General features: G+C 35.7%; 4 protein-coding genes across 4 annotated transcripts; 2 read left to right on the top strand and 2 right to left on the bottom strand.

The window, feature by feature from the left end:
* The first annotated feature begins 5,853 nt into the window (after window positions 1-5,853).
* On the top strand, window positions 5,854-11,296 carry LOC138334828 (cytochrome P450 26A1-like). Its single transcript, XM_069283594.1, is given in 7 exon segments — window positions 5,854-6,475; window positions 8,110-8,308; window positions 8,562-9,059; window positions 9,294-9,422; window positions 9,424-9,474; window positions 9,477-9,722; window positions 9,962-11,296. Coding segments are annotated over 7 exon segments (1,608 nt in total). The 5' UTR covers window positions 5,854-6,344; the 3' UTR covers window positions 10,316-11,296.
* A 14,285-nt stretch (window positions 11,297-25,581) lies between these two features.
* LOC138334827 (adipose-secreted signaling protein-like) lies at window positions 25,582-34,524 on the bottom strand. The gene is made up of 4 exons (XM_069283593.1): window positions 34,146-34,524; window positions 31,019-31,267; window positions 30,461-30,589; window positions 25,582-28,681 (listed from the first exon to the last, which is right to left on the bottom strand). Exons 1-4 carry the CDS (start codon window positions 34,168-34,170, stop codon window positions 28,578-28,580), a joined length of 507 nt encoding a protein of 168 aa, XP_069139694.1. The 5' UTR covers window positions 34,171-34,524; the 3' UTR covers window positions 25,582-28,577.
* An 880-nt stretch (window positions 34,525-35,404) lies between these two features.
* LOC138334826 (uncharacterized) lies at window positions 35,405-45,252 on the top strand. Its single transcript, XM_069283592.1, has 11 exons — window positions 35,405-35,545; window positions 37,047-37,443; window positions 37,929-39,262; window positions 39,571-39,617; window positions 39,938-40,031; window positions 41,069-41,254; window positions 41,619-41,809; window positions 42,291-42,438; window positions 42,747-42,938; window positions 43,434-43,591; window positions 44,308-45,252. The coding sequence occupies exons 2-11, from the start codon at window positions 37,058-37,060 to the stop codon at window positions 44,458-44,460; spliced, it is 2,889 nt and encodes a 962-aa protein (XP_069139693.1). The 5' UTR covers window positions 35,405-35,545; window positions 37,047-37,057; the 3' UTR covers window positions 44,461-45,252.
* Window positions 45,253-47,060: 1,808 nt separating this feature from the next.
* On the bottom strand, window positions 47,061-71,368 carry LOC138334825 (HEAT repeat-containing protein 4-like). The gene is given in 18 exon segments (XM_069283591.1): window positions 47,061-48,894; window positions 49,512-49,637; window positions 51,040-51,235; window positions 51,658-51,847; window positions 52,317-52,502; window positions 53,173-53,356; window positions 53,869-53,973; window positions 54,295-54,489; window positions 58,280-58,302; window positions 59,375-59,474; window positions 59,476-59,684; window positions 59,818-59,926; window positions 60,690-60,904; window positions 62,176-62,316; window positions 67,510-67,527; window positions 68,002-68,141; window positions 68,688-69,743; window positions 71,172-71,368. Coding segments are annotated over 17 exon segments (4,041 nt in total). The 5' UTR covers window positions 69,710-69,743; window positions 71,172-71,368; the 3' UTR covers window positions 47,061-48,012.
* Between the last annotated feature and the right edge of the window lie 721 nt (window positions 71,369-72,089).

Raw genomic sequence — 72,089 nt, 5'->3', positions numbered from 1 at the left:
TCTGAACTCTCGTTAGAAGTTAAAACTTCTTCAAAAACTATTTCAAGAGCGACAAACATGGTAAACAACGGCCACTTGTTGGTAAGCTTCTAAATCACTAGTGTATAACATTTGAAAATTTTATTGATTTTAGCAAGCTGTAAATTAATATACCTCACAAATCTGAAATATTTAATACATGCTTCCAATTTAACACATGTTTCAACCATGATATGACATATCCGTCTATACCGTGCGCGAAGTACAGGACAAAGTCTTATACAAAAAAAAACCATCTATGGAACGCCATAGCTGTCTCGTATGATTCAAATATACTATATGAATTTGTTTTTTCGTTATATTATATGGTTTTATCATTATATGATTTGATCTTATCAATATATGGTATCATTGTATCTGTATTTGATTTGTTATGGTCAATGTTTCATTTGTTTTTACTATTGTTTTATTTTCATTTGTCATGATATTATTTTCTTGTATCATTATATCAATCGATTTCACCATTATTTGATTTGGTGACATATTTATATGATTTACATCTACCACTGTTTTATTTGGTGTTATCATTGTATTATTTTCATTTATCGTTATATTATTTGATTTCATTTTTATTTGATTTTTTATATTTGATTTGATATATGAATGGAATTCCGACGGAAGTCTTGACGTCACGTATGACGCAGAGCTTTGACTGAAGTGACAAAACAGTAAAACTTACCGCTACGTTTCTTCAAAATGACAATAATGTTTTCGTTAAAACTGAAATACATGTAACACACATTATTGGCGCTATATATTTCGCGAATGTACGCAAACGTTTACGATGTGATAGGGTACAGGATAAAAGTCGGTCAGGCCACGAAATATTTTTCAGAGAATTATACATTCACCCAGATAAGATACAACAAAATGATCTTACTTTGTCCGTAAACTTTTAGTTTGCCATAAACGGGTTTGCTTTTTAAGGATATTTTATTGTTTTAGCATAAAATTATGTAATAACAAATCGGAAAAAAATGAAGTAAAATAAAGGACCGGCAGGTATTTTAACGGAAATTTGGTAATGATATGAGAGAAAAAGACTATTTCATTATATACACATGGAGGATAGGGGATATTCCATCCTCGGGGTCAGAAAATGTGGTAAAACCCTCGGAAAGCTTCGGGTTTTACCACATTTTATGACTCCTCGGGTGGAATATTCCTATCCTCCATGTGTACATATACGGAAGAGACTTATAATCTTCTGCAATATTTTATGTAATATCTTGTTTAGACATACCTGGAAATTTATCACATCCCTTTAGAAGATGAATAAGTTGTAGAAGTTGAAGTTAAATACCACAGAATATTACTGATGTAGGTACAGTAATTCAACTAACTATTTTGCCAAATTTTACCACCATTTACCAAATTATAATTAAATAGATAACGAGAAGAGGAGAGTGATAATAAACTTAGGTAAAAAATAATTTGTTGAATTACTGCACCTACACCAGTTATATTCTTTGGTATTTTACTTGCCTAACAATACGATGTCTAGATAATGTCAACTTCATGTTCATCCCATAAAGCTATATGATAAATTTAGTGCAAAGTTTCTGTATTTCTCGAAATAGTGTGTAATCTTAAACTTAGAATATCATATTTTATTGTTGTATCAATAATTCAAATAAAGAAAGTTTAAACTATTCTGTATTTATTATTTACAGTTGTACTACATCAATATGAAAATGTATTCAAATAATATCAATAGAATGAACGTTGAATATCCTAACAAACCATGCATAAGTTCATACACTATAGCATATCATGATCGCGATTCTTTATTAAATTGGAAAGCAAAAAATGTGACTAAGCTGTGATGGCCAGCAGAAGGAAAACCTTGACATCCATCCTTCAATATTCATTAAATAATCCGCAATATATAATACCTCCTAACTAATTCCAAGATCCTACTTTTTCACAAAAGCATTCTCCATTTTCCAATAATCACTCAAGTACAATGTGTGATTAACCGTTACAAAGCCATCTTCAAATACAAATGATTAATTTAACATTCAAATCACAAGCATTTTTCAAATAATCTTAATTACAATACCTCATACCGATCATCAAATTCCTGCAATAACAAATTAGTTTTCAAAAGCTACAGTGTAACGTAATCATGATCAATCTTTAACCATGTCCATCAGTTATCCTTACAGTCGGGTTTTACCTTTAAATCGGAAATAACTTATAAATAATGATACATCAAAGTCCGCAAGCACTTTATATATTTATAGTTTCCCAAAATACACACTTGACACTTCACACACGATAATTACATGACCCAGGCTGTTAATAGGACGTTAAAATAATCAAACAAACTTTATATTTCTTGCATATACATATGAACAAAACGAAATTTGATAATGAAGAAAGTTTCATCGAACTGTTAAGTTTAAGTAAAATATTGCTATGAAACCAGTATTTATTGTGTCAAGTAATTTCCCCGTCACACCATTGGTCCAATAAGTGGACCCCAATAATCATTTACAAGCCAGTACATCATGCAATACCCTTGTCAAGTTTACAAGGGGAATTCAATCAGGGGAATTCAATCATTAGTATCGGTTACACCATAGTTTACGAGTGATGCCAGAGTTTTACTTGTCAAGATGTTCGTCATTTAGCTAAATATGTGTTAAGAGCGGAAGAAAGACAGAACTCGTTAAGATGTATCATTCCATAATGTTCACTGGTACCGCTTTCTAAAACAGGTACCGTTACCATTTGTTTGACCGAGTATCGCTGGAAGTTTTCTTTGAACAGGAAAACGCTTGATTTTGTAACCACATACATGTATATTGCCTACAGCTTTCTTATCATTTATATGAAAAAGTAAGCGTCACGATTGGGCGGATAACTATAAAACATACACAGGTTTAGTCAATATTATCCACACAATAAATAGATAGGAAGCACCTTTTCTAACCATTTCAATATTAAAACGAATCGTTTCTCCTTTTGATGAATAACGTAGACCAAAATTCAAATACCGCATTTATAAAAAGTAAAGTTTCAAATTGTGATCTACATCGTAAAAGAAAAAAAAACGGGTTTTTTTTTTGACTGACATGGACCCTTATAGACTTGGCATAATAGGATGACCATTATCTACGGTGTTATTTCATCGCTGACGACGAATACATTCACTCATGTGATTTGTTGTGACCAAATTAGTGGGGATATTTTTTCACAAATGGCAGCTGGCCATGGCCGTGAAACGCATGACCTTTTGTAGCGGAATCATGAATGAAGTATTTGACCGCATTTGTGACTGGGCGAATGTGATACCCATTCATAAAATAAATCCCATTTGGCTTTAAATGGTGAGAGCTGAAGCGAGGTTACAAACGCGTGAGGTACACACCCTGTGTGTGTCCTTAGTAGTCGGTTCATAATCACTGTATAATTACGCAAGATATATGAACTGTAAATATAAAGGTAGTCACGGGGTTATCGTATTGGTCTTATAGTCTAACGTGTGTTTGTTTTAGTGGTATCAATGTTGAAGGAAGGCAACGCTGACCCATAAATAAGGGCAAATCTGTGGAGTACATAACTGCCCTCATTCTTGGTTCTTACGTAACAGCTTTGTTGAACGTCGGCTGACCCGAAGATTTGGGAGTTCATTTAAAAGTCAAAGGTTCAAGTTTTTGTTTACCAGTTTTATTTATAAAGATAATCTGCGATCCGCTATTTTAAATCTTGCTATTACTGTTCTAGTGGAGAGTAATACCACTATAGTGAAGGTATTTCGTAGTTAAAAGTTAAAAGTGCAGCTAGAAATTTGGGCTAATTTCTCTCATTAAAACTGAATGTTCTTGTATGTTAGCCAGACACACGAACTCTTATATGGCGAACAATTTTAAGAAACCAACAAACAGACTGTTTCAGACGTTAATGGAAACTTAACCGACAAATTAAGTATCCAGATATGTTGCAATAATATTTTCACAGCAGAAGATCGTAAATATCGAACACATACAATACTGCTGTTAAAATGCGTTGTTTGTTTGATCAATGCTTACTTTTGGTCCATGAAAATGTCAATAAATCATTATAGCTAACCCCTTGCGGTATGTTATTCATATGTTTCGACTGGGTTTATTGATAAATGCACTATAATTCTATGATTTATTTTCGTTTTAATTGAATATTTCTTTACATAATATTAAACATTATTCATGTTAATTTATATTAAATGTAAATAAAAATTTCTACATACGTAGCTAATGATGGTTTTACATTATTGTTTATTTGCTATCAAATTATCTAACAATTCGTGGGATATTACATACAAAGTTAGTACATCAGCGCAATGTTAACAAAAAAAATACAATAATTGCAATCCAGGTGATGCTGTAAAAGGCAACGGCTTTTATTATTACGATATTAGTTGATAATATGATAGTTTGTTAATATATAGGAAACTGAATATGATATAATATGCATTTTCATTTCAGAAAATTTCATTGTCAGATGTTAAAAACAATTGGAATTGGGCAACAGGCAAAATGGCTACGCATGCCCTCTCCCTATAATATTAACAGTCGTACAAATGACTAACATAGTGTAAAAATGAATTAGCATCGATTACTTTTTTTATTAAATCATGATGAGATCCTACAACTGTAATAACAGTAAGACTATCATTAATTATACATCAAATCATGCTAAACGTCTCCTAGTTTGTATCATTACACATTTATTAAGATTATTTAACAAGACATGCAAAACAATGCAACGAACTCTATTGGCACTCATAATAATGTACATTTTGTAATTTGTCAAACGTAATTATGTAGCGCAATATAGATATACAATGTACATGTAAAATAATGTCGGTTTTAGCACTAACACAGGGGATCATTTTAAGGGCACACTCAAACCATGTAAATTGCGCCAAGACATATACTGTAACATAACCGCACTAATCAAAGACAAGGCAATGATAATCTTGAGGCTTGACAGTGGTGGGACGATCAATTGAAAAGCATACAAATGTTAAATAGACACATAAGATGCCACTTTAACAAAAGACAAAATGCTGAGAACAACTTTGGAGAAAGACAAACGTCGATGTCATCTGCTCGATTGAAAGCCAACCAACATGGAAACAATGTTCGGAGACAAGGACAAATGATTCAAATTAGTCCTCCGTCATGTGGACGCATAATAATATAAAATAGTTGAAATTTCAAAATTTAAATATTATGAACCAATTGGCTAGCCTACTTACTTATTTGCCCATTAGAATCATCTTTGTTTATATTAATTGTACTTGACATTGAAAATATGTTGTGGATAAAGTTTTTCGTCAAGCCATAATCAGATTTGTAATTATGTTATCCATAAAGAGGTGTTCTGTAGCTTTTTTGACTCGATTGTTATTCGTAAAGGTTTTTGAATTTCTACGTACGGTGTAAAGTTTATTGAGGAAATTATCCAAACTTTGCCCCTTTTAAACATTCCTTTATCGCCTAATGACTCAAGCGCTATCCTAACAGATGCTGCTTGGACAACATATTTCCGGTCAGTTTGGTGGTCAGTTTTGTGAGTGGGAGGGGGAAGAATGGACGCTTGCGGTGACTTGTCCCCGTGCCGGGGTCATGGGGTCACAAGAGAAAGGTCACATGTTCCCGCGCTCAGCATCAATGAACTTGTATAATTGGGCTCCGATAGGAACAAGATAGCAAGTAAAATTAACACGATTTGTAACTTATTGCAGTTGTTTCATATTAGCAACTTTTCATGAAAACTTTTGAAAGTTTAAAGCACAGTAATAAAACCACCTTAACGAAAGAGAGGAACAAGGACACAATCAAAGAAATGAAAACAAAGAAACCTAAGAGCGTTTTTAGATGATATTTACATGTGAATCAAAACATTGGGTAAAACATTTAGTTTTCTTGATGTTATTTCACAATAAATGACTCTTCGGGGCAAATACACAACGCCAGAAACTAAGACTACGTGCGTCAACTGTATGTGTGTCGTCCGCCGAGCGTCCAGTCGTTGCCCCTTAGGGCCCCATATGGAAGCTGTGATGAATGTTTTGTGATTGGTGTGATTACGTAGACAGGCCTAGTTGTAACACTGTCACCCGGTCAGGCCACGAACTGACCAATACCTGACCAAAGCCTCATATAAATAGAACTTCGGTCTTTTAAGTTCAGTTATTATAGTGCAGGAGTAGTGGTCAGTCGATTAACCTCTCCGGCCACCATCCGGTCACCAACAGTTAGCATACAAAGACAATTTTACAAGGACAATAAGTGTTCTAATAAGTGTTAAACATGTCAGAGACTGTACTATTTTATACTACAATGACGAACTCTAGTCTAGGGTTGTCAAAATGTTTAGAAAATTGTTCAAGCCGGAATTATTTCATTACTAACAACACGGACCATCATTTAGACACGCCAAGGTAAGCTAACAAAATTTGTGGAAAAAAATTGTAAAAGAGGAAATTATTGATATCATTTCTACTTTGTATCTGATGCTCCAAAAAGGGACATTTTTAACGTAATAATTAAATAGAATTGACTACAATGTATTTAAAAGATCACATTCTATAACTTAATCATGTTACGTTTCAAAGATCAGGATGACACGTCTGTAAGCTTATAAACATTGCAATTATTTAAACTAAAAAAAACAAACAATCGAAAAATGTCAGGTATGTCGATATAAATAATATGTACATTATATGAATCATGAATTTGTCGAAAACAATAATGAAATTAAAAATAATTTTATTGTCTCAGCTCATTTTCAATATTTTCTAAATGCTTTTCCTTCCATTGATTGCATCTAAAATCTTAGTTCATGGTATTATTTTCTCCGTGTTACGTTTAATTCAATTATTCCGTTTAAATGTCGGGTTATGTTTTCAGAAAATAAAAATCAAAAGTTTAGAAGTAAACCTTATTTTTTCTCAAGTCTTTTCTCAACATTTCAATAATTTTAAAATGCCTTTTTTCAAATAACTTTAATGAACAGAATGTTTATTAATCTAATTAAACTAAACGGACCGCGTTTTTCTTTAATTTCATATTCTAAAGTGTATTCCATGCGTTTTTTATGGCTGTTGTTTTCTACAGTGTGCATGTATTTAACATTTGGTCACAAAACACACCTTGGCTATCCCATAAATCTGCGATGGTACAGGTAAGATGTCTAGACACTGCCTGGTCTGTACGTGTGATGCCTAAGGTGAAATTTCATCACTTGTTTTGTGACGTAGCTGTGACGTAAATGTCGCTATTACATAACACTAAGTAACACGGTGTTTATCAAAAATGTAACCTGGATATCCAACCCCAAACAAGTTTGATTCATTGTGCAATATCATGGGTGTTTTACAAATAGTTTGCCCTAACGTATAAAATGAATGAAGGAACATTTAATACAATTCAAAAGGCTCTTAAACTGTAGCTTGCATGATGCAATCCAACTTCTGTATGACATATCACAAAAGGTTCAAATAGAAATAAAGAAAGACATTCTTAGCAATATTCAAACAATCTAAAAAAATCGCTGCTAAAATATCTACATCTTTGAGAACAATACATTACAACAAATTTTGAAACAAAATAAATTTGCTTTGACGCTATTTTGTTATCTATAAAAGACTAAAATGAAGCTAAGCAGTGAAAATCTCTGACGCAAAATCAATTTTCATTGCGCGTTTTGTTGCCCCACAATTTGTGATGGCGATTTCATTTCCGTGTATTTAGAATTCAAAGGTCTATATAACATTGATATGCAGTTGACACTTATTAACACAGTGTCTGTGTGTGCATGTGAATTCTATGCACTCGCAAAGACGTGGAAATTAATCGCATTCAAAAATAAGTTGACGTATAGTAGTTTTAGTGTAATTGTGGAGACTTTAAAACGGATTGTCAATCACAACATCTCTGAGGAATGTCCAGCAATCTCAAGAAATATAACAATTTATAACGAAGATCGTCGGAAATTTCTCCGAGTTGTTGCGATTTGAATGGTGTCTTCTTTGATAAGCCTATATCATTTCATTTTTTAATTTTGTTTTAACAGATCTACGATTGCCTTACTCGTGTACATCTTAGAAGTGGTCATCTTACCCGTTGTCTGTCCAGCTATCTTGTTTGCTGTCTCAACATTACTGTGGAACATTTTCGTCTGGTGCTCACGCGACCCGTCATGTTCCCTTCCGCTACCTCCCGGAAGTGCCGGTTTTCCAGTCATTGGAGAAACGATTCACTTCATTTTCAAGGTAACACAATGTTTGAAGATAATAACCATATTATCAGAAATTAATGGAAATAAATATTTTCATGATCTCATAAAAAAATTATCAACATAACTCTCAATCTTTAAATTCTTAGTAATTAAATTAAGCCCATAAACTGAGAATTAATAACCACTTTTTAAACAGCTTTCTTAGGAATTATTTCGTTCCTTTTATTGGTGCATTATCTTAATTGACATTTTTGAGTGATCAAATTAAAACGCTTAACCCATTTCAGGGACGAAAGTTTTTCGATGAAAAAAGAAAACAACACGGCAACATTTACCGGACTCACATGCTCGGGAAACCCACGATCAGGATTGTAGGCATAAAGGGAGTCAAGCAAATAATGGCTGGCGAGAACTTCCGAGTGACGACAGAATGGCCGCGGAGTACCCGTATGTTACTCGGAGACGGAAGTCTTTCATCCTCAAAAGGTCTCACCCATTCCATCAGAAAGAAGGCTATACTGCGAGCGTTTACCCACGAAGCTATTAGTTCTTACACCCCTGTCGTATTAGAGGTGGTTCGGGACTACATCAGGAACTGGTGTGAAACATCAAATATCCTAGGTTATAAGGAGTTCAAAAGTTTGAACTTTGAGCTCACCTGCCGTGTGCTATTGGGAATCGAAATGGACAGACCAGAGAAAAGTAGACTGATGGGACATTTCGAGACTTTTCTGGGAAGTCTGTTTAGCCTGCCTGTCTGTATCCCGGGACTTGGTCTATACAAGGTTTGTGTGAATTGGAAATTTCAAAATTTAAATAAACATTGAAAAAGTTTATATGACATGTTTGTCAGAAAAAGTTATACAGTCCATGCGTTTTGATAATTATTTTTTTTGTTTTTTTTTATTGCGTATTTTTCAATCAAGATTTTTGAAGTTATGCGATACTTTTACCTATCTAAGCGTAATTTGGTGAAATTCAAAGAACACGTTTTCACTCCCTCTATCTTATGTTCACAGGGAATGAAAGCCCGGGACGCACTTCTACAAAAAATAGAGGTGTGCATCAAGGAGAGAAAGCAAGGCTCTGGGTCCCCACACGGCTTCATGGACGCGCTGAGCCTGATGATGGACTTGGAGGGAGGAGAGAAAACTCACTTTGGAGGAGGCGAAGGACGTTGGTCTTGAACTTCTCTTTGCCGCGGGCACGAGACAACCTCCAGTGCAGCATGTACTTTAGTCTTGCAATTAACAAAGCATCCGGAGGTAATGCTGAAAATTGTCGACGAACTTGCTAGATACGGATTGACGGACAGCATTGATGTTGACATTCCATATGATACAATAAACAAACTTAAATACACCCGGGATGTAGTGAAGGAAGTGTTGAGGCTAACGCCACCCATCGGCGGAGGTTACAGGAAGGCGCTTCGTACATTTGAAATTGAGGTAAGATGGCCTGCTTGATGCTGCATTAATTGATATCAAAGAAAGAAAGAGTTCTAGCTATCTGAAAACGTAGGAACCTTCATTGCAAGTTTTTATACGTCTTAAAAACAAATATTAGATACAGAATTATTAATTTACCATAACTTCTGGTGTACAACTGTCCGTTATAGTTTGTGTCTTGGCTAATCTACATAGAGGAGAAGAGTAAACCTAATTTGTGTTTATTGTTTCACTTACAGGGATTCCAGGTGCCCAAAGACTGGACTGTGGTGTATTCCATACGAGATTCCCACGAATCGTCACAGTTCATTGAGAATCCTGACACATTTGATCCGGACAGGTGGAGCAAGCTCAATGTTGACGACAGACAGCATTTTCTTGCCTTCGGAGGAGGGAAACGCGCATGCGCCGGGAAAGAGTTCGCGTTACTTGTTTTGAAGACCTTGGCGATAGAATTGTCTCGATCTTGCTCATGGACAGTCCCTAACACAGACCCTCCAATGACATGTCTACCTATACCATGCCCTACAGACAATCTACCTATGGTCTTCTCGGGGATGTACCAGATGAGGCAGAGATCTCTCACCGTCTAGTGTAATCTCTATGGAACTTTTACATATATACATGAAAACGTATATATTGGACTTAATGCAATGCACCTTAATGCAAGACAGTGATGTCATTTGTAAAAAAAGCCTACTTTAGTAAATATTTAGTGTAATAGAGATACATGATTGTTATCTAAATGATTTTCCGTATTTTGAGTATTTATAAGCTATATTTTGTATGTTCTCAAAATCATTTTATGTAAAGAAATCCAGATTGCCAAATGCCATGGTATCTGTACAGCGTTGATGAATTCATGGTTATTTATGATATTGTTGATTATTTGAATGATAAGTAAGGGATGAATGACACGCATTATCTACAATAATATACAATGAGAATGCTCCATGACATTGTACTCTGAAATGCTACAATTTGTTCTTGTACCAACGTGAAACGTTAGCCATTTTAACACGTAAAGCAATGCTCTACTTCGTGGCAAACAAATGCCCATGCTCAGGGCTGACAGTTCTTAGGGTAGGATATCATGGATGTCCTTATTTAGTGTTTAGTTTTATACACTCATTTATAAAAACCATCCTATAATGATGCTGGTGAAGGTTTAGCAAAGAAAAAGAACAAAGTCGTATCCAAAGCACTATTCCGTTTTTTGCACATTAAAAAAATTATCGCTTGGTGGGAAGGTAACGATTGTGACGTCATAATTTTTTGAGCAAAAAAATGATGACGTAACAATCTATACCTTCCCGAAAAGGCAGATAATTATGGTTTTATGCAAAAACACAATCTAAAACTTTTGTGTAAATATATTTGATGGATCTTTGAGTAAGAAAGGCAGCACCTATTATATACATATGACATAAGTTATAGTGAACTAAGGAGTTGATACCGGTGATATTTATTTCGTAACTGAAATCCAAAATAATTTATGTATTTTCTATTTTGTATTTGTATATAACAGAGTTGTCTGCCCTTGCGGTGAGGTACTAATTGTTACGTCATGTCTAGATGAAAATGCAAGAAAATAAGACCTGTTAGAAAAAAATGACATGGGTTTTCCCAAAAGTATGGAGCTAACCTTAAGTTCACTCGGGTGAAAGGTCAACGTTAAATAATATGCAAATTGCAATGCGTTACGTCATTGTTGCGGAGAAAAACTACGTTATTTTTGCTTTTTAAGGACTGACGTCAAAATCGACGTTCTGTAATATGTCAAGGCGGATATGCTCTGTAATATGCTTAGACTGATATTAATTTATAATTTACATTGTTGGTCACCCACTATACCCACCGTATTGATTTTGGTTGATATTTTGTATTTTTTGTAATAAAACATGTGAATCTTACCAAATTATTTGTTAAGTTATTTAGCTCTCCTCTCATCTGTCAGTAACGGTTTTCATAGATTATTTAATGCGAAAATAGATTAAATATATATATATATATTAAACGCAAATTGCAGTTTTACTGACAAGAATGTTGTTTAAAAAATGTACAATCTGAGGTTTTCTGTAATAAATAAACTTCTGGTCATGAAGATTGTGGAAAAATATCTATAATCTTTTAAGTAACTTTGCATTCATGTTTTTATGAGAAGTTTCTAAATGAGAATAGTTTACCTATTATTATGTTTATGTGGGCAAAATTCTACGTTGACTGGGAAAGGACAAGAACATATGAAATTGCCAATTTCTGGAAGGGATAGAGACCTGATATTGGACCTGTAGCATGTTGAGATAATGGACTACCAGATTTGTTAATACAAATGACATTGGTATTCATTCAAGGTTACAGGGGCAAAAAAATGAAATCATTGTATCACTTCTTGAAAAGTTCTCAACGGCCTACATTCCTGATATTGGACATGTAACATGCTGAGATAAAGGGCTATCAAGTTTGTTAATATGAATGACCTTGACCATAAAATTGCGCAATAACAATATCTAGTGTTGGATTCGCCGCTGCCCACTTGACATCCATATTCCCATAATTGCAAATTGAATACAATTAAATAATATTATATATTTACATTTGATAACAAAGTTTCAATGGCGAAGTCCCAAGAGATTCTGCAATAATGCCTTATCGTAAAGAGCAACCATTTGAACAACCATCTGTCGTGTTCGCTCGCAAGGCCACTGGACTGATGAATGCCAACCGCGTTTGGTAAGATGATATAACATGCAGTGCCAATGTAAATATTTAACAATTAAAGGGTTGTTAGATTGCATTTATTGGAGATATAAATGCAATATGGGTGGCAGATAGATAGAAGTTAGGGCGCTATAGAGGAGTAAAGTACAATGATTTTTATCCATTTTTTAATCAAGACTCCTGAAACGCCTACAAATATGACTAACTTATTTTCTGATCACTGTGTTTCTGCATTGGAGTGCTGTATTTAAGCTATTACCCAATGTTGTTACGTTCACTCACAATAGTATTTCGTTCGCTCGCGAAGAATTGCATTTACACGCAATACAACTTTTTTTCCCACGTTTTTTTTCCTGGCGACTTTAAAATCATTTTAATTTGTGGTGAAATACCTGCAATGCTAACGGCTCGTCATTTCGTCGTTATAGAGTGGAAAGTTCCCACAAAGAGACCAAAGGAACAAACGATGGACATGGTATTACTTTTGTTGACGCCATGACATAACGTTATTGTATTTCATTTGAATGACACCATTTTAGTACTGAACTGCATTCAGTTGGAAATGTAAATGTGGTAAATACGTGAATAATTGTCATATAAAGAAAATAACAATATAAGTAAATAAAAAAATTGAGATATGTAATGACTTGTGGTCACGGTAACCTGGTCAGTATTTACCAATCCTATTTATCTGATGACCAACACTGGAGATGTTATCGCTTGACCTCACTAGGCCACTCTGAGTGGGAGGTCACCCAGTAGGCACGAGAGGTCGGGCATTCGGGGCCATGCAATGTAACAGGTCATTAGGGGATATTGGTACTCAGCAGGATGACTCTCTAACACTCACTGATAATAATCCAGCTCTAGCACCTCTCTCTCATCAGAGAAAGATCCCCATCCCCCTCAGCCTAACCCCACCCCCATCAACATTCCCAACTAACTCTCCTCTGTCCTAACCCATTTCCAAATCTTTCCGCTAACATTTGACAATTTCTGAGCATTTAATATATGTAGTTGAATGTTTTAAGTGGAATTTCAGATTTTGTAAAATTAAGGTTAAGAATTCTATACAAAATCTCAGGCAGATGATGATGGAAGCAATATAATCAAATGCATAGCTGATAACATTAATTAATATGACAATTGTACATTTTTTTCTTCTGTTTTTGAATGCTGAAATGAAATTAAGTGGAAGTATGGAGTTCCTCAGACAATATAGTTTTGTTATTACATTGATACATTAAAGTTTTTTAAAAAAATCTCAAATTATTTAGTCCTCAAAATATAACTGGTATCAAGGACGTAGATGACGTCACTTATAAATCCTTGCTGATATACATTCATGTAAATTAATTATAAGTAATGTAATCAAAGTTCAAGGACTCATAATTTGTCTATGCAATTTAGACATTTTATATCCAAAAAAAAGAATATCCCTTTAAACGTGCACACTAAATAATTTCTTTAACCACAGACGTTTCCTTTACCTTCTTGTTTTGGAAACATATTGTATTAGAGCTTGTCCCTGCTACAAATGTATTTACATGTAGTAGGGGTAGGGTAGTATTGTAAAACCGGAGAAGACGCCTGTAATTTTATAGTTTAGTGTGTGTGTCTCTCACTGATTTACATGATTCACGTTTACCATATGGCAATTTGCGACATTTTTTTTTTTTTTTTGTAATGTTTTACTGAGATGTGGGATCAAGTCTACAAGTCAGGCTTACATCGTCCCATTATCCAGAACATTTACATATTGTACACTAAATCTTGCTGTAATGTCTTTGACATTGGTGGGATGACCTCTAGCTTTGTTAGGTGGTACCTAATAATATCACACCTGACCAATAATGCTAACCAGCGTGACGTACACAATAATGTACCATGGTCTTCAATGGTCGATGGTCAAATGACTGACAACTGGACGTACAAAGGATGACGAAACAGGGGCTGCGCGTCATCAGAACAAAAGGAAAGGGTCCACAAAAGTAGATCCCTCAGGTCATAGTAAGGTCAAATTAGTCGAGGACTGGTAATTTGGAATCCATTTCTCTCTGTAGTAATATCTAACTCAGAGAATACCATAATTAGCACAGTTTTGCCAATTGGATTTGGAGGCCTTAAATATATCAGAGATATATACATAGAGATTGTCAACTCCTCCATTTTTACTTTCGGCAGATGTACCTCTGTATGTGCTAAGGTTTTATTTAGATAAACTCTTAAAAAGCTGAATATAAAAATAACTTCGATATGTTGTAAAAGTTCAGTAATTTTCAGATGGTTTGAGTACGATTTTGGATAGAAAAAAATTATATTTTAACTTATTTATTAATAAAAGAAAATGCATTTCCGGTTTTGAATGACAGATTTTCGGAAAACCAGGAAAAATTGCTTATTTTCGTGCTTTCAAAAATCATATTAAATAACATCAATCGGGAAAACTGAGCGCATCAAACCATGATAGAATGTTTAAACTATGTTTTGATGCGAAAATATCATGTTTGAAAGAATACTCTTAAAAGTAGTTAGCCTAGGCAAAATGCCTATAAACTGGAGGTCCCTTTGCCTCTCAACAAAGACAAAGAAGGAGTTTCCAATCTCTATGTATATATGTTTCTGAATATATATGATAGATTTGGGGATATAGCCAGGAATTTCGGCCGGAAGACGACACCATTTTCTGTCTAAATTTCTTTTCAATTACAATATTCAAGGTTTGAAAGGGCATACTTAGAGTAAAGAATACATTGTAGCTTAATTAGTATGTTTGTTCATTTGTTGTTTTGTTTTAAATTTGACCAACCTTGCTTTCTGTTTATATTCATTTCTTTTCATCAAGGATTTATATTATACGTCCTTGTTTTCATATACACAAAAATATACATATGTACATTAAAACAATTCAATGAAAATTATTTTAAACTGGTTTTATACGCTGACTGTACCCTATATCTACATCGGAAATAGTTATGGACTTTCATAATACTTGTAGATCACCGTCGAGTTCGAACCAATGACCATATTCAATGTACATGTACTTTCGGTTTTGTACATGCAGATAGTACATTTGGCGACAACAAAATAATTTTATTGAGTTCAGTAAAACTAAAAGGCGGAAACCAAATGTGTAATTTAAAATGACTACAATTTGATGGTTCCTTAAAATCTGGGATGGTGAGATGTAGTACAATTATAACATTTTTTGACTGCATATTTGTGGTTAGTAAGTCGGGGTCAACCTGTGTGGCGGTATGCTAAACTCCTTTGTCCAGTCTCCGGCCACCGGTCAGTAAAGGATCGTCCGTTAGAACATCTGTTCCCCTCCAAAATCTTTACAATGAAACTGACCACTCTTTCCGGCCACTCCCGTCCACCTCCAATGATAGCGATCACGCCTGACCGCTGCTGACCCCTGGCTATCGTGTCCCCTGCTGTCCCGACACGTAAGGACCCATTAGATCCCCACAAGTGCTGGACTATCGAGGATGACACTTTGACCTTCAACATCAACAGCTTGACCTCTGATGAGCTCATCCCAAAAGGTTCCCGGTGGCGCATGGGGCGTCACGGAAACAAAAAGATACCGTCAGTGTTTCAATTAGTGACCAAGAAAAGCCATATGAAATTAATCAATTAAAATGATAAATAACAAAGAACAACAATCGACGAGTAATCGTAAAACCATCCTCGATATTCAATGGGTTACGTTCACTGTCGTTATAACGACAGTAATTGTAACTCCTGGAATATCGAGGATGTCGTCAAACCATTTGTTATATACATTTTGAAAATATTTTAGCTCAAACATGCAGGTCAGAACAATATTGTTTTATATGGCTAAGATTCTTACATATATATTATATAAAAGATTTAAAATTGTTTTTTTTTTCGAAATGAATGCATTGGGAAAAAGGCCAATTAACATTATTTATCCTTTTTATATTAATTATTATTTATTTTGAAACCATCTGCAAATATAAATTTTCTGTCTATGTTTCAAAAACTTAAATAGATCGATGAGTATTTTCTCCCATGTAAATTTATTTAATTTTACTAACCTACACTTTACGACTCTCTTTCTGGCTGGGAAAGGACAAGAAAAAAATATTGAGGGCGAACGCAAAAGCATTGCGTGTGAATGCAATAACATTGCGTGCTAACGCAAAAGTTCGTAAGTACATGTAATTCTTGCTGGTGTACATTTTTCTGTTTAGTATGGTCTTGTTGATGTAATTTTTCAATCTGTTTAGCAATTCTTGTTATATATTTTTCTGACTGTTAAGTAGCATTTGTGGATGTACATTTTTCTGACTGTTTCGTAATTCTTGTTGATGTAATTTTTCTGTCTGTTTAGCAATTCTTGTTACTATACATTTTTCTGACTGTTTAGTAAGATTTGTTGGTGTACATTTTTTTCTGTCTGTTCATACCGTGTGGAAAAGACCCCGGAACTAGGTACCCCCTGAAGCGAGAGTGAGAAAATCAGGATTTAAACAGAGCTAAGATTGTCGCTTTTATCTGCATTTAGAGATGTTTTTGGATACTGACGTTTGGTACACGTGATTCCGAATTTATCAGCCACACAATAATATATAAATGGTTTTCGAGAAGTGTCGCAAAAAAGCTTGTCGACCATAGATACATATTTTAATACTACATTACTCTATTATGATATATAACGGTAGATTCCCAAGAAAAATACTTCTCAGTCCGTCTTATTTATGTCAAAAGGCTCGTACAAGTCGCAATGGTGTACGGCACATAGCGAAGGAAGTGTACGGCTCATACATGCAGCAAATGCTTATCTCGGAAGGTGTACGTACGGCACGTAGTCACTTTATATGAGGGGAGTTGTCCGGCTTATAGTTACTATTACATATCTTTTCAATTATTGGATGGTGAAAACAAAAAGGATAACTATTTAAGACTTAAAATGCATCATTATTACATTACAAGTGTTACTAAAAGTTTACAATCATGCATAAGATTGGGGGTTGTTTGTTTCTGGTAACCAGTGAAATGCAACATAAAGACACGTAAAAAACGCACTAATTTCGTTCCCACTCACTAATTAGGTTATCGTTTGTAGATCCAATTATATTCAATATCCACGAAATTGTCTAGATGATCATTCGTTTTGCTAATATGTATATATTGGTATCTGATCCATTGTCAAATTTAGAAATAAAGATGATTACGAGGATGAATATCACGGAATGATGATGATGATGATATAGATGTTGGTTGTGATGATGATGATGATGATCACGAGTAAGATGTTTGAGAATGAGTGTGATAGCGATATTGAATGTGAATAAGAATGAAATTATTTATCTAGGTGTAGTATGTTGCACATGAAAAAGAAATAACAATAAATTATAAAATTTAAGTCGTAAGAATTATTACTGGTTTACTCTCATATGAAAATATTTAAGCTTTATATTAGGAAACGTTTGATTTTGGTTTAATACTTTAACGTCCTATTAACAGCCATGGTCATTAAATGACATGCATGGTTTGTTGCTGGAGGAAAGCTGGAGTACCAGGAGAAAAACCACCGATCAGCGGTCTTCCAACTGCCCCACATGGGATTCAAACCCGCATCCAAGAGGTGGAGGGCTTGTGGAAATATGACATCATAACCACTCGGCCACCCGAGTCGGGCCTTGAGACACTTTCTAAGAATTACAAATGAGAAAACTTACAGATTCTTCCTCCAAAAGTCGCTCATACTAATAACTATGCTTTAATAACTAATAACAATTATGAAGTTCCTCTTCACAGACTTTCTTTAACTAAATCTTCTTTTATACATTCTTCTCTGCATGTATGTGGAATGACTTGGATGAAGCGATTAGATCATCACCTTCATTAGCAACTTTAAAAAAACCATATATCTGATTCATGTAAAGCTGATGAAAAAGATCCAGCCTATTACAATTTTAGTGACACGAATACGAGTATTGTACATGCCATCGATGCAGTCAGTTGAACTTGTTTCGTGCAAACGTCACCAACAGTCTAAATTGTATCTGTGGTCATAAGTGTGAGAGTGCCTATCGTTTTTTTCTTACAATGTGATAAGTATGTGAATGACAGGATTATTTTACAAGATAACTTAAGAAACTTGAATGTTGATATAAATTTGAAAGTGCTGATCATAAAAACCAAATTATTTTCAGACACGTGCATCAATTTAAAAAGTCCAGCAAAAATTTTGTAATTAATATTATCAATATCATCCATGTCTATTGTCTCATGTTTCGTCATTGTATGTTACGAGAAGGCTTTTCAAAGTTGTAATAATTTTGTCTGATCCCTTTGTCTTTTGAATTGACAATAAAATATGTGTAAATGAAAACTTCAAGTTTAAAACATACTATTTTTTACTATCCAGATGGCGACGTATCTATATATAGATGTACGTATTGTCGGGAAATTTGTTCTAAATTCGCTGACGTTACATGATCTGACTGAAAAATATATGTATATTCATAAAACAAACATCATCTTTATAATTTTACACCTCATTTATAATCTTATGATAATTACCGATATCGATATCACTATGAGCCGTACTCCTCATTTGCTCTGAACCGTACACCCTCATATCAAATGATCAGCTCTGAACCGTACACCCTCATATCAAATGATCAGCTCTGAACCGTACACCCTCATATCAAATGATCAGCTCTGAACCGTACACCCTCATATATCAAATGATCAGCTCTGAACCGTACACCCTCATATCAAATGATCAGCTCTGAACCGTACACCCTCATATCAAATGATCAGCTCTGAACCGTACACCCTCATATCAAATGATCAGCTCTGAACCGTACACCCTCATATCAAATGATCAGCTCTGAACCGTACACCCTCATATCAAATGATCAGCTCTGAACCGTACACCCTCATATCAAATGATCAGCTCTGAACCGTACACCCTCATATCAAATGATCAGCTCTGAACCGTACACCCTCATATCAAATGATCAGCTCTGAACCGTACACCCTCATATCAAATGATCAGCTCTGAACCGTACACCCTCATATCAAATGATCAGCTCTGAACCGTACACCCTCATATATCAAATGATCAGCTCTGAACCGTACACCCTCATATCAAATGATCAGCTCTGAACCGTACACCCTCATATATCAAATGATCAGCTCTGAACCGTACACCCTCATATCAAATGATCAGCTCTGAACCGTACACCCTCATATCAAATGATCAGCTCTGAACCGTACACCCTCATATCAAATGATCAGCTCTGAACCGTACACCCTCATATCAAATGATCAGCTCTGAACCGTACACCCTCATATCAAATGATCAGCTCTGAACCGTACACCCTCATATCAAATGATCAGCTCTGAACCGTACACCCTCATATATCAAATGATCAGCTCTGAACCGTACACCCTCATATCAAATGATCAGCTCTGAACCGTACACCCTCATATCAAATGATCAGCTCTGAACCGTACACCCTCATATAAATGATCAGCTCTGAACCTACACCTCATATAATGATCAGCTCTGAACCGTACACCCTCATATATCAAATGATCAGCTCTGAACCGTACACCCTCATATCAAATGATCAGCTCTGAACCGATGCTACACGTACACCTCATATCAAATGATCAGCTCTGAACCGTACACCCTCATATCAAATGATCAGCTCTGAACCGTACACCCTCATATCAAATGATCAGCTCTGAACCGTACACCCTCATATCAAATGATCAGCTCTGAACCGTACACCCTCATATCAAATGATCAGCTCTGAACCGTACACCCTCATATCAAATGATCAGCTCTGAACCGTACACCCTCATATCAAATGATCAGCTCTGAACCGTACACCCTCATATCAAATGATCAGCTCTGAACCGTACACCCTCATATCAAATGATCAGCTCTGAACCGTACACCCTCATATCAAATGATCAGCTCTGAACCGTACACCCTCATATCAAATGATCAGCTCTGAACCGTACACCCTCATATCAAATGATCAGCTCTGAACCGTACACCCTCATATATCAAATGATCAGCTCTGAACCGTACACCCTCATATCAAATGATCAGCTCTGAACCGTACACCCTCATATCAAATGATCAGCTCTGAACCGTACACCCTCATATCAAATGATCAGCTCTGAACCGTACACCCTCATATCAAATGATCAGCTCTGAACCGTACACCCTCATATCAAATGATCAGCTCTGAACCGTACACCCTCATATCAAATGATCAGCTCTGAACCGTACACCCTCATATCAAATGATCAGCTCTGAACCGTACACCCTCATATCAAATGATCAGCTCTGAACCGTACACCCTCATATCAAATGATCAGCTCTGAACCGTACACCCTATATCAAATGATCAGCTCACCCTCATATCAAATGATCAGCTCTGAACCGTACACCCTCATATATCAAATGATCAGCTCTGAACCGTACACCCTTATATCAAATGATCAGCTCTGAACCGTACACCCTCATATATCAAATGATCAGCTCTGAACCGTACACCCTCACCCTCATATCAAATGATCAGCTCTGAACCGTACACCCTCATATCAAATGATCAGCTCTGAACCGTACACCCTCATATCAAATGATCAGCTCTGAACCGTACACCCTCATATCAAATGATCAGCTCTGAACCGTACACCCTCATATCAAATGATCAGCTCATGAACCGTACACCCTCATATATCAAATGATCAGCTCTGAACCGTACACCCTCATATCAAATGATCAGCTCTGAACCGTACACCCTCATATCAAATGATCAGCTCTGAACCGTACACCCTCATATATCAAATGATCAGCTCTGAACCGTACACCCTCATATCAAATGATCAGCTCTGAACCGTACACCCTCATATCAAATGATCAGCTCTGAACCGTACACCCTCATATCAAATGATCAGCTCTGAACCGTACACCCTCATATATCAAATGATCAGCTCTGAACCGTACACCCTCATATCAAATGATCAGCTCTGAACCGTACACCCTCATATCAAATGATCAGCTCTGAACCGTACACCCTCATATATCAAATGATCAGCTCTGAACCGTACACCCTCATATCAAATGATCAGCTCTGAACCGTACACCCTCATATCAAATGATCAGCTCTGAACCGTACACCCTCATATCAAATGATCAGCTCTGAACCGTACACCCTCATATCAAATGATCAGCTCTGAACCGTACACCCTCATATCAAATGATCAGCTCTGAACCGTACACCCTCATATCAAATGATCAGCTCTGAACCGTACACCCTCATATATCAAATGATCAGCTCTGAACCGTACACCCTCATATCAAATGATCAGCTCTGAACCGTACACCCTCATATCAAATGATCAGCTCTGAACCGTACACCCTCATATCAAATGATCAGCTCTGAACCGTACACCCTCATATCAAATGATCAGCTCTGAACCGTACACCCTCATATATCAAATGATCAGCTCTGAACCGTACACCTCATATCAAATGATCAGCTCTGAACCGTACACCTCATATCAAATGATCAGCTCTGAACCGTACACCCTCATATCAAATGATCAGCTCTGAACCGTACACCCTCATATATCAAATGATCAGCTCTGAACCGTACACCCTCATATCAAATGATCAGCTCTGAACCGTACACCCTCATATATCAAATGATCAGCTCTGAACCGTACACCCTCATATCAAATGATCAGCTCTGAACCGTACACCCTCATATATCAAATGATCAGCTCTGAACCGTACACCCTCATATCAAATGATCAGCTATGAACCGTACACCCTCATATATCAAATGATCAGCTCTGAACCGTACACCCTCATATCAAATGATCAGCTCTGAACCGTACACCCTCATATATCAAATGATCAGCTCTGAACCGTACACCCTCATATCAAATGATCAGCTATGAACCGTACACCCTCATATATCAAATGATCAGCTCTGAACCGTACACCCTCATATATCAAATGATCAGCTCTGAACCGTACACCCTCATATCAAATGATCAGCTCTGAACCGTACACCCTCATATATCAAATGATCAGCTCTGAACCGTACACCCTCATATCAAATGATCAGCTCTGAACCGTACACCCTCATATCAAATGATCAGCTCTGAACCGTACACCCTCATATATCAAATGATCAGCTCTGAACCGTACACCCTCATATATCAAATATATCAAATGATCAGCTCTGAACCGTACACCCTCATATCAAATGATCAGCTCTGAACCGTACACCCTCATATCAAATGATCAGCTCTGAACCGTACACCCTCATATATCAAATGATCAGCTCTGAACCGTACACCCTCATATATCAAATGATCAGCTCTGAACCGTACACCCTCATATATCAAATGATCAGCTCTGAACCGTACACCCTCATATATCAAATGATCAGCTCTGAACCGTACACCCTCATATATCAAATGATCAGCTCTGAACCGTACACCCCATATATCAAATGATCAGCTCTGAACCGTAACACCCTCATATCAAATGATCAGCTCTGAACCGTACACCCTCATATATCAAATGATCAGCTCTGAACCGTACACCCTCATATATCAAATGATCAGCTCTGAACCGTACACCCTCATATCAAATGATCAGCTCTGAACCGTACACCCTCATATATCAAATGATCAGCTCTGAACCGTACACCCTCATATCAAATGATCAGCTCTGAACCGTACACCCTCATATCAAATGATCAGCTCTGAACCGTACACCCTCATATCAAATGATCAGCTCTGAACCGTACACCCTCATATCAAATGATCAGCTCTGAACCGTACACCCTCATATATCAAATGATCAGCTCTGAACCGTACACCCTCATAATCAAATGATCAGCTCTGAACCGTACACCCTCATATCAAATGATCAGCTCTGAACCGTACACCCTCATATATCAAATGATCAGCTCTGAACCGTACACCCTCATATCAAATGATCAGCTCTGAACCGTACACCCTCATATCAAATGATCAGCTCTGAACCGTACACCCTCATATCAAATGATCAGCTCTGAACCGTACACCCTCATATCAAATGATCAGCTCTGAACCGTACACCCTCATATCAAATGATCAGCTCTGAACCGTACACCCTCATATCAAATGATCAGCTCTGAACCGTACACCCTCATATCAAATGATCAGCTCTGAACCGTACACCCTCATATATCAAATGATCAGCTCTGAACCGTACACCCTCATATCAAATGATCAGCTCTGAACCGTACACCCTCATATCAAATGATCAGCTCTGAACCGTACACCCTCATATTCAAATGATCAGCTCTGAACCGTACACCCTCATCAAATGATCAGCTCTGAACCGTACACCCTCATATCAAATGATCAGCTCTGAACCGTACACCCTCATATCAAATGATCAGCTCTGAACGTATGATCAGCTCTGAACCGTACACCCTCATATCAAATGATCAGCTCTGAACCGTACACCCTCATATCAAATGATCAGCTCTGAACCGTACACCCTCATATCAAATGATCAGCTCTGAACCGTACACCCTCATATCAAATGATCAGCTCTGAACCGTACACCCTCATATCAAATGATCAGCTCTGAACCGTACACCACCGAGATGTTTTACTGCTCCTGTAACATATAGATGGGGCTGAGAAGTTTTTTTCTTGTGAATCTACCCTTATATATCATAATAAGTAATGTAGTACTAAATTATGTATTTATGGTCGATGGAAAGTTCTTTTCCAGCATCTGTTCTAACGACTGGCGTTTAACGTCGGTACCTCCCTTGGCCATCCTCGATATTCCAGGAGTTCCGATCACTTACGATCTCTACACCCCTGGACTATCTCATAGTAAAACTGGAGGCAACAGAATAGAACAGGTAATTTTGTAATTTGATGTACATCAAAAGAGCCGTACAACGGTACACTATGGTTGACTGTGTGGCTTTGATGTTAGGCGTCGCTCTCTCTGTAGTCTTCAAAGGAAATCTTTGCTAGCCTCTGATTGGTCAAATGTTTTCTGCTGAGATGCCTTCAATTTCACTATGAGCCAGTCCAGGGGTGTAGAGATTGTAATTGATCGGAACTCCTGGAGTATCGAGGATGCCTTGGCGAGGTGACATGCTTACATCTATCAAGTTGTTTTTTTGCGACTGTTCGCGAAAACCATTTATATTTCATTGTGTTGCTGATATATTCGGAAACGCGTGCACCAAACATCAGTATCCCAAAACATCTCTAAATGCAGATAAAAGCGACAATCTTGGCTCTGTACGAATCCTAATTTTCTCACTTTCGCTTCAGGGGGTACCTAGTTCCGGTGTGGCATTTTCATTTGTGAACCGTTTTCAAGTGTGACCTGAAAATGCCACACCGGGGTCATTACCAAACGGTTCTTTCTGACCTTTTATTGACTTCGCTGATTTTGCTGTTTTTTTATTATCATTATTATTATTTTGTGACTCCTGGTTAATGTACAATTTCCATTGCCTGTTTAATATCCCTGCTTCTATTAATTTTATACAATTTAATGAATATCAGGTAAAACACCGCCATTTTTGAAACTTTATGTCGTGCTAAATAATGTTTCATAATAAATCAGCTGCCTAATGATCTCTCATGTAGTAGTAACTCTTACTGATATAATATTTTTGTTACTTATATAGATATCAAAGAAAGAGTTATTAATCCGAGGGTGTTACAAAATGTTGTAAAACCCAAGCCTTGAGTATTTTTCTCTCATATTACAACATTTTCTTGCAATTTTACAAGTATGATATCCCGCCATTTTGAAATAAGTTTAAAGAAAACCATGACTGCGAGTCAATCCTCCACACATGACAATTGCATGAAATTTTCAACTCAAGTACTTCTAAATGCATATCATAGTAAACCCAGCCTAGTGTCTGATTGTTGACGCTCAGGAGGCTTTATTGGAAGGGTAAGCATGCATGCAATACAGCTTCAGGCAACACGAGTGTATTGCCCTAGACCAGCCAGTGTTACACGTGTAGGTATGAGAGAAAACTATGTATACTCCTTCTATAAATTGTAAAAATAAATAAAAGGAAAATTATTTTAAGAATCGTAATATTGATTTATTTAAATACACACAATGATATCTATATATGTAAAATTGATTAAACTACAAAAATTGTATAAATACTCATGCATTGAGTTGTAGGGGACCTCACTTAATATTCCCTCCAAAACAGATGAACCTTTGTATATTTTGTCACTAGTAGAATTAAGACAAACTGTTAAACAGTATAAAATTCTCCATTATCAAAATATCTGATGATATGACATCACTCACTGCAACTGCGTACAGGTCAATTATAAACGGCAAAAGCACATTCAGATAAAAAGATTTTTACTGCAAAACTAGTGTAGTACTATAGCTACCACCAAGGGATTTCTATGTACTGAACTGAATATCAATGTTGCCCTGTAGTAAACTATAACAAACTGGAGGAAAAAACGTAAAAAATAAAATTTTGGTCTCTGACATAGTGTCACAACACATGTGGCAGATATTGGAAAAATAATATTTAAATAACCATCAATTAACCAACAAAAATATAAGTGCACCAACACGTCATTAGGGAGTATATAACGAGTACTAGTACTGTCCGCTGGTTTCAGCACCGTATTAAAATAAATTCTCTTTATCAACATAATAAACACAGCTCTTTGGAAGGAACAAAATAACATTGTATGTATAGGTCCCGCGTGAAAAGCAAAATAAACAAAATAATTAGAAATCAAACTGGTGATGTGACCAGCATGTTTTCTAATGGAGTGCATAAGCCTTAGTTTATCAAAAATGCCGGAATTATTGTAAATAGACAATTTACATGTATCAACTATTTCATTGAAATGACTATCATATTAATGTTTGATAAGCCGCTATAGATCGTCCTTATGGATAATTTTGTGGCTGATTTGTAACATCACTATCATATCAATTCAAAATGAAATTGGACAATTAAACTAAATAATATAGTAAAATAACCGGGAAGGCAAAACGAGCACAACCTGGAGTTATTACAATCTTAGGCATTTTATGCCAAATACTTTAATATCAACAACAGTTTACTTTATGTAATGAAAACACTTCTGCACTGGAAGAAAATTATCTAAACTATCTGATTTTAAAGGCACTTACGTACGCCATTTAATACACGTAGATTTCCCCAGTTATCTCATCTTGTCAGAGTTGATAAGACATATAAGCTCAGATTTGACAAGTTTTGTGAGAAAACAGACACGATTCTCACCACCCAAAGCATGATCTTATTCTCAGCAAAAATAATGCAACAAGTTTAATCAATATTGAGCATACAAATCAGAATAATCTTTGTGAAATGCATATTTCAATTTTACTTGTGGACTTTCTCAAAGATTTTCAAAATCCGTTTTTTAATTATAAAGTGATTTATGTATAGAAATAGGTACACTAAAGATGTGCATGTGAACTACAAATTTCTATATTAAAACATATTTCATCAATATTTTGACATATTGTATACTTTGCCATAATGTATGTAAATTTAAAAGCAATTTGTAATAAAATGCATTAATGTATGAACAAAAACCCATAAATAATGGTAAAATTTTACCACCTTTAGTTACAAATAAAACATTTTACTAAATCAAACAATTGAATATGGAAATGTTTTACATTAACTTTAACATCTTACCTGAATTTTGATTACGGTATGCTATCAACTACCGGTATTACCATACAATATACAGGGCACACATGTTTTGGCAAAAATCCTAGTTATAACTAAGATTATACTAGTTATCCTAACTTAGTTATATGTGCCATGATTTATTATACATTGAGAAAATTTTGACATGTTATTTTTTCTTCAGTAATCTGCTTTAAAAGTCGTTGAAATGGACAAACATGATTATGATGCCTAAAAAACATCAGTTACAAATTAAACAGAATTTATGCACTGTAAAATTCTTGATTTTATGCCTTACAAAGATGTATAGAACTATATGGCTTTCTGTCATATTTTCAGTCTATATTTATTCAAGATGAATTTAAGGTCTCAAAGAGGGGTGAGAGGCGATTATGGAGAATGGGGTACCTATTGGGTCAAATGTGGTAAATAAGTTCCAACAAACCAGGCTAAACTGAGACAAAGGCTTTGTAACAGTACTGACTGAAAAACACTGCATCATCAGATGTAACAGTATTGACAAAAAATAAATGAAAAAAAAATAGAGCAAAAAAAAAACCCCAAAACCTACATATGTAGATAAATCACAAAGGTGATGGTACTCGGATTTTGTCTCATGATATTTTTCAGAGATGTTTCCAATAAAGAGTGTTCATAACACAACACAAAACAACTAGACTATGGAAGAACAGACAAAACAAGTAGAACATCTTAGATAAAAGAGGCCAATCAACCAAGGCTTTATACTACTTTGGAATGATGATAACTGTGATACCAATTATTAAGGTTCCTGGGAAGTAAAAGGTAGGCTACCGTCAACCAACAACAATCTTCACACAATAACACATATTTGCATAATCCATTACGTAATAACTGATATAGTTTATTAAATGTTAAGTCAGTAATACAAAGACAAATACATGCCAGTGTAATGCCTTGCTTTGACATTTAATCCAGGAGTCAATGTCGAAACAGACATAAATCTGGCCACAAAGTCCCAATAAATACTGTAAGCAAAATACATTTAAAACATGGACGAAGATCGATACATGCAAATGTAATGTCTTTCAGAGGAAATCTAGCAGTATTCAGCTAAATCCTTTCTAATCCTGAAGAAGAGTGGTATTCAATTGATCTTCATAGTCTTCAAAAGGCTTGTTATTCTGTGAATCCTTGCCAGACGTTGAGAGATTGGAGTAAAGGAGTATGTGGTACTCAGTTGTACCATTCATTAAGATGCGCTGTACCGGTATCATTTAATACCTGTGGTAGCCATTGTGGGTATGTGTATTCAGTGAAGCCCTTACCAGTCCTGCTGAGATTATAATGGTAGTCTGTGAAGTCTTTGCCATACCTGACAAGGAGGACCTTTTCAGTTAAATCCCTGCCAGTCACTATTGGCATCAGTATCATATTCAGCATCCACTTTATAACAATGTATTCCATTCTTGATTGCAGGCACACCTTTATTTTTTCCTGTGAATAAATTTCGAATTACATATAGTACATGTAACGACAAATATTTAATTTTTCTAGGTTGTATTTTTAAAATATTGACCTCCAGTCAAACATGGAGCATTTTCTACAACTTTAACGTCCTATATTACATGTAACAGTGAGGGTTGTTTATGAATGATATACCCTGTTTGACGTTTAGGTGGGACTAATAAAATGATAATAAATAGTTTACTGAAGTAACACCACATTATTTCTTATGAACCTAATAATGTCTGAATATTGACCAATCAGAAGTCACTGTTATATTTCCATTGTAATCATTAGTGTAAAATAAAAGGCATTATGTTACATCACTTGACCATGTTTGAACAAAATGTATCCTTATAAGACTACGTGTATATTAATGACATTTTACATAACCTGTGTATACTGACTCTGGTTACCATAAATTTCAAAATAAACATGAGGCCCATGGGCCTTAACAGTCACCTGACTATTGGCACTATACTGCACCTCAAAGAATATAGTAGTGGCAAAAAATTAAAGATGCTCCATCTCCAACAGAGCATAAATGGTATTCATCATTTAAACAATAATTGCATGGTGTTTTAATTGTGTATGTATAAGTCAAGTTGACACAAAAAAATAATATGAAATAATTTATTTTGCATTTGGTGCATGCATGCATAATAAGTACTTCATTTCATATAGGATATAGTGCCACGGAATTTTTTCGAATGCAATTAATTATTTTTCATATTTTTAACTTGAAGTAAAATTAGAAGCTCAACATTTCCAAAGGTGGTAATGGTGTAAAGTAAGTAACTTTTTGTAACTAAAGAAAAATACTAAATCGTCTGCTTCTGGTTTTTTTTGGGTAGTGAAAAAAATACCATTTGTCAGCTTGGAGCATCTTTAAGAAAATACCAAATAACTCAATTAGTAGAAGAAGTCCAGGTTCTGATTTATTTGATGAATTAGGCCATGAATGAAGGTCCCTTGATCCCAACCATCCTACAAGTCCAATATCTAGTCTCTAGGCCTTTTAGTTATTTACAAGAAGTTGTTTGAATATTTTATCCTACACTGTATTTGACCCATGTGACCTTGAATAAAGGTTAAGGTCATTCATTTGAACAAACTTGGTTGCCATTAATCCAACCATGCCACAGGCCAAATATGAGTCCTCTGGGCCTTTTGGTTCTTGCGAAGAAGTTTTTTTTAAGATTTTACCCTTTTTGACCCCTGTGACATTGAATGATGGTCAAGGTCCTTCATTTGAACAAACTTGGTAGCCCTTCATCCCAGCATGCTACAAGCCAAATATCAGTACCCTGGGCCTTTCCGTTATTGAAAAGTTGTTTGAATGAAAAGTTGATTCATGGCACACTAGACAATGTATGATGACAATAGTTTATCATAAGCTTGAATTACACATTGTCTCTAACAAGTTTCATTGAAATTGGTCAAGTAGTTTAAGAGTACCAAGGTATTTTTTCTGGACAATTCAGATTTGCAGACGACAGACAGACACTGTATAATGGGTGTAGGGGTTATAATAATGAAATTAATACATTCTCACATTGTATGTTATAGTGAAAACTATAAAGTATGAGTAAATGCATGGGCAAATTTAGAATTTTAAATCAGACAAAACGATTTTAAAGAATCATGCATCGTCAGAAACCCACGAGTCATCTGCAAACGTAGACTATGACTCGTGGGTTTCCAACAAGGAGTATCATGCTGGAATATTTAACGATTGAAGGCTTGTGATTAAGGGGAGATAATCCCTACCTAGGACTCTTGCCATAAACAGCAGATCCAGTGTTTGATTTGGATCTGTGCTACTCTTTATCGTCAACACTTCATTCACCAGCTTCTCTTTGATGGCATGGAACTCCACTTCTATGTCGTGTCCAAGACCTGTTGAAATGGAAAGGATAAACACATTTGGATATGTACAAATCAAAATAACAAAGTCAGCTAGATATCTCTTTCTATTTCAATTGCCATATTGAAATAGTGAAATTCAATTGCTTTGAGCTCCTTAAGTTTCATTTACTGGAAATACATGTAATTTAGTACAATGGTGGTCACTTCAAACTTTTACATAAATTATCCAAGTACATGTAGATAGAACTCTGTGACAATGGATTAGATCCTTAGAGAAATAATATTCTATAAAGACAGAATCTGTACATCAAATTCAGATGAGCTAAACACAACATATTTGGTTGTTACTTTTTGCTCGATGATCAACCCATAAAAAAAAAGATTTGAATACTATACCGACACTGATCGGTAGGGCTACCAAAAACACAAATTGTTTTGCATGACCGTACATATAATTACCATCTTCAGTGGGACTATACGTCTTCAGTTGAGCATAGAGGTTTTTGGATGGATCTGACACTATATCCTCACTGAGGCTGTCCTTGATGGAGAATTTCACGGTGTAGTGGTGGTACATCTGTAGGAAGCCCAGGTGTACCTCTATGAGACCGTCATTAACATACTTCAACTGTATCTCAAGGTTGTGAGCCTTCACCTGCTCAGCCTCAAAGTGAACATGCTGATGTGCCTCTTCTAGTTCTCCATCAGCTGAAATTAATTCATTACTCACAATTTATACATATTCTGTATTTGTATTACAGAGTTATCTGCCCATGCAGGTAGGTTTTGGTTATAACAACATGTGTTTACACAGTGTTTTTCGCCTAGTATTTGTAAAGCCCCATGTGTCACTCGTCAATGCTTTTCTGTTTTAGGTTTGGATACTTTTTTTTAGTATCTTTGTCCTTAACCTAATTTTCTATTCACTTCAGGTTAAATTTGTCACCCTTGAAACAATTAAATCAAAATTTGTAGGGTCAAAGACTATGATCATAATTGAGTGCAGACATAAATCGTTTTATGCAAAGACTTTGAAATCTCTCCAAATTTGATGCAAATTTCTATATGCTTTCTATATCTTTATCAATTACATCATAACCATAATCGACCAGATTTAATATGTGACAAATCTCACCAAACTGTTGACAAAAACTTTTAAAATCTTAACTTATAAATAAATGACAACTTAATATATGTTTATCACATAATCCATCAATAATCCAGTTAAATCATAAAATGTGACCACAGGCGTCTGCTTCTGGTTTGATAAAAAATAGTAGGGGTAGGACATTGTATTTTTCCAAAACCAGATGCAGACGCCCGTGATGTGACCATGGAAAATTGGAAATGTCTTTGTAACCCTCGATGATCCACTCCATATACTGTAATTATCATTACTTTATCATGGTAATAAAAAGAAGAATACTTTTGCATGTATGTAAAATGTACATCTCATATATCAGTAGTAAAACTAACTGATTAAATATAACCAGAAGCATGTTTTCAAATAAAATCAAATGGTGAATGTAAACAATGACATGACCTTAAAAATAAGGAATCATTACATTAAGGCTCACAAAAAGCGAAAACAAATTTTAGACTTTATTTATGAAATCTCAAATGCAATGAACACCAGCTCATTTAAGATAATGTATTTAATCCTACAGAGAAAATAAAAAAAAATCTTTGAAAATGAAAAAAATTCTTGTTATCAGATATGGTTTAAAGTATCTTTGTCCTTAAAGTTAAAGTAGTGTGTCTTAGATCCAGGTCAACCTGATACACCAACATTGTGTATCGTATATATACAAACCAGCCAGACGCAGCTGGAGTATACATTTGTTTCTAAAAATAGCTTAAATCACTAAAACTCATCTTGAGTCAAGCTCCAGTTCTTCTTTTTTGTGTTAATGTATTGTTAAGTAGTTGAACTTGTTTCATATATGATACAATTGTAGTATTGTACAAGATTATGATATATATATATTCTGACAAAAAAAAGGATATCAAATATATCTCAGATATTTAACCACAGTAGTCTGATATTCTGTCAATTAACAAGAACATAAATGCATGTACATTTATATTATAAAAGTATTTATCAAAGAAAAACAATTTAACAAAGTTTGACAATATATTGATTTTTGACTAGTGTTCTATACGGGCTTCCAACTCACAATCTACTGTACCCAATTGCCTCTTCCGCGCCACATCCATGTCCCAAAAAAGATGCTTGAATGACAAAGTGATAGTCGGTTGGTATGCTGACATTCACATCCCCAAAAAAGGACGTTTGAATGACAAAGTGATAGTCGTTGGTATGCTAGCTGACATTCACATCCCCAAAAAAGGACGTTTGAATGACAAAGTGATAGTCGTTGGTATGCTAGCTGACATTCACATCCCCAAAAAAGGACGTTTGAATGACAAAGATCCATGTCCCAAAAAAGACGCTTGAATGACAAAGTGATAGTCGGTTGGTATGCTGACATTCACATCCCCAAAAAAGGACGTTTGAATGACAAAGTGATAGTCGGTTGGTATGCTGACATTCACATCCCCAAAAAAGGACGTTTGAATGACAAAGTGATAGTCCCTTGGTATGCTGATCATGATCACTATTGAAATTGTCAATTTGATTATCTTAATTCTTGGATCGCATTGTATATATATATATATATATATATATATATACATATATGGCTACAAATTGTACACATATTTTATATAATCTTGGATCATAAACTGTATACAATTTCAACTGGAAATTCAAATTAAACCTTTGGATCAACAACACATATAGCACAATATGATTTGAATTCATTACCCACTAGCTATAGCTGCAGTGTACATGTACATGTATAGGTGCAGGTTCATCATATTAATTCAAATAATTGATTTATTAATTATCTATAGGATTATCAGAACTATATTAAATCTATGCTATATGTATCAACAAGGATGTTCTTAAATCATTAATGCTTCATGTACATGTATAATATTGACAGAACATCAAACTACTATTACACACATCTAATTGCATCCTTTTTCATTATTTTTTTTTTCAAAATTATATAAAAAAAATTATATACTCCCGGGCTGATGATCGACCCAGTCCAATCCCTCTGCAGTATAATCATATCTTGTATATTTATCTTGACCATGAGCAAGAGGAGCTGTTAAGCTCAACAAGACTACCAGGTAAGTAGTAGTAGTAGTAGATCCCTCCTCTATTAGGAGAACCAGCCACAGGGCTGTTGTATATGGACATCAATGTTATTTAACTATACAAAGAAAGGCATTATTTACAGCTCATGTGGGAGACGACTATTATTATTTTGTTAGTGCCCTCTTGGGGGTAGTTGGGATGTTAATATACTAAGTATAGGAAGATTATGATTATTATTACATCTAATAATTATTAGATAGTCTAATTCTATAATCATAATATGTGTACCAGATGAATTCAAAATATATTTAAGTTTAAACGACAAATGTAACGTTATATAGAATAGCCTTTACATTATCATTGACTTAATAGAAGCCTGTTATGGTTTAAAAAAAATAAAATACATTTGTACATTACTTTGTTTATAATCCATTGTGCTCATAGCTGCCAACTATTGCTTTCTGTCCAGTGAAAATAATTCTCCTCTCCAAGCAAGTAAAAACAACAAGTTAAATCACTAGTACATCTTCAATGTGTTTTACATTGTTGAGATTTTCCACTTGATAAACAAACTTCAGTAAATATTATCTTCCGCAAGTTCCGGGGCTAGAGGTCGATCCACTGAACACGTCGATATACGTATTTATCATAAAATAAATAGCACAGCATATGTGTTAATGATTAAAGGCACCCCCTGGATATGTTTATGATTATTGATAACCTTCAAGTTAACAAACTATTATCGTTTACATGTATAACATCCCGTACGCCAACAGACCGTGGTGCACTGTGTTGAAGAGTTACTATTAAGGGGCATAACTCTAGATAACATCTTTTTACGCGGGAAATAACAAACTGACAAGTCCCACATTTTTTTTTGCGAAAACAAGTCATTATCTATTTTTTTGTGGTTTTTGTTTCGTTTTGTTTTTGTGTCTTTCACTCTAAAATGATGACCGGAACCGGAGTCTGAGGTCGAAATCCCGTCTTTTATTTTTTTTCGTAGAAAAGTGGAAAAAAATTAGGGGCGGTCGGGTAACCCTAGAAAGACACTATTTTTTTTTGCCTTCTTACCATTTAACTAATCGTCTGGATTGTTTATAATGGTCTGTATTCATTCAAATTCATACTGAACTTACCATAAAAAGTCGTTCCTTTTTATTTTTAAATGTTAAGTTTGCAGCGTCACAAAAGTTATTAGCTTACTGTTACTAACACCTTCTGATTAGGCTAATTAAAAGAAATAAAATGTATATTGTATTCAAATACATGAAGCATGTGCACATGCAGGATTCATATTCCCCCACACTGAGACTTTTTAGAACAGTCTCGGGAATATTTAAATGCTATTTTTCATTACAAAGAAAATAAATCAAAGCTGTACATTAAAAGCAATTAATTTTGATATATACGTTATTTCAGATTGTTTCAAAAAATCAAAATAATTATGTTGCACAAAAGCACCTTATTTTTTGGAGAATTTAGCCAATGAAATCATCGCATGCACATACTGTCCCGTCTGATACAGGCGAGTTCATTTCTATGAAAGGAGTTACGGGTCAGACTATATAGGCAAAGTTAGTTTTAAAAAATGTTGTTTTAATGAAATTGATTGATATGAATGTAAGCAATGAAACTTCACCTGTATCCAAGTTTTTCTGTTCACACATTGCAAACCGTTGTGGTTAAGAAACATCACATTGACAAATTAAATTGTCTTTAGGCCTATAAATGGAATGGTCTAAATTTCTGCACGGAGTCAAATCATTTGTTTTGGAATGCAGCGGCTTAACAAACACACACTCACAGACTGAGAGGTAATAGAAATGGATGCTGTTAGATTTGGAATATAGCAAGCAGACTTACTAAGTTAAATGTACTTCATTTCACATTTGTATGTTACATGTACTACTTATATAAATTGATTATTAATGTAGGTCTACAACAGGGGCATACATCTCGAGCATCAACCTGCAGAGATCTGCATCAATAAGGTTTTGTTTTTCCTCGCACATATAGCCTAATAACGATGAAAAAAGTATTCATAGACGTTGAGCTGTCATATTACATATTAAGTAACATGCCATTTCAATCAATATGATGCTTATTTTGTGGACATAACTTGGCAGCTCTATATAAGCAGAAGTATACCAGGTAAAATTAAAGGGACAATTCACTCGGGCTAAATCTTTTACGTAACCAAGAAGCAAAATATGGCATAAATGTATTGTTCTACATTTCTTATGAAACATATAACATAAGATATTGACAAATTCCACGTCATTGTTTAGTATTTTAATTGATACCGTTGTAATTACAAATCGTTGATCAAAACGATTAAGCAGGTAGGCGTACACTAGCTGTACCAATATCTGAGCCAAAGTCACGCACGTTAAACAAATGAACTACATAACCACTGTGGAGGTGATATGATTTTTTAGCAAGACAATTCACCTAATAAGGTAAACACTTCTGTCAGAGCGATTTGAGCTGTTCTAGACAAAAGTAGCATTACTCTACGAGCAAGGGACTGGGTTCGGCATACAAGATATTCTACCACAATGTGTAATGGCGGACAGCGAGTGAGTTTGAACATTTCACACGCATTTCACCACCATGGGCTTTTCTGACATATCACAGTAAAACCGACTGATCTAATTTCCATTAGAACTGGGGGTTTTCCGATATTGTCCCTTTAAGAGTATTATCATATGTAGGCCTAAACTATGATTGTCTTTTGCATTGACTTTATGCCATGAAGTTCAGAAGCCTCAATAATGTAAAATTGGGAAAAAATGTTGTTATAATCAGGTTGGGGAAAAACGTCAACTTATTTGTTATACTCAAACTAGAGTATTATACCCAAGTTGGAGTATGGATTTGTTACTAAAAATAGATAAAAATGCTTTTTATATATTATGCAAATACAGTATAAGCACCACCCCTCCCCAATTTTGAGTCACCAATTTCACTTACATTGACTTATATTTAAAATGCAGACTGAAACTGGAAACCATGTAGGTTTAAATTTCTGTAGTTCATTTGTTGATTTCTTTTATACACTGATTAATGGATTATTTTATAATATTGTTCATGTTGGCCAAAACTTGGTCCTGTTAGCTATATATATAGGTGCCCTGTCATTTTTCTAAATTCAATTTTTCGACTGCTTGAGATGCTCATTGATGGTAGGCATATATATGGACTTAATTGTCAGTATGTTTCATTTATCAAAATATTCCTGTAAAATGTTCGAATCATAAGTACTGTAATCACTTTTGGATAACATCATTAACATGTGGTGGTTTTTAATTGTAGAAAAACTAAAGATGGAGGAAAGTACAAGGACTAAGCTGGTGTGTCGATTACTGGATGCCAGCAAACTAGTTCCGAAGTTAGAGAGCATGCTACGAAGGCTACGTGCTATTTCCATTCTTTTAGTGATGAGGCGTGACAACACTAGATCAAAGATAACGCATACTATCCGAAGTTTTCAGGAAAAGTTGGCTGCATTTGAGAAGAGGGCATTGGATGAGATGGATGAAGTGTTTAATTCCAAGTCAGAATACCTGGACATGTATCGGGACTCTGTGACAGGTGACATTGATTCCTTGCGTAGTTTAAGCAGTGAAGTTGAAAGTCTGCTGAGGTTTACCTCTGGTTCTTCAACTCAAAACCATGATGTACATGCCAAGCGCTTAATTGAAGTGTTCAGGTATCACTTTGTTTTAAGATTGATCATGCTCAGATATATATTACACTGTATTGTACAAACTTTCAGATCATTTTTAATGACCAAACAGAAGGGAATAATATAGATTTTATTGAATAAATATGTAACTTTGTCAGAAACCGTTTATGATAAAATGCTCTATATTTATAATGGTAACTGTTTGTTTCCTGAATGTGTATGTTGTACATTAATATGATGTTGATCTGGATTGATTAAAGTCAATGTAGGGGTCTTTCTGATGGAATCTGGATCTTGTAATTGTGATCCCAGAAAGACCACATTGATTCGCATTATAATTTATTGTTATTCAAGATTTGCTCTTCAATATTATAACTATCTTAATCAAATATCCTCAAACAAATGCAAATGGTTTGCTACATTAATTAACTACATGTATAATGATAATAATTTTGTCGCACTTGTTTATGAACTGCATTATAAATACTTTGTATCTTAATCCATTACAGCTTGGTAATTGACAACAATGTGGTAGATTTAGATGTTGATGATGATATTGACTGTCTGGATTTTGTTCCAAACATCGAAGCAGACATTCTTCTCAATCTTGGGAGAGTTGTGTCCTCATATAAAACAGAAAGTTGTTCTGATGTGTATTTGTCTGAGGCTAGTAGTCCGTCACACTCAGATGGAGGTGACGTAAAGAAAGTGGAGGATTTAGACTGTACTGATAAAACAAAAAAATTAAAAGAGGAACAGGTGAGCCCAACTGATGCATGCTTAACTGGACAAGTGGTATCTAAGACTGAAAAATATCCAGAAAGGAAATTCAAACTGTCTGGTAAAAAGTTAAAGAATCTTGGCGGTGAAAATTCCTCAGTAGTGTCAAGAGACATATTTATATCAAATGAACAAGAAAAAAAGGAACCTCATTCAGAAAGAAATATCATAAGTGCAGGTAAAAAATTGAGAAATCTCCATGACGAAACTGAAAAATCCCTTAGGGTGTCTAGAGAAATACATATTTCAAATGAACCAGAGCAAGGCGAATCACATCCAGACATGAAATGTAAACTTACAGACAAGAAGTTGACAAATCTTGGCAGTGAAAAATCCTCCATGGTGTCTAAAGATATTACAGATGCACATCAAAGTCAAAAAGCTGAACAACTTCCAGAAAGAAAATTCAAACTTATTGGCAAAAAGTTGAAGAATCTAGGAAATAAGAAAAATGCTGCAGAGGAAACTAAGGATATGGATGTTTCAAATGAACAGGACAGAGTTGAAGCCAGTCAACCTGTCACATATTCATCTGTGGTCAAATGTGAAAGTGTTCAGATTATGTCTGATCTAGGCAATAAAGATGGAGATAAAAACACCCAAGTTGAAGAAAACAACACTCAGTTGGTTGAAGAAATTGCACAAAAGCCAATTGAAACCCCTCCTCCAAAAGAGCCTGTACAAGAGGTACAATATGTTAGCTCAGAGGATAGGAAACGATGGAAAAAGTCCTTGGATGATTTACTGACTAATGTACCAAAACCTGCTTTCCAAGTAGCTGCAGAACCATTGATACATAATAGTAAAGATAAAAGCAATGAGTCATCTGATTCACTTACACAGGAAGAGGATATGGAGATGGAGGAAACGTGTGAAATAGAAACCAATGGAAAAGGTACAGCAAATAATAACCAATTAAACGAGACCAGCTTAGAACAGATGGCAAATAATAGCAAGTCAAACGAGACCGGCTTAGAACAGATGGCAAATAATAGCCAGTCAAAGGGAACCAAGCAAGAATTGACAGCAAACACTATATATAGCTGGTCCAAGGAGGCAAAAGGTTTGAAGTTTTATGTCACCTAAGATAACTTGTCAAAGAATGTAGCTGTTAGTTTTATCTTTCTATTAAGTATAAAAATTTCCTAACAAAGAACTCAATATGGCAGCTGCTATTTTCCTCCATGATTTCAATATAAAATATTCTAAAATAAAGGTTAGAAAGAAGACAAAGTCTGATTGAAAACAAGACTAAGGCTTAAAAAAGTTTCGGTTAAACAAATTGTGGTTAAATGATAAACATTTGCGTCTCTTAGGTTGTAGACATCTAAATGGCCTTTACATTATATTACAATCTCTGTTTTCTTTTAGAGACCAATGGAGAATCCAGCATGCAGATTGTCCAGCCGAAGAAAGAGGTATCGTCTAAATCTCCACACAATACTAAAGAATGGAATTCAATGACATAATATGTCTTAATAATGTTTATTAATATCTGAAATAATTTCTAGAAAAGTATTTTCTTTCCTTAAAATAAATTATCTACAAAGTAGGTAATTTAAGTCTTCGTATGTGATGTATTGTAAATTATTACAATATTTAAAGATATATGTGAAATATAACAAAATTTCCTTTAGGCAATAGGCAACAAAATTAATACCATTAAAAATCATTGATATTTAGGATGCCAGATAACCAATGTCATGCATTCTATGCAAGCATGTAGTTGATGTTTTAGGTTGTGAGTGATGACATGCTTTGGGAGGAAGAGTTGGATGAACCAGTTCCTGATCAGGTAGTTCCAAGTCCTCAACTAAATGAGTCTACTGATGGTGAGCAGTTTTATATAGTGGGTTGTTCTAATTAAAGTCCTCAAAAGATTCGGCCAACGGTAGATATAGAGAATACATGGTTAGTATCTTACAATACAAGGTTTATTTTGGTGCGAGATTTAGGAAAGCCGAGATGACGAGGCTTTGCCTCGTCATCTCGGCTTTCCGTGTCGAGCACCAAAATAAAACTTGTATTGTAAGATACTAACCGTGTATTCTGTTTGTCCTGCAACCATTATGGCATTCAAAAACGAAAGCAAATTGACAGTTCCTTACTTTGTTTCGCTCGAAGCGAGACGCTTCTTTGATGCGGAGGTAAAGATTCATTCACTTAAGCGAATGAGAGTGTACTCCTTTTTACTGCCGTGGGAAATAAAGAAGCGCATTCACAATCAGTAACCGTAATTCTATTCAGTGTGATATATCACTGAAAGGAAATGAAAATACTCAAATAACAATAAATACCCATTAAAGAATTACTTAACAATACATACCTTTGTCATAAGCCAAGAAAAAGACGACACCGCCATACGAGATTTTCGATATCGTAAAAATGACGTCATTTCGGTGAATGTGACGTCACGTTTTAGCGGGACTGACTGACGTTTCATTCACCGGAAGGTTCAAGTTCTGGGTCAAGTTAGAAAAAGTTCCGTCAGATATGGAACAAATTCACGTGATCGTATTGACGGATAAAGCATATCGTATTGACGGATAAAGCACAAGTTTATCTGGCAGTAGTTATCGGTCAGTATGTGGGACAGTTGCAGGATAAAAGTGAATATTATTGATGTTACATAGTGGTTTGTTTTTAGCTCTCATTGTCCTGTAATGTGTAATTAATAAAGTCTTTTAAAAATTCTTTCTAAATGACCCTTTGAAATTACACATTAACATGATTACAACTATTATTACACCTGTTTGTCCCAAAAAATTTTTGATAATAAGGAATTCGAATGAATGCTCTTTCATATTGCTGTCGTATCTTGAAGTTTGAGCAAGAACTTGAGATTATCATTGCTATATCTTTTTATTAGATGCGCCTGACAGCAAGGAAGGCATCCTACACAACATTAAGAAAGAAATATCACCAGTAGTATCTAAGCCATTACCACAGGTGTGTAACCAATCTGTCAAGGAAAGTAAGACTGCCCCCAAAACTATACCAACACAACATGCTCCAACCATCAGGCAGTTTGTTAAGAAGGGTGAGGACAATAAAGGTATGTTTATAGATATAAATAGCATGTCATTTGATACCTGTAGTAACTTGTTTTGGGTTATGTTTATAGATATAAATAGCATGTCATTTGATACGTGTAGTAACTTGTTTTGGGTTATGTTTATAGATATAAATAGCATGTCATTTGATACGTGTAGTAACTTGTTTTGGGTTAATGAAAGCAGAGGTCTTCCTCTTCCAGACAACTCCTACAGGGTTTGTGTTGGGTGCTCTCAGAAATAATTGTGCTCCTGCTACGTTGGTATATACCAACTTTTGTAGCTTGATTGATGAAAGTACGTGGGATAAATTATACCAACATTTTTAGAAAGGTATCCTGACTTTCCTTCATGTCCTTTATGTAGGTGAGACTACAATTCCAGCAAAGTTGGAAGTAAAGCTTGGTCACCCTGGACGAGGTTCTGGAGACTGTCTACATTTCCCTATAGGAGTGACCACTGACTTGGAAGGCAACATTCTTGTAACTGATACTGGAAACCATTTGGTCAAGGTGTTTGATAAAGATGGACAATTCAAATTTACCATGGGTGATGCCGTGAGTATACATAACAACCTGCACAACCATAGGGACAACTGGAGAGAACTTTTCCCATGAACCTTTTTAGACAAATTTTATGTTAATTTCTTAAATTTTAAGCAAGATTTTTCCAAATTCAGAGAGATAAATATCTTTGCAGGTTGATTGTGCCCAAGTTTGAATATCTAATAATTGAAAACAACTTTTATGAAACTTGCTCTGTACTAGCTTACATCATCGAAAGTTTTTTACTACCACAAGGTCACTGTCATTGAGCTTAAGGTCCAGAGTCCTTATGCTTTAAGTAAATACCATTTGTTATGCATGATTTTATCTAATAAATCTTTTATTAAAGGTCAGAACAACTAGTATATAATATATGTCAGATGATGATGTTCTACAATTTAACAGCATAGTGATATTGAAAAGTGTTTCTTTTTGTTCAGAAAACCAATATGTTTCTGATGACTGGAGTAATGGAACTTATTTATTTGAACAGATGGTCCCTGCCTTTACCCGTCCATCTGCTATTGTAGTGAATACTGAGGGTAAAATATTTGTGAAGGATGATGTTTGTATCCACAAGTTTACACCAACAGGGAAGTACCTATGTAGACTCGGAGCCAAGAAGTTCAACATGCCTTATGGTAGGTGAATCAAGGAATATCAGTTAAAGCAATTAAAATTTGAAATCTATGAGATTAAAGATATAAACTTCTAATCAATTCAAAGCCACAATAATTGTGTTTGGTATTTTATGGTGTCAAAGCTGCCTTAAACATTTTTCTGATAAATATATATAAAGGTGTAATAGTAATAGTTCAATGTTTTAAAGGTTTATCTTGATTCTAAATTTTTTTCTTCATTTTTTTCATTTTTGTGTAAATGTTATTAAGGGCTTGTTATCATAAGGCAATGTTACAAAGCAGTAAATTTTAACAATTTTCTATTTCAGGATTGGCTTTGACATCTAAAGGTGACCTTGTAACACTAGACACATGTCCGAGAAACCCCCAGATTTTCATTATCTCCCCTGATGGGTTCTATGGAACCAGTTACCTATTTCAACCCCTGATGAACTGTAGCTGTGAGAGTAAATGCAGGTTTCTGGAAGTGCACAATGACACTTTGTATGTTTCTGACTTAGGTAAGCTATCTTTTATTGTAGCAACTTGATAAAGAAGATGAACACCTATACAAAATGTTAAAGGATCAGAACGGTACCAAAGTAATAGGAATAAAAAAGAAAACTGTTATTGAAAAAAGTAATGCTTGAATCAAAAGCATGTTGTCTTCCCTCATTTATCAAAATTTCTAATGTTTTGTATTGAAGACCTTGAAGAACATTTGGCCTAGGAAACTGACATTTAGATAAAAATATTGTAATTAAAACAACTTTGTCATACTTGGTAGAAGAAAGAAGACAGATTATTTTGTCATACTTGGTAGAAGAAAGAAGACAGATTATTTTGTTTATTGAGTGTATTATAGTAGGTTTTTGCTCCTCAGGAGAGGATTTTTGTCGAGTGTCTGTTTGCAGCAAACACATGAAAATGGATATGAATGTCTGCCTGCTTTTTGTTTTTTGTTTACAAGGTTGATTATTATAAAGGTGTGATAATGATATCATTTGTGTGTGCAGGTTTAAACTGTGTTTACATCACTGACCTCTTCGGTAACTTGCTCCACACCATCGGCCATTCAGGACACAGACTGGGCCTCTTCTCACAGGCAGCTGGCATTGCATTGGACAAAGATGGTCACATGATAGTAGCAGACAGTAGAAATGAACGTATTCAGGTAAATACATTATCTTTTCTTTTATTCAATATATAATACTGTTAATTTACTTATTTTAGCAGTCAAATTTTAGCACAAATGCAAAATAATGTCAATTACGATTTATTAGCAGAGATATGTGTGATAGTGCAATTTAGTTGTTCAATACTGAAAATACCTTTTGACAAAATTAAGAGCTGAAATACGGTTGAAATAAGTACTTTCTGTATGATCTCTTGTGTGCGAGACCAGTTTTTGTAACAAAAGTGTCAATTTGTTTAAAAATCATTTAATCTATTATCATGAATAGTGTCAATTAATGACAATCCACACAAATCATAAAGGCATTATGGTAGAAACTTAAATACAAAATGATTTATCATAAACTAACTTTCTTTCACAGCAAATTATTATATAAGTTTGCGAAGATTGACATTCGCGGATTCAAAAATTGAATTGAAATTTTTATCAATAGATGTGATGAAGATTTTAATTGGTGGAAATAAACATTCCCAAGTTTGATTGGATTTGATCGGAAAAAATTGTGAAAGTAAATCTCAAGCGACAGAAAGTTGGTTTGCAGTACCATGCCAGATGTCTTGCACATTTGCTGCTACTGATGGGGAATAATGTTTGCAAAATTGTCTTGAAAATATGTTATAATTTAATAGTAGATCCTGGAGGATGGACAATAAATTTTTTATTGTGAATTGACAACTGTTTTGTACCATTTCCAGGTCTTCAGATCAAACGGGAAATTTCTGGGTGTCCTTGCACTAAGTGACCCACACATCCGACCCTCTGGTATCCACCTAACTCCAGATGGACGACTGGTTGTGGTTAACTTTACAAACCATGAAGTGCGAGTTTACAGACTCTGTGTTCAGTGATTTGAAGTATCACAGACAAAGATGAAGATGTGTTAAATGTTGGTACGAGGAAAACATTTCATACAAAAATAGCAAGATTCAACAAGATAACTGAAAAGTTTTGTTCCAGAGTCTTTGTGAGATGAGGTGGAGAGTTTAAGTCAGACCAGAAGAAAAGTGACCAGTTTCTCTGTGTTTTAGAGAAACAAGCCAATTATCAAAGCATATGAGTTCAGTGATATTACTCTAGTTTATTGCAAGCATACTACCTAGTAGTGTGTTAAAGTGACAGGGAAATAATTCAGATTAATTTTGACAATAAAATGTTCTGTTTGTGATACACATGCTTGCAAATTGTCCAGTTAAACCATCATTGTGTTCAATGACATTATAAGGAAAGGATAACCGACAAAAACAGTGTAATCAGCAATGTTAAGACTTAACCATCCAGTTTGCTGATATGAGTAGATTTCAGACAAAGTTTTGAGTTAACGTTTGGAACATTCTCAAATAAATCCCAGTGTGTTCAGTGATAGGACGAGAAGAATGGATTGGATATCGGTGATTAATTTGGTAAAGATAACAGAAAAATGATATCCATTTGAATTAAGTGGTAAAGATAAGGATTAGTAGGAAATGAGTTTATGGACTCATTTCAAGGTTTCAAGATTACTATTATCAGTTTTGGAGACTATTAAGTTCAATTGATAGTTGTTTTCAACCAGAAACATAAAAAACTAGATATTTAGTATTTTATTGTCTGCAAAGCAGCAGTGCATTGAAAACTTTTGTTTAATAATAAAAATCATTCCATATTAAAATATGTTTTTGTGTGTGCATGATTTCTGTAGATAGATTTTTTTTTGTGGCAAGAACAGTTGATTGTAATATGATCATACTGGTATGAAGAACTACAAAGATTGTTGAAACAATGACCTTGACTTTTAATCTAGGTCACATTGAGGTATATTGTAAAATCTTTTTATTAATTACTTCCTGTCAAGGATAAGATCTGTTATAAGACTTAATGAACTACAAAGCATGTGATCTTGAAGGAAGGTCAAGGTCATTCATGGGAGAAAAATGTTAGCCATGGCCTTCATGATCATCCCAGTATCCTAGACCTAAAATCAGGTCTCATCATGAAGAAAGTGCCTTGGTTTCCAGAGCTAAAAAAACTGACCTACAGGTATTTGCAGCACCATGCTTGTGTCTAATGTGGCACTTTTTATAACTTTATGACTCGGAGGGATAGCAGTAGGGACACCCTAATGAATGAGGGTTAGTCAAGTTAGCCATGTCACATTATGTCCCCTGATATCACATGCTGTTCCGAGATGAAAACAAGGGAAATTGTAAAACTGAATATCCCCTTATAATGCAGTACAGTGACTTACATATATACAAGAGGCCCAAGGGCCTTAACAGTCATCTGACTACCTTGGCAATAATCATATAGGAAATTAATTAGATATCGTGTCATGGTAGCCATCTTTGATTTGGGATCAACCAGAGATGTAACAAAACACTTTGTCAGGACCATGTCAGGATAATTTCATGCAAGTTTCGGCGAAATCGCACCAGTAGATCTTGAGAAGAAGTCCCTCAAAACGTGTTTTCAAGATGGCGGCTGTGGTGGCCATCTTGGATTTCAAATCAACCCGAAAAATAACAACACTTTGTCGGGACCATGTCGGGATCATTTACAGTTTCAGCCAAATCGCACCGTTAGAACTTGAGAAGTTAAAAATGTGTTTTCAAGATGGCGGCTTTGGTGGCCATCTTGGATTTGGGATCGACCCGAAAAATAACAACACTTTGTTGGGACCACGTCAAGATCATTTCATGCAAGTTTCAGCCAAATCGCACCGTTAGAACTTGAGAAGTTAAAAATGTGTTTTCAAGATGGCGGCTTTGGTGGCCATCTTGGATTTAGGATTGACCCGAAAAATAACAACACTTTGTTGGGACCATGTCTGGATCATTTCATGCAAGTTTCAGCCAAATCGCACCGTTAGAACTTGAGAAGAAGTTCAAAATGTGTTTTCAAGATGGCGGCTGTGGTTGGTATCTTGGATTTAGGATTAACCCGAAAAATAACAACACTTTGTTGGGACCATGTCTGGATCATTCCATGCAAGTTTCAACCAAATCGCACCGTTAGAACTTGAGAAGAAGTTCAAAATGTGTTTTCAAGATGGCGGCTGTGGCGGCTATCTTGGATTTAGGATTGACCCGAAAAATAACAACACTTTATTGGGACCATGTCAGGATCATTCCATGCAAGTTTCAACCAAATCGCACCGTTAGAACTTGAGAAGAAGTTCAAAATGTGAAAAGTTAACGCACGGCGGATGACGACGAACGAAACATGACCACTATAGGTCATCCTGACCCTTCGGGTCAGATGACTTAATAAATGGAACACGAAAATTTCCAATGGAGCTTTCTAAATGTGAACTTGAATTCCTTATCATTCAATTTGATAGTTCAGACTTGTATGCAATATGAATTTCACCTTATAATGTCTCTTTAAAGGTCAAAGTATATAAGCTAAAATGTGAATGTATATATACGTATATAATCTACAACAAGCTTGTATAAGAAAAGGGAACAATGGGTTTTGGAATTTTACTGTTTTAATTATCACATGTAAACATGATAGATCTATATCATTGATTACCAAACACATATCTATATATAAAGTTTTAGTTAACCATTGTATTAAATTATAAATGTAAAATAACATTGACAAATACAAGATATCACAGTTGAAAAATTTACGATTGTATACCTTAAGCTTGTCTAGAATAATTAGAATGCCAGGAATCAATGCTCTCTGCACAAAATTATGTTGTGATTGATAACATTATAAGAAATTTGTAAAGAAAGTTAAAGATATGTTTGGCAATATCTGTGAATGTATATTATAGTAAATATCTAAGCTGTTGTAAAACTTGAAATTTGTATTGCAATTAATCTACCTTTCATAAAAATAAACAAAGGCCAATAACTCTGACATTTTCCTTGACATCATAATAAATTGTCATAAATATTTTGCCAGTTGCACTCACATGTAGTTAAAAGCAGCATTTGTCCAGGACAATACATCAACATACAATGTCATACACATATGTATTTATGGCTTTTAGAAGCTGGGTAAAGTTAAAGCTTTCATGTCACTATAAGTTAGCACAAGTCCATTTTGTTGTCATTATAAGGTAGATTCTATGTATAGTAGAAAGCTCACGTGTTTTGTTTCATAGAAAAAGCAACATATCTCCTTAACTGTGAATCTGACAGAAACAGAAAATTACCCAGTGAATAACCAAATTCTTCTAGAGTAATAATAAAACAAATTTGTTACTATATTATTTACTTGTCATAGAAATAAATATCACAGATACTTTGAAAGAACCCACAATGTGTATACATATCTTCCCATTGATTCAAGATAAATTATAAAAACATCTTGCCATTTATTGTATAGTTAAAAAACCCATTATGTTTTTGACTGTGCATGCATATATATGTGAGCTCAAACATGTTCCTAGGATCACAGTTTATACAGCACTACTTTTTAAACCCCAATTTTGAACCAGACTCTGTTTTTTGTTCTGGTTTAGGATCTGAGTCTATTGTTGGCAGCTTTGAATCTGACTTTGGCTGTGTGTCTTCCTGTTGATCCAATTTGACACTCGGATCTGGTGCCTCTTTTTCCACTGGAGGTATTTGGTCCTCTTCTGGTTCAGTAATGAAGGTGATTATCTGAATCCGTTCCTTGGGTCTCCTGCCACTGACAAGAATTTCATACGTATTATCCACAACGTCGAGATCGTCAATCATTTCATGATAACGCTCATCAAGTCCAGCATAACCATTACGAGCCTCTCTGTCGATGATGTCACGTTCCTTGATGGCGTCTCGACTGAATGCACGAATCTCTGATCCAGGAGCCATACTACTGAGACGGGACACGCCATCTCCTGGTCCCGACTTTGTTGGGGATAAACTCAGTTTCTCTTTGTTAGACGGTATATCATTGACTTCCAAATTGGAAGCAAATTTCACAACGCTCGGTGGACGTCCATCTTTTTCCTCGACACCCTTTTCCCTCTCTGATTCCTCAGCACCAGCCTCACTATCCTCACACAAACTGACGCTGCCTTCTGCCTCCTCAGATATCTTATCCATCCTACTAGACCTTGGTCGCGATGATTCCCCATCTGACTCATCATCCACTGTTGATGGTCGCGACTTGAGACCAGGAGTTGATTCCATCTCTGACGCTGTATCTGGAGTAGTATTTGTATCTTCTCGCGATAGGATCTGCTTCAGTTCCTCATCTGCTGTTGGAGTGAGAATACGAGGATGGGGTGTGGTGGACCGGCTACTGGGTTGACTCATGGATGAGCGAACTCTCTGCATCATTGGTTCCTTCTCCGGTTCTTGTTCCTAAAATTACAAACGGTATTCAATGAAATCACTACTCCAAAAAATCAGGATAAGTGAGTTTAAAGATTTCTAATGTCTTATATAATATCTTTTTTCCTTTCTTATTTTTCAGCTTTTTTTTCCTGGTTCAAAAACTCTCTCAAAAATAAGCTAAAATATGCAGTTCATTATATGTGTGGAACAGAACCAGGTATGTGTAACTGAATTATTTATAGTTTTCGAGCATGGATAAAAGCCTATTATATATGATGGAAAAAATGCCTGGTTAGTGTATGTATTAAAGATTAAAGGAAATCAGCGCTAGAGTATTTATAAAAAAGCATAATATTTTAAGAATTAATTGCAAGAGAGAACTACATAAATGTGAAAGTTTCAAGGATTGATGATCCAATGTCACACATCATGCATTCCTTTATCCCAATTATGAAGATGAACTAGACTTGCCACCAGATTCTAGAACATTAAAATTGTCACTAAAATGGCTTGGTTACTTTATCTCTGGATATATTTCGAATTCCAAACTAGGGGGAGATAATCTAGTAATAGATTTCAGCTAAGGAATGATTCTAACCAACAACTAAGGGTCTGGTGGCCAGTCTAGATGAACATGTACTTACAAATTTCGTCAGACTACATAAGATGGAGTAAGAGAAACTGTGAGTGTGAAATAGGTCAATGATGGCTGGTTTCTTGTCTGCTTTCAGTCTCACTTCTCTGTAAGGGTTATGTGTGCGGAAGAAATTCTTCCAAGGGTGCAAAGGGTGGAGAGATATTAGTGATGGAGATAAGCATCTAAACAAGCAACATGAAAGTGAATACAAGTACATTGTACATTGTAACATGCAAGCTTCTATACTGAGTTACATACAAGGTGAGTAAATGAGAACATGCAAGCTAGCATCTCAAGCAATTAAGTTACGATACATACAAGGTGTATGCATGGAAACAAGCATTAAAAGTGAGTATAATGCAAGGTCAAAATTTGGTATCTATAGCAAGACTGAAGTTACATTCAAAGTGAGTAAATATGGGAACAAAACTCTACAGCAAAACACAATTATAACGAACCTCTGGGGACCAACGGAATTATAAATATCAGAAACATCTTATAGGAACCTTTATAGAGAATGAAAAATACCGTATTCAACCCAATAGGCACCCAGGGCGTTTAAAAAATTGAAAAATTGAAAAGGTGCTAACAAGACGAAATTATTGCAAATCTATACAATTTTATGAAGTTTTTGGTCTTTATATTTATGCCTGCGCAATTGAAATTGAGGCCTCAAAAATTAGAAGGGGTACGTATAAAGACATGGGCGCTTATCGGGTCGAAATACTGTGCATGTACTATCTTATAACCACATGTTTGTTGTAAATGTGTTCGTTATAAATCTATTTTACTGTACAAGATATAGGTGAGTGAGGTATTTATATATATTTCTTTCATACCTACACGTGTAATACTGGCTGGTCTAGGGGCAATATACTCATGTCGCCTGAAGCTGTATTTCATGGCTACCCATGCAATAAAGCCTCGTGACGTCACGGCGTCAACAAAATCTCTATTTCCTCGGTAAAATTTTAACATTTTTTTCACAAAATTGACTGGTTTTACTATAAAAGATGCAAGTAACGGAATTTGTGTTGAAAATATCACGTAATTTTTCATGTATGGAAAATTGACTTCCAGTCGTGGATTTCTTCGAATTTATTTCAAAATGGCGGGATATTATAGTTGTGAAATTGCAGTAAAACGTCGTGGTATGAAAGAAAAATACTCTTTCATAAGTGGATATGAAGGATAGGGATATTCTACCCTCGGGATCACAAAATGTTGCAAAACCCTCGGCAAGCCTCGGGTTTTACTACATTTTGTGACCCTCGGGTAGAATATCCCTATCCTTCTTATCCACATATGAAAGAGTCTTATAATATAAACCTACAACAAACATATGCAGGTTATAGGTTGATAATAAAAATCTAACACATATGCGGATGAGACTACCAGAGTACTTAATTACAATAGTGATAATTAACAGAATTAGCACATTGATGATGTATTACACACATATTATATATAGTAAGTTTATATAGCTATTAGTACTAGCTTGACAGGGTTAGCTATTAATACATGAAGTGTGTTACCTCCAGTTCTTTCTCTGACTCGTAAATCATTCGAGCCAAGTTTTCCCGCTTGGTGTCATCCTTCTCATTGATAGTGATCTGTGCGGCAATATTATTACGTGTACAGAGTTTGCGGACTTCGTTCTTGATTTGTGCCACCATGTCCATGTCCTCTGTAGCATTGATTCCAAACATCTCTAGAGTCTTGGCAATCTCCCTGGAAAAACAACATCGAATTATGGTAATGTATTTCAAATTGCAAATTTTGCAGTGTAATTAAAACTTATAATAGTGATTTATGAGTTACAGTACATTATTTACAGATAGCTGCAGTTTAAATTACCTTCACTTCCACCAATAGACAGAGCAGTGATACCTAATGATGACTTAATACTAATTCTCTGGGTCATGAATATGAGACTAATTTGGGCCAGTTAGATATGCTACATACTGGTTGTATACAGTTGATTTTCTCTGCTTACTCAATCACAGAAAAAAACATGAGATACCATGAAATGACCATGACCAAAACCAAACAAACGATTACTTTAAATTACCATTTGGAGATATGAATTCCTTCCAAAACTGGCATTCTTTTTTCTGCTCAACAACAGAAAGCATTACATTTTTCCAACTTACTCTCTAACCACGTCGCTGGACTCCACAAGGAATCGTTCCTGTAGAACTTCAGCCACCTCCGGTGTTTTCAGCTCCAGACACATGAGAGTATGGCAGGCTTCAGCCCTGACTGCAGCGTTCTCCTCATACCTGACTGCCCACAGTAACGTCTCGGTGACCTCCTCATTTACCACACCGATTTTACCCAGGGCTGTAAAAAGTCAAGTATAAATCTCAATATAAAGAAGCTGTCAAACAGGACATCAAGGTAAACCCAACTAAAATGTGACTGATAAACATTCTACATAGGTATGTAATACTTGCAGTACTGTAATGAGTGGCTACAAAACAGCCGTTATAAAAGTAGTCAAAGATAGACAATCAATGTCTGAGAAACATGCATAATTTTTGTCAAGCCTCTAATGGAAAAAAGTAAATCATTGCCTAGCCTAAATAGCAAATGCAGAAAAAAAACCCAGTCATTTCAAAAACAAATTTTATTTAATGCTGCATATATACACCAGCTTAAAAAAAAAAGATAATGTACATGTATATATAATACAGTATTAGATTACAGGAATACCTACAAATGTACTTATTTATTATACACTCAGTCTCAGATCATATACATTTACCAGAGTTACAAAGGGGAAGTAACTGTGATTGAATGAGTAACCCACCTTGAATAGCCAGTGCCTTGACTTTCCAAATTGTTTCAAATGTAGATAATTTGAGGAGTTGTTCCAGCACTAAATCATCCTTAATTTCTAGGTTACCACAGGTTATACACACTTCTGAGCGAATTGACACATACTCGTCCTCAAAACTCTTCAGGAACACAGGCAGAAGTTTGGCTGTCATAATACCTGGAAAGGTAAGACACAATAATAGTACTGCACAATGATCATGGAAAATTCTCAAACAAAAACAACATACAATAAAACATGGTTATAACACACTTTATTATATGAAAACAACGTTGACGGGGAATAAACTGTACTACATTATAACCATGAATTTGTTGTAAGGATGATCATAATAACCATGAATTTGTTGTAAGGATGATCATAATAACCATGAATTTGTTGTAAGGATGATGATCATAATAACCATGAATTTGTTGTAAGGATGATCATAATAACCATGAATTTGTTGTAAGGATGATCATAATAACCATGAATTTGTTGTAAGGATGATCATATAACCTGATAATATAACCATGTTATACTGTGTTTAGGAAAAGTTATTACAGAAGAAATTTGTTTGGTTATGAATATTCAAATCAATTCATATATATCACTTATATATATGAGGGAAAGCAAATGATGTCAAATGGATACAAAGTCAAATATATGATTGAGGAGAACTATCTATAAGGAATTTAAAATGTATTTTGTAACTTGTATATGGATGTGAGGATTATAATAATTTTGCATGTTTCCGATGGCATTCTACACATTTGCCAAGCAAGTTTTTACTTTCAATATATTTTATCTCAACCATTGCATAATAATTTTTGATTCCCGTGGGACATACCAAGTTGTCCGATCTTGTTGATGGCCTCGAGACGTGTCATCTCGTCCCCTGTGAGGAGGCGATCACACAGATCGTCGTGGACCTCCTTTCCGTGACTAGTTTTACCCAGACACTGTGCCGCTGACTTACGCACATCCTCATGCCAGTCATTCCACATCAAGTCAGCCAACTTGTTGGTAATGTCCTGTAAAACAGAATCAAGCGGATTTGAAATATGATCAACAAGATGGAGTCTTTGGTAAACTTCATTATGCATGCACATGTTTGATTTATTTGTATTAAAATAAATACAGCAAAACACTCTTACTTTGAAACTGTAATATAATAAAATATGTAGAACAATTTCAGAGAACAATGCAAGACACAACAGAAAAAAGGTTGAGTCAAGTGTTCCTGAAATCGAACCTTATAGTCAAATAGTGTTTGAATTGTCCATTTGAGACACAAAAAGAGTGGTATTATAAATAAAGCAGGTGGTCTTTATAAAGAGGCAAGCAATTTCAAGGCCAATTTTACTTTACTGCTTACTCTGAAATTAATTGAAGTTAATTACAATCCCTGTCCATGTGTATTCATTGTCTTTGAAATCTAAATAATTTAAATGTTGGTTTTTTCTCTCTCTCCAATTCCTGAAGACAGATATCTATAGAAATATATGTAAAGGATATCACAACACAATTTTTAAGCTGTACTGACCTTGTTGATGGTACCACTGAGAGTTGGTAGGATCTTACAGGCGATCACTTTGTGTCTCCAGCTACTACTGTTGAGCTGCTCAGCCACCATACCATGGACAAGAGGCTGCAAACAAAACATGTCTCAATATAAATACTAAATCCTCACTTTGTAGAATATAATACCACACAGGCATATGGTTCCATATGAATCGGAATAGAATGCACCAGGATGTAGAGAATGCATGGGTATCAGAAACATGATATCTTTCCCATTTCAAGGCAGGGGCATAAAAAGGAACATTTTAAAATTATTCAAACACCATGAAAGTTTCACCAAAGTGCAGGTTTAATCAATTATTTGATAACAAATCATTATTGTCTTGAAGTAACGAAAATTATAAATCTTCTAGTTTAAAGATTACAAACCATAATAATCAAACCTTACCGAGAACAGACTGAGCTTGCCGAGAAGGAAGATGGCTTTTTCATGTTTGATGGTATCCTCAGTAGTAAGCAGTTGATGGATTACCTCCCCTACCACCAGGGAGTTACAAACACCGAAGTGAGCCAGACACTGAGCGGCGGCCCAGCGATCCACCACATTCTCACTCTCCAGCGCAATGTGTAAAATGGCCTTTGCCTGAAACAGTTTCAGAAAAAGAATTAATCTCAATGACTCAGGTTTGTAAAAAAAATATTTTTACAGTATTTAAAACCCAAAAACGGCTTTTTTTTCAAAAAATGTAAACTAGATCGGTAATTTGTAGAGTCGCAAAATTTATTTACCGATAAATATACAGTATCACCACCTTCTGAACAATTTGAATTAAATTTTGTCTTTCATAACGCGGGTTTCCGTCACTTAAATACTGGCATTCTGATTGGTCAGACGATTTTTTGTTATTATATTACACAGGAAATCTCACATACCACTAGGCCATATGATGTTTTTAAAAAAACCTTCATCCTGGAAAGGTAGTGGGCCTTTAAAACAAAATGCTTTTTTTCAAAAAATCATTCTGATATTTGATAATATACAGTATATGTAATTAATTTTTCTATGTTTTCATACTTAATCTGTTCTGATGTCATACCACTACATATGAAAAAAACATCAGAATGCACAAAATCAGACATTATTGTGATGTCATATAGTCTTGATTTGGAGACATAATCTCTTGGAAAATCATTGGAATCTTATGTGTAAATGTATTTTTTATCAAGTAGTCTGGACAATTATCTATAAGCATTGATGTCACTATTTTTCAATTTCATCTGGTTATGAAATTAATTTTGTTTGCAAACTTTTGTGAGAATCGGCAACGCGAATTCAGACAGTTTGCAAACAAAACTTATTTAATAACTCAATGAAATTAAAAACTAATGACATCAATGCTTAAATGTAATATTAATGAACTCCACTATTCAATCTGTGTTGATTCAGGTTCTACAAGTTCTTCATATTGTTTTTCCTTTTGTATGTGCTTTGTGTACATGTGTGTGTTAATGTATTTTGGGAGGCTGAGGTATGTTTTTGTAGTCAGAGGGCCTGTTGAGGGAGTATAAGCTAATGGCAGCAGTGACTTACCTGTTGAGGGCAGAGGGCCTGTTGAGGGTGAGTTACCAATGGTAATGGCAGCAGTGACTTACCTGTTCAGAGGGCTGTTGAGGGAGGATATGTAATGGCAGCTGTTGAGTGGTCAGAGAATTCTGCTGAGAGTGAGTTACCAGGTAATGGCAGCAGTGACTTACCTGGTCAGAGGGCCTGTTGAGGGAGTATCATGTAATGGCAGCAGTGACTTACCTGGTCAGAGGGCCTGTTGAGGGAGTATAAGGTAATGGCAGCAGTGACTTACCTGGTCAGAGGGCCTGTTGAGGGAGTATAAGGTAATGGCAGCAGTGACTTACCTGGTCAGAGGGCCTGTTGAGGGGAGTATAAGGTAATGGCAGCAGTGATTTACCTGGTCAGAGGGCCTGTTGAGGGTGGTAGTAAGGTAATATGGCAGCAGTGATTTACCTGGTCAGAGGGCCTGTTGAGGGAGTATAAGGTAATGGCAGCAGTGATTTACCTGGTCAGAGGGCCTGTTGGGGGAGTATAAGGTAATGGCAGCAGTGATTTACCTGGTCAGAGGGCCTGTTGGGGGAGTATAAGGTAATGGCAGCAGTGATTTACCTGGTCAGAGGGCCTGTTGAGGGAGTATAAGGTAATGGCAGCAGTGATTTACCTGGTCAGAGGGCCTGTTGAGGGAGTATAAGGTAATGGCAGCAGTGACTTACCTGGTCAGAGGGCCTGTTGAGGGAGTATAATCAAGGTAATGGCAGCAGTGACTTACCTGGTCAGAGGGCCTGTTGAGGGAGTATAAGGTAATGGCAGCAGTGATTTACCTGGTCAGAGGGCCTGTTGAGGGAGTATAAGGTAATGGCAGCAGTGATTTACCTGGTCAGAGGGCCTGTTGGGGGAGTATAAGGTAATGGCAGCAGTGATTTACCTGGTCAGAGGGCCTGTTGGGAGGAGTATAAGGTAATGGCAGGCAGTGACTTACCTGGTCAGAGGGCCTGTTGGTGGAGTATAAGGTAATGGCAGCAGTGACTTACCTGGTCAGAGGGCCTGTTGGAGGAGTATAAGGTAATGGCAGCAGTGACTTACCTGGTCAGAGGGCCTGTTGGGGGAGTATTAGGTAATGGCAGCAGTGACTTAACCTGGTCAGAGGGCCTGTTGGAGGAGTATAAGGTAATGGCAGCAGTGATCTTACGGTACCTGGTCAGAGGGCCTGTTGTGCAGGAGTATAAGGTAATGGCTGCAGTGACAGAGTGGGGGCCTGTTGGAGGAGTAGGGTGACTTTAGTGGTCAGAGGGCTGTTGGAGCAGTACCAAGGTAATGGCAGCAGTGGACTTTCTGGTCAGAGGTGAAGTGTACCAGGAATAAGGTTGGGTAAGAGGGCCTGTCTGAGGAGTATAAGGTTACTGGCAGTAGTGAATTACCTGGTCAGAGGGCCTCTACCCTTGGAGGAGTAGTAAGGTAATGGCAGCAGTGAACTTAAACCCCGTGGATCCCCCAGAGGGCCTGTTGGAGAGGAGTACCAAGGTAATGGCAGTGACTTTACCTGGTCAGAGGGCCTGTTTGAGCAAGCAGTTGACTTTTACCTTGTTCAGAAGGGCCTGTTGAGGAGTATATAGGGGTAAAAAAAAAAATGGCAGCAGTGACTTACCTGGTCAGATGGGCCTGTGGGGTATATACGTAATGGCAGCAGTGATTACCTTGGTCAAGGCCTGTTGGAGAGTAATAAGGCAGCAGTGACTTACCTGGTCATACCTTGGTGAGTTTCCAAATAGGCAAGCATTAGACTTACCTGGGTCAGAGCCTGTCTGAGGAGTAAGGCTAATGCAGTGACTTACCTGGTCAGAGGGCCTCGTTGAGTGAGTACCAGGCTAATGGCAGCAGTGACTTACCTGGTCAGAGGGCCATGTTGGAGGAGTATATCAGGTAATGGCAGCAGTGACTTTTACCTGGTCAGATATTTATGGGCCTGTTGATGAGTTGCCAGGTAAAATGGCAGCATGACTTAACCTGTCAGAGTGGCCTGAAGGAGAGAGTAGAGGTAATGGCAGCAGTGACTTACCTGGTCAGAGGGCCTGTTGAGAGGTAGTATATACGGTAATTGTGGCAGCAGTGAAGTGACTTACCTGGTCAGAGGGGGCCTGTTTGGAGGAGTACAAAGGTAATGGCAGCGTGACTTTTAGCCTGTTCAGTGGGCCTGTTTGGAGGAGAAAAGAAGGTAATGGCAGCATGACTTACCTGGTCCAGAAGATGCCTGTTGAGGAGTACAAGGTAATGGCAGCATGTGACTTACCTGTCAGAGTGATCTGTTAGGAGGAGTACAAGGTAATGGCAGTAGTGATTTACCTAGACCAGAGGGCCTGTTGAGGTGGAGTACAGGTTAATAGGCAGCAGTGAATTTACCTGGTCAGACTGGGCCTGTTGAGTGAGTACGACAGGTAATGGCCTACAGTGACTTACCTGGTCAGTAGGCCTGTTGGAGGAGTATAGAGGTAATTGTGGCATGCAGCGAAGTGACTTACCTGGTCAGAGGGGGCCTGTTGGAGGAGTAATAAGGTAATGGCAGCAGTGACTTACTCTGGTCAGAGGCCTGTTGGTGGAGTACAAGGTAATGGCAGCAGTGACCTTACCTGCGTCAGAGGACCTGTTGGATTGAGTGCCAGGTAATGGCAGCAGTGACTTACCTGGTCAGAGGGCCTGTTGAGAGGGAGTACAAGGTAATGGCAGTAGTGACTTTACCCTGGTCAGAGGGCCTGTTGGAGGAGTATACAAGGTAATGGCAGCAGTGACTTACCTGGTCAGAGAGGATCTGTTGGAGGAGTACATAATGTGTAATTTTACCTGGTCAGAGGGAAGCAGTGACTTTACTTACCTGGTCAGAGGGCCTGTTGAGCGGAGTATAAGGTAATGGCAGCAGTGACTTACCTGGGTCAGAGGGCCTGTTGAGAGGAGTATAAGGTAATGGCAGCAGTGACTGGACTTACCTGGTCATGGTCAGAGGCCTGTGGAGGCTGAGTAAGCACCAAATAATATTTATTGGTGGAGGTAATGGTGACAGTAGCCCAGTGATGAATTACCTGGTCAGAATGCCTGTTGTGAGGGAGTATAAGGTAATGGCAGCAGTGACTTAGACATTACCTGGTCAGAGGGCAGTAACGCGGTGTTGAGCAGGGAGTTGTTGATAAGGTGACCGAAATATCAGGTTAACGGCACCTACTTAGTAGCGAGTGGGGATTTACCCTAAGTCGGGTCATTCACGAGGGCCTGTTTAATGTTAGGTATGGGTATGTACGTGGAAGGTAATGGCAGCACGTGACACACCTGTTACCTGTTTTGTCAAAATGAGGACTGCTGTTGATTCAGAAAAAGGATTAATCCTGGCATGTATAAATCTGGTAAAATGGCAGCAGTGATTTTTGTGGGCACACATTGTCCAACGGCACGTCAGTCAACGTAGGTGCCTGTCAGACGGATACTGAAGACGGAGAAATTAAAGACTACATAAGGTAATGAGACTGGCAGCAGTGAAACCTTACATCATGTCTACACTTTGAATGAAAGCGTCCAGGGCGACACTGTCAGAGGGGGCCTGACGGATGTAAGAATGGCGAAGGAATTACCGTAGTGTTGAGGGAGTATACGGTAATGGTAGTAGTGAATTACCTGGGTCTGAGGGCACCCTGTTGAGGGAGTATGAGGTAATGGTTAGTAGTGACTTACCTGGTCAGAGGGACTGTTGAGGGAGTATAAGGTAATGGTAGTAGTGACTGTACCTGGTAGTCAGAGGCCTGTTGAGTGAGTATAAGGTAATGGTAGTAGTGACTTACCTGGTCAGAGGGCCTGTTGAGGTTCAGTATAAGTTATAAGGTAATGGCAGTAGGTGATTTACCTGGTCAGAGGGCCATGTTGAGGGAGTATAAGGTAATGGCAGCAGTGACTTACCTGGTCAGAAGGGCCTGTTGAGGGAAGTATAAGGTAATGGCAGCAGCTATCTGAACATGTTGCTCAGCATCCTCTAACAGACATTCCAGTGCCACAAAGAGACGCTCAGGAATACCACCATCACCCCAATGGGAAATTGAACTGGTTTTCCTGAGGTGTATATTCAAAGTCATCCCTGTTGGCGTTGGCTCTTTGCATCTCTGCTGCCTTGGCAATGGTTGCTATAGACTTTAGTCGGACATGGGTCTGGATGTCGGCCATGTCTTTGATGAGGTCATCTGTTGTACTGTCTGCCAACTGACCACTGAGGTGCCACTTAGCTCTCCATTCATCAACTATGGTCAAGGAAAGAATATTTCAGCTGATATGAGAAACATGAAAATATTGAAATACTGTATTAACCGTATTAATTTTTCTATATCTCAACTTTTAACAGAATTGATATGGGAGGGCTTGATATATACTTACTGACTTGAGTGAGGGCCTGGTTGTTCCTTGTGATCCTGCGAGTAGTGGGGTCAGGTGACCTGTGGTACTCGGGATCATACCCTGGTGGCACAATACGACCATCCAGGTCCTGAAGGATAAAAACAACAGAACCCTGGTAATTAATGAATCCTATTGTCAATGTTAAATTATTAATTAGTGACCTAAATCAACTACTTGTTGATGTACCATATTTGACCCAGTAAATTCTCCTGTCCCTATTAAAGCACCTCTTTTTAAAGGCTCATTTTACTGACCTCAAAAGTAAATGCATGCCTCAAATATGATAACCAATAGTTCCTTTATTTTCTTTTATTATGGCTTACTTTGTGCGATGTGAGAGGGTGGTCCCACATTTGGTCTTATCAAGCAACCCCTTTATTTCCTTCAATACATTTTAGAGCACCAGGGCGATTATTAAAAATTGCTTCAAATAGGTACAATGTACACTGAAAACTGGCTAATGAAATTCAGTAACAATTAGCTTCATGCACGAAGAAATAAAAATGACAGGAACATGCAATAAAGCAACTTAAGAATTATTACTTTGTAAGTGAGAATCCAAAATAAGTTTAACATCATGATCATATATACTGTATTAACATATTACATTTCAGTTATCTGTCCTTGTGGCTATAGGTATTGATTTTAACATCACAAATGTATATGAGCATAGCATAATTTTCTAAGAAAATGACTTGCATTTCTCACAAAATAATGACTTGACAATTGTTACCCGCCAGCAAGGGTAGATAACTCTGTAATATGCAAATACAACATAAGCATATTATAGTCTACTTGGCTATCAGGTTATTATTAGAGTCAATACAACTACTAGATCAGTATAGCCTTACATCTGTTGCCACCGGGAGTTTGTGCCACCTCTGTAGTCCTTTCTCCACCTTTCTGACTGTGGGTTTGTGGACACTGTATTTCTCCTTGTCTGTCTCTGGGTACCAGTCCTCGGGAGGTTTGGGGTACTGGTTCTGTAACTGTTTACGGTACTGGTTCTTTGTACTCATGTAAATGTTGGTGCGGTCACCCTTCAGGTCATGGATCTGCTCAGCACCTGTATCAAGTGAGGTAAATGTAACAGGTGTCAGGGGAGATAATTGTAACAGCTGTCAAGGGAGATAAATGTAATAAGTGTCAGGGGAGATAAATGTTAAAGGTATCAGGGGAGATAAATGTAACAGGTGTCGGGGGGGGGGGGGGGGGGGGTAAATGTAACAGAATATCAAGGGAGATAAATGTAACGGATGTTAAGTGAGATAAATGTTACAGATCTCAGGGGAGATAATTGAAAGAGGTGTCAGGGGAGATAAATGTAACGGGTGTCAGGAGAGATAAATGTAAAAGATCAACACCTGTCAAGGGAAATAATTGTAACAGGTGTCAGGGGAGATAAATGTAAAAGATCAACACCTGTGTCAAGGGAGACAAATGTAACAGGTGTCAGGGAAGATAAATGTAACAAGATGTCAGGGGAGATAATTGTAACAGGTGTCAGGGGAGATAAATGTAACAGATGTCATGGGAGATAATTGTAACAGGTGTCAGGGAGATAAATTTAAAAGATAATGTAACAACACCTGATGTCAAGGAAGATAATTGTAACAGTTGTCAGGGAAGATAAATGTAACAAGTGTCAGGGGAGATAATGTAACAGGTGTCAGGGGAGATAAATGTAACAGATATCAAGGGAGATAATTGTAACAGGTGTCAGGGGAGATAATTTTAACAGGTGTCAAGGGAGATAAATGTAACAGATGTCAAGGGAAATAATTGTAACAGGTGTCAGGGGAGATAAATGTAACGGGTGTCAGGAGAGATAAATGTAAAAGATCAACACCTGTGTCAAGGGAGACAAATGTAACAGGTGTCAGGGGAGATAAATGTAACAGGTGTCAGGGGAGATAATCTAACAGGTGTCAGGGAAGATAAATGTAAAAGATGTCTAGGGAGATAAATGTAATGATTGTCAGGAGAGATAAATGTAACAGATGTCAAGGAAGATAAATGTAGCAGGAGGTAAATGTATCAGGTGTCGGAGGGATAAATGTAACAGATATATGATATTCAGGCCTTTTGTATTAGAAATGAATAATAATAGCATCATGGTAAGAAAGTCTATTGACTTCAATTTAGAGAAAGATATTCAGGTTTATGTTTAATTGATAATGTCAGTTTCTCTTAATTGCTCAAAATTTTCTTGTGATTTGAATGAAATATTATTTCATTTTATCTTGACTCAATTTATGATTATCAAGAAAATTTCCAAGCTTTTTCATTTCAAACAAAATCCATAAAAATCAAAATCAACAAAACATCATAGCTAACCAGTCAGCCATTCCTGCTCAAACATGTTGTCCGTATCATAGAGTTTGTCTCCAACATCGGGATTGACAAAGTCACGAATCGTAGGTAGCGGTGGTGGAGTGTAGGACTTTACTTTGATGTCAGCTGTGGCATTGATAGCTCCTGTAGAAAAAAACAAATGTATAAGGTAATTAGAGTGTTCTTGATTGTCAAGACATTAGACACCACATATCTTTACTCTGGTCTTTGTCCTAAATTAACTTTCATTGTGTATCATTATTCCGTCTTTGCATATTACAGAGTTAGCTCCCTTGCGGGTAGGTATCGATTGTTATGTCATTATTTTGTGAGTACAATTCATGCCGTTTTCTCCGAAATGTATGACATTACGCTCGCAAACATGTGACGCCACAATCAATACCTGTAATTCTGTAATATGCAAATACAGAATATCTTTATAATATGCACCTTCATTCTATTTACTATAAATTTGGGCTTTGATAAATTTATTTGGAACTCACTGTAATCCTAGGACTAAAAAATGCATTTTACTTCATATTAAAAAATGCTATAAAAATATCAGTCAATGGAAAAAAACTCTTAGATCTTGTAAGCTATATCTTATCAAACTTTACATCTATTAGTTCATCACAGATTTTTTGTGTTGAATCTTAAATTAAGGTTATAAATGCCAATAAGTGGGTATATTTTACTGCTTATTGTATCCTATGTGTATATATTTACATCAGTAGTATAGTGAATACATTTGCATATCTGAAAATAGTCAGACATGCACTGTAACGGTATACCATCCTATTTGTTGACAATGAGGGATATACAACAAATAATGTATTCCTTTAACATGATATAGACAAATTGTATATTTTTGTATAGATGGTAATTTGAATAATACAGATAACTGCTACCATTTATAGATAAATTAATAAAGTCCTGACAAGTGAAAGGAGGAATAGGAATGGGGTCAGAAGAATTCTACATTTCAATATGTACAAATGACTACCTGTACTTATATATATACAAATGACTAACCGTATGTATACTTGACTAAGTAATCTGATGAACTAGTTCAAACCTTTCCCATAGACAAAGCTAACTAACTACAAGTACATAAGGCCATAACTAAACTAACATTTTATTAAACTATAGAATTATATAAACCTTGGCTAATTCAATTAAATACATGTATGCTTCTTCTTGAGGTATTATAGAATTTGAGTTCATAGAAATCTTAAAAACTGTATTTGGTACTACTGTATACCTTATTTTATCAGCAGGTTATATACAGTTTAAATATACATTTATCAACAACCTAAGTACATCTGTACTGCAAAATCATTGGTATAGCCATAGAATGTAAATGAAGAATTTTAACCAAGCCATGGAAAGAAGAAGAATGAAGTTTTATTGTGTAGAGAAAAAGATGTTCAGGGTGGAGAAGACAATAAAAAAAATTACATACAAGAACTATGAAACTTAATCATGAACTGTTAATGCTTTAATACATTTAGATTTCATTATACGTTTTGAATTTTTAATACAAGTTTGTCATTGAACCCAGAAAAATGATTGCTTTTAATGAAATATAGATAAATTTTCTATCCGACAAACATTCTGTTGATAATTTACCCTTAAAAAAATGATCACTTTTAGAAAGTAAATTTGATGTACAATAATATGTTACCCCCTTAGTCTCCTTATACACCTGACTTCTCGCTCTATGGTGATACATAAATAGTATTCCAATTGATGTAATTATTTTATATCATGTAGATAAAAGCATTATAATAGAAGTGAGTGGTCTGTTTATGATATATAACAGTAGCTGAATCAATCATTATAATTCAACTTCTGTTCTGAACTTAATTAAGGAAAGAAAGAGAAAGATAGACATAAATTAGATAGTAAAGAAATAGGTTTTGTCATGATTAATGTTTTTTTAAGGTATCATTTAATTGTAAAAACGAGGAAATTAAGGGAGGAAGAGTGCAGTTAAAGGAATTTGTAATGACTTTCCTTAAATTTCATGACAATACTATAAAACAACTTATGTTTCCTGTACTTAAAGATGTATTGCCACAAATACTTTTCAAATAAAAGCATGAAGCAAAAACATATGATTCTAAATCATTTATCCGCCATGATTGAGTTGTTCAATGCATAAAAACATGAACTTAAATTTGCCGCAAAATAAATTGGCTCACAGTTATATATTTATTCCAACACAATAAGCCAACATGTCACCTGGCTTGTGTTTCTGTCTTATCAAAATGCTCAATGCTGCAGTAAAATATACAGTACAAGTTCAAATACACAATCATTGATGCATAACTTTAAAACGGAAATCTTATGGAACAGATTATTTTTTCTTAATCTTATCCCTTTAACATACAGCTGGATTGCAATGTAATTCTTCCATTTAAACAGGATCCTTTGGCAAAATTTGACAACATAATTAAATACTCAATTAATCAGAATTTTTTTAGACACAAAAAATAACAAATTCCTACAAGTTAATTTCTGCACTAATTTGTAAAAAGTTATGACATGAACAGGCATTAATTATTAATATTAATGACTTATACAAACAGTGTGATTATATGTTTGCATGTAATTTGATTCAACAAAAATAGTCTTTTTGATCTTTAATGCTTCATGCAGTTTTTTTAAAACAGAAATTTACTCTGATATATGAACATATAAACATGCTTCACAACGAAATACTTTTCAACAGTATTACACCGTATCACCAGAGAATAAACAGCACAATCGATCATGACAACTTCATAATGCAGTACAATGTACTGTATTTATAAAATATATGCATTCGTGGTCTGGACTTCACAAGGAAAATAAAATCATGTAAACATACAACTACATTTTTTGCATGCATTCCCACAATTGGCTCAGGTATCATGTACAGTGTATCTAAAATACCAATCGTTCAGATAGTATAAGTTCAAAATTTCAAAAAAGAATAGATAACGAAATACAATTTTTAATTGCCTTTTCTTTCATAATTCTGCAAAAAAATGAAAATTAATTTACTACATGTTAGGGAGGTATCTTTATACATACCCGATATTTTTTTTTGCTAGAAAAGCCCAGACCATGATTATAAGATTTGATGAGAATTTGAATTTGGGATTTTCCTCTTAAAAGAGAAGAATTAAATGTCACCGCTGAGCAATATAATTATGACATAACTCAACACTCTAGTCTATATTTCAGGTTATTTTACTGATGGACATCAACAAACAAGACCTATAAACAGTCTAAACACATAGTCAAGGTGAGACTCTAATCTCGGTCTACAAGGTCAAACCCTTACACACGCAACAATCCACAGGCATCTAAACCACAAGTTACCTTTTTGTCCTATAACTAAAATCAAAAGGAAAAAAAAAAAGAAAAATGATCATTCAAAGTAGAAAACTTCAGCAGTAGTTTTGATTTACACCTTTACTCTCCAATATGTCAGAGTTCCTGAGGCCTCGATTGGCACATCTCTTGGATGTTCATTGCTTAAATGCTTGATACTGTCAAAGAGTGATTGAAACACAATGATACAGTCATGCACCATCAGAGAAGGTGTCGGAAGTACACAGCTGTGCATTAACATAAAAGTAAATGAAGATAAAACATTATATTTAACACATTCAATGTGCAGCATTTACCTCCCCCTTTTTCTCTGTAAGTATGTAATTCAATATGTAAATGACCATCTTGGATTCTTATAAATACATATAACTTTGCAGCTGTAAAAACAATCTTTCATTAAAAAAAAAATTCACTCTAAAGGACAAAATGAAATTGAATTTGATATACTTATATATACATGTGTTAGTAATGTAATACAGATTATAGATGTTGACTTTACAGGAATAATCGGAATAATTCAACGCACCATGTAATACCTAATAATGTTTATGCAGGACTATTGTTTCTATTGGTGAAAAAATGATGTCAACAGATGATATCCTGCGCTAATGTTATTTCAGCGGGACTGCTACAAAGAGTTATGTTCAATCACAGCTGGGGATACTTAAGTCCCCCACAAATATTATCGGGTATCACATGGTATGTGAATTTGTCCTATTAATAATAATTAATACAATGAAATACATGTACTCATCAATTATTATAAACTTATTCATTTTTCTTGGTTATGTATAAGAATGACTTTTGTAAATATGGTTTATCATCCATTAATTGCATCTATACTAGCATGTTATATAGTTGAGGCCTAGCCATAAAAAATTAATGCAGTTTAATGATGCAATTGTAGTAGAGACTTTGCTAGAAGAAGACTAGCAGCTGTATTATATGGTCAGTGCATTAAGATTTTTTGAGTTTCTTGTTGTTGATACTGTGAAAACCTGTCTATTCCAACCCTTGATATAAACTGTAGTAATATTGCCAGTGTGTCGTAAGCAATATCCTGTAAGAGGCTGCATCATACATTGTATGTAATACATATATAGATGCTGAATTATGTGTATTGGAATTTTGGCTACAGCACTGGTCATGCAATTACAACATCCATAAGGTTTACAGTTAGCCAATCACAGATGTCATTAGAAAATAATGTTTATTAAAAAATAAAGTTTAATTTGATGATCCTGGGTCTGAATTTATTATTTGTCACGTTATCAGAAAATAACAAAAAAAAAACCCCAACAGAATGGAATATTAAAAAAATACATAAAAAAAAAAAAAAAAAAATTCAACAAGAACTAGAACCCTCCTAGAAGAACCTGCACATACAATTGAGGAGACAGATGCCCTTCAGTTACATTCCTTAGACATGAGCAGAACTAAAACTTCAACTATCAAAAACCAAGATGGCTGTCCTGTCGGCATCTTGTATCACTTATCTTGTCCGAAAATGCAATATGCACAAAATAACCGCCCTAGGGGAACCTGCAACATGGCAATTTGAGTCCAGATCCCTCATTGACTATTCTGAGAAATAGCTGTAACAAACGTTCAATTGTCAAAATCCAAGATGGCGGCCCAGTCTGCCATCTGTCATCGAATTCGGTTGGTCCCAAAATGCAGTTATCATCAACTAGGTGCTGTACCTGCCCTGAAGGGAAATACCTGTAACAAACTAGGTAAAAACACTGAGATGAATTACTGATTGGTACTTTGTTTGAGAAATAGGTGGTAACAAAGATTTTAAACATTATTCAAAATCGTTTCTAGTTAAAAAAGTGGTCCAGAGTTCTATGTTAACCTTAATGGCTAAAATACAACAAAAGGTATGTCTCAAGTGTTGGATTAGACAGGTTTAACTGTAACTTTTGTGCTATAATGTCACCGTGCTCTAATTACCATTTAAGTCAAACACAGCTGAAACAAAAATCTTCTCATACAGATATGTGCGAGTCAGTAAATTTCTTTAAACTGTTTTTTTTTTTTTCTCTTGAAGAATTTATAAGATGAACATATTATAGAATACCTAAGACTTTTTTAAATTGTTAATTTCTCTTTTAAGAATTCAACACTACAGTTATGAGGTTTCAGTTGATAAAAATATTTATTCTCTAAATCATATTCATGTATGTATATGTATTTTGAAATCATGTTCTTGTCCCATTTCAAGAACATAATGTACATGTAAGCATGTCTGGCTGCATACTGAACAATATATATTCCAAACTTTTCTGTAGAAAAAGCTTGTGATTTTTAGGTAATCAAAAAATATACCAAGTTGTTGGTATATGTTCTAAAAACTAGCTCTTTGTTCAAACAGTCCAAATAACACACTAGCATTATAACTTCACATCCAAAGTTTGAAGGTTGTGCAAAAATATCCAAACATACCTGCATCCTCTTTCTCCTGTTTTTTCTTGACACGGCGTATGCCTGCTGGCTGTCTGTAGAATGGAGCCTTATTCTCCTCAGAATAGGGATCATTTGCCTCAGGCTTTTTACTTTCTACATTGTAAACCTTTGCTAACAAGCTGTAAACAAATTTGATCATTTTCAAATTATACTTTACAATTTAAACTTTATTTAATTTAGAGTGATTATGAAATAGTACAAGTAATTTTCAATGGCCTAGATGTAAGTGCACGAGGGGTTTTGGAATGGGAGGAAACCACACTGCTCGGAGAAAACTCATGTGATTTAGGCAGATGACCCCTGACCATTTGGCAGTGCTATGGATTGAGCCCTGGCCACTGAAGGTGAAAAGCAGATGGCTTAACCAATACACTGATAAATCATCCATTTTCTAATAAATATGTTATTGCTTAGAAGTAATCAATATTCCTTTTCTATTTTAATTCCTTTGGATAAAGATATCTGTTCCCTAATCAATAGAGTGCATTAAGTTTCATCCTTCCCCATCCTGTATCCCTGATATATAATGTCATGTTGTTGTGGAGGGGTAATCAATTATAAATGGGGTACAGGTATAGTATATTACAAGTACCCAAAAATCTTAGAATAATAACTAAAGTCACAAAATCAAGTATCGAGAAAACTTATAAGATTATCAAACTTACGTAGCTTCCTTTTTCTTCCATTTCTTTTTTGGTTTGACTTCAGCTTTTTCTTCTTTTTCTGCTGCATCCATCTCTTCTTTGATAAGCTCACTGTGGTCTGGCTTTCCATACCATCCCTCATACATGGCCTGCATCTTTTCCTTGTCTTCTGCTGTCTTCATCCTCTCATACACAAGCCAGCTGGCAGATGATTTACTTAACTCGGATAAAACATAGCCATCCCAATCAAAGTCTTTCTCTTCAAGAATTGGAATATCTGGTAACTCTACCAGTTTCTTTTTCTCTGACTTTGATGGACTTGGTGCTTCTGGTAATTCTTCAATTTTCTCAACTTCAGGTTTGGCTGGCACTACTGGAGTTCCCCTTCTACTGTCTTTTCTACTAGAAAGCGGTTTCTCAACCTCTTTCTTTGCAGAAACAGGTTTATTTCCTTTTTTCTTTAGCGCTGTATCTGATTTCACCTCTGTCATGAAAAATCCTCCTAAATCTTCTTGACTGCTCTTTAAAGCTGAATTATACTGCTCTTCAAGTGCTGCTTTTCTTACAGCATCTTTGTGCATTTGCATAGCTTTGTCCATTATCTTCCTTTTTAGTGGTTTTAATTGTGGTTTTGTAGAAACAGTGAGATTACAAGGCATGTGACGTTTATCTGTATTCCTAGCATCATGCCTTCCTGGTGGTATCTTCATTTTAGGAGTTGGTGCCACCAAGCCATGTGGAGTTAAAGCTTCATACAAGTATTTATCGTCATAGGGAAGCATATGAAAGCAGCGATCTCGGACCACATCTTCCTCAAATCGTATATCAGTACTTATTTTTTTAAGGTAATCCTTTTGAACAGGTTCTTGTTTTAGTTGATTAGTGCGAAATACAACTGTTGTCGGTTCTCTGCCACCTCTACGCGCAATCATCAGGTCTAGAGAGGTTGTTGTATCCTCAGATCCTAGCTGTGGGACCTTGACCTTGTCAGCACACGCAAATAGAGACGGGGTATTCATACCCATCCTGCTTTGGCGCATCATCTTTTCAGGTTATTTTTTCCCGTTAACTTGAATACTGGAAATAGAAACATATATATGTAAGCAAATGCAAGGAGGATCCATACAAATGTAGGTACATATGTTAAAGTATTGAATTTTTATAACTCTTTATCAGCCCATCCATGCTTATATTAAACTGTCCTTGATAGGTATTGACTGTTAAGTTGTGTTTTTGTCATATTTTTTGGAGAATCGTGAATTGTGCTCACAAAATAATGACATCAAAATGGATACCTACCTGCAAGGCAAGCAGTGAGATAGGTTTAGCATGAGATAAAGTATTTTGAAATATATACATCATGTCTTTATCGTCTGGTTAAAATAAAACTTGAAGCTAATGACCTTATAATTATCACATATATGTAATTTTATTTCATGTGTTGCACTCATTTCTATTGGTCAGATCTTTGAGGTTATTTTCCGTAAACCGAAAGAATTGTATGTCAAGTATTATGATGTCAGATATACAGAACAGGATATCTTAAAAGTGATACATTCATTGGACAAGCTGAACTATTGGATAAGATATCAATGCACCACAATTCTATTTGATTTATTGTAAAAGTAAGTAAAATCACAGAAATTTATGCCTTATCAGTGCAAGATAGAATTATCTTAATTAAATTATAAGCATTATTCTCAATATCTTTTGTCTAGTAAACCCAAAAGATATTGAGAATAATGCTTAAATACTAGCTAATAGTGCTAAAACCTGTGACAACTGTGATGTCAGTGACAGTATATGTCCTGAGTGTCGTCATGGTTGACAGTTTGCTGTAACAGGAAAGTGAATCCATCACGTCACGGTATATATTCATCTATGATATTTATATATATTACAACATGTATATATATGCTTCATAACCGATGTTTTGTTTAATGATAAAGTACACTGCAACACGATGACATTACACATGTAGTCTTCTTTACACATAACAAACCCTCGCTACATGTATTTTTTTCAACAGAAATGCTATTCTAATTATGCAATCGAGTTTTTAACAAATCATGTCTACAGTATACGGTTACACATAAATGTGTACATGTATGTGACATACTTACATAATTTTGTTATGCAATCTGTATGTACGATATCAGTCCTTGATATAAACAAATTTGGCCACTACACCATTGCAGGAAAGTGTCACGTTAATGTGGATTTACACAGTACAGTGCAGGCTGAAGGCTTTTCGATCTTATTTTTAGTATTTCTTACATGTTTGTGTTAAAGTAACCATTAACTGTTAATTGTGTTTACTTTATTACATCGTCCATCCGGTCATAATTACAAAAACATATATAATTGATAAATGGGTACATTTATTTTGTCATATAATGTAATCACAATTGGTACGTTACGTCTGTCTAAATTGTCTTCATGATTACATTGATTAACGTTAAGCCTGCATTATGTATGGGATATGATTACCATGCAATAACTTACTACATATAACACGGTAAATCTCAACGTCCGGCACGTGCAGTGCATCTCTGATATATAAATGCTGCTAAAGCGTATCGATTGTGATACCTGTGTATTGTTTGATCTTAACATGGGCCATTTTTACCCATTATTGCACAGAGAACACATATTTCTTTCTGTTATTACAGCTAGAGGCGTCCGCCATATTGTTTCTTGGTTTCTATGACAGATCAGCGTCGATAAAATGTTTTAATACAAGGGAGGCAACTCGTATAAAGATTTTCTAAAATTCTGAAAAATTATATGTTATGGCTTCATATCAGTTTGAAAAGTTGTGTCCGATCCACGTGTGTATAAAAATAATTTAATTACAATAGTAGATATCAAGATAAGATAATATAGTCAGTGACAGTATATGTCCTGAGTGTCGTCATGGTTGACAGTTTGCTGTAACAGGAAAGTGAATCCATCACGTCACGGTATATATTCATCTATGATATTTATATATATTACAACATGTATATATATGCTTCATAACCGATGTTTTGTTTAATGATAAAGTACACTGCAAAACAATGACATTACACATGTAGTCTTCTTTACACATAACATGAAATGCTACATTCTGATTATTCAAATTATGCAATCGTTTTTTAACAAATCATGTCTACAGTATACGGTTACACATAAATGTGTACATGTATGTGACATACTTACATAATTTTGTTATGCAATCTGTATGTACGATATCAGTCCTTGATATAAACAAATTTGGCCACTACACCATTGCAGGAAAGTGTCACGTAAATGTGGATTTACACAGTACAGTGCAGGCTGAAGGCTTTTCGATCTTATGTTTAGTATTTCTTACATGTTTGTGTTAAAGTAACCATTAACTGTTAATTGTGTTTACTTTATTACATCGTCCATCTGGTCATA

This window comes from Argopecten irradians, chromosome 11 (assembly GCF_041381155.1).
Source record: "Argopecten irradians isolate NY chromosome 11, Ai_NY, whole genome shotgun sequence".
NCBI lineage: Eukaryota > Metazoa > Mollusca > Bivalvia > Pectinida > Pectinidae > Argopecten > Argopecten irradians.
This window is presented reverse-complemented; position numbering and strand designations above follow the sequence as displayed.

Bases quoted from the DNA above. Each gene is read 5' to 3' on its own strand.
- LOC138334827 (XM_069283593.1), bottom strand. From the start codon at position 34,170: ATGAGCACAATGGATTATAAACAAA. The intron at 30,590-31,018 runs GTAATTATATGT...CCATTTCAACAG, and splicing joins GTATAGTCCCACTGAAGATG to GTCTTGGACACGACATAGAA. The intron at 28,682-30,460 runs GTAGGGATTATC...ATTTATTCACAG, and splicing joins GTTTATGGCAAGAGTCCTAG to GAAAAAATAAAGGTGTGCCT.
- LOC138334826 (XM_069283592.1), top strand. From the start codon at position 37,058: ATGGAGGAAAGTACAAGGACTAAGCTGGTGTGTCGATTACTGGATGCC. The intron at 39,263-39,570 runs GTTTGAAGTTTT...GTTTTCTTTTAG, and splicing joins CTGGTCCAAGGAGGCAAAAG to AGACCAATGGAGAATCCAGC. The intron at 40,032-41,068 runs GTGAGCAGTTTT...TCTTTTTATTAG, and splicing joins ACTAAATGAGTCTACTGATG to ATGCGCCTGACAGCAAGGAA.